This window comes from Grampus griseus (assembly GCF_964374135.1).
Source record: "Grampus griseus genome assembly, chromosome: 11".
Taxonomy (NCBI): domain Eukaryota; kingdom Metazoa; phylum Chordata; class Mammalia; order Artiodactyla; family Delphinidae; genus Grampus; species Grampus griseus.
Window position 1 is genome coordinate 93509130 of NC_139005.1, and position 60985 is coordinate 93570114.

Sequence of the window (60985 nt, forward strand, 5' to 3'; positions counted from 1 at the left end):
GTGGTTAAGATTCTGCGCTCCCAACGCAGGGTCCTGGGTTCGCTCCCTGGTCAGGGAACTAGATCCCATGTGCAAGCCACAACTAAGAGTTCGAATGCCACAACAAAGGACCCCGCCTGCTGCAACCAAGACCTGATGCAACCAAATAAATAGGTAAATAAATATTAAAAAAAAAAAAAAAAAAGGAATTCCCTGGCAGTCCAGTGGTTAGGATTCAGCCCCGTCACTGTCAGGGGAACTAAGATCTCGCAAGCTGTGTGCCGTGGCATAAATTAATTAATTAATTAAATGGATAAAAAGTTAAAAAAAAAATCTCTATGACAAAGAGAAACTTAATAGTTTCTGATGCCATAAATAAATATTTATTATTGTTAAAAAAGACTTGGCCTAACACTCAAAGATTTCAGTTTAAATCTCCTTAGTTTGTGCATCTCAATAAAGAATCAATCATTACATTATTCAGATCCTACAACCTTGATTGTTCTGAAATATTTTATCTGTGAATGTTTGACCAGTTATTTAAGACATCTGAAGGGTTCAAAAAATCAATCATACTAGATCTGTAATTGCCATTTAAGTTTTAAGGGACTGTAGCTAGTCACATTTATAATTATGTTTAAATGCTTGAGGAAAACTGATTTTCAGAGCTGTATTATTTTTACAAGTTGTGTAATAAACAGAGTACCAATACTAATGAGTATTCCCCTGCAAGCACAAAACACTCCTGGATATTAAAGAAACTATCAAAAATTTATTAAAATTAAGATTGCCTGGAAGTAACTGAAATCCAACCAGGGGCTTAAACCAGACAGAAGCAGGGCCTCTGAGGATGGCCGTGCAGTTTGTTCATCTCACCACTCCAGAGTCTTCCGTTCATGTCCTGTGCCCTGTGAACAGCACTCCCTGGGCTTGTGCAATATGGCAGCCCTGGATGGAAGCTTATCGCAAACAGAGAAGTCCAGATAGAAGCTGCAGAGCTCAGAAAATGGGCCCACAGCCGTTCAGGACCTGGGCTGATTCCAGCTTTCTGCTGTCATCCTCAGGATGTGCTGGACCTTGGTCCTTGTGGCCCAGAACATAGCCCCATCATAACATCTGTGTTCTGTAGCTGGATGGGGGGAGAGGGGAAGAAAGGTCAAAGGACCAAACCAGCTGTCTCTTAGGAGGGGTCCCAGAAGCTGCTATATGGCATGTATTTTCACATCCCACTGAGCAGGACTTAGTCATTCGGCCACAACTAGCAGCAAAGGCGTATGGTAAATGTGGCCTTTATTTTGGATGGCCAGGTAACTTGCTAAAAATCATGGGTTATAGACTCTGAAAAAAAGAGTGGGATAATTAGTAGTTTCTATCCCATTTGTGAGAAAGCTTTTAATAATAAATGTGAAATATGTATGTACTGAGTTGGGGAGTATCCCCCCCTTCCCAGGACCTCAGAATATTGCCCTTATTTGGAAATAGAATCGTTGCAGAGGTAATTATTTATGATGAGGTCACACTGAAGTATGGTAGACCCTTCATCTAACAGCACTGGTGTCCTTCAAGAAGAGGAGAGACACAGACTCGCATGGCGAAGTTCATGTGGGGTGAGAGATAGAGGCTGCAGTAATGATCTACAAACGAAGGAACACCAAGGAGTGCCAGCAACACCAGGAGAGAAAGGCCCCAACTGGAGAAGACACAGGAAAGATTCTTCCCTAGCGCCTTCAGAGAAAGTACAGCCTGCCCACACCTTGATTCCAGACTTCTGTCCTCTAGAACTGTGAGAGGATACATTTCTGTCACTTAAAGCCACCCATTTGGTGACACTTTGTTATGGCAGCCTAGGAAACCATTACGATGTACATATATATAAGTAGTGGTCCAATAAATCAGCGATAACTAATTTAAAAATGTTTGTGTGTGTTTGGTGTGGGGGAATACTATTCACAACTGTAACAAAAATCATGAAATGCCTAGGAAGAGTCCTAAGAAGAAATAAGTACACTGTATGAATGGAATTGTTAAACCATAATAAAGGACATAAAATAGAAGCTACATAAAGTGAAGAAGCATTGAATGTTCCTAGAGAAAATATTTTATTTTTCTTTCTCCTTTCTTCTATAAATTCAAAATAATATTAACCAAAATTTCATTTGAAAATTTTATATAATTTGAGAAATCCAATTCTAAACTCAATATGGAAAGGGAAAATCTGCAAGAATAGCCAAGACAATTCTGAAAAAGAACAACAATGTTGCTGGGGGGCAGGGAGGAGAATTGCCCTGCCAAGTATTTAAAAACTTTAAAAACATTAAATGTTAAGCACACCATGAAGCTATAGTAGCCAAAATAGGTTAAAACTGGCCAAATCTGAGCAATTTTGGGCATTCAAGTAAATAGTGATAATAATGAATGATAGCCATTGAATAAAATAGGAAACCATGGGGCTTCCCTGGTGGCGCAGTGGTTGACAGTCTGCCTGCCGATGCACGGGACGCGGGTTCGTGCCCCGGTCCGGGAAGATTCCACATGCCGCGGAGCGGCTGGGCCCGTGAGCCATGGCCGCTGAGCCTGCGCGTCCGGAGCCTGTGCTCCTCAACGGGAGAGGCCACAACAGTGAGAGGCCCGCGTACCGCAAAAAAAAAACCAAACCAGGAATCCATACTAATATAAATAACTACACGGAAAGTGTGATGAGGAAGGGATTTTACATAGTTTCAAATTATAGGCAGACCTTGTTTAATTGCGTTTCACTTTATTGTGCTTCACAGATACTGGGTTTTTTAATTATTTTATTTTATTTTATTTATTTATTTTTGGCTGCGTTGGGCCTTCATTGCTGCGTGTGGGCTTTCTCTAGTTGCAGCAAGCAGGGTCTACTCTCCATCGCGGTGCATGGGCTTCTCACTGCGGTGGCTTCTCTTGTTGCAGAGCACGGGCTCTAGGCACGCGGGCTTCAGTAGTTGTGGCACGTGGGCTCAGTAGCTGTGGCGCACGAGCTTAGTTGCTCCGTGGCATGTGGAATCTTCCCGGACCAGGGCTTGAACCTGTGTCGCCTGTATTGGCAGGCGGATTCTTAACCACTGCGTCACCAGGGCGGTCCCGTTTGTTTGTCTTTTAAAAATATTTAGTTATTTATTTGGTTGCGCCAGGTCTTAGTTGCAGCACGTGGGCTCCTCAGTTGCAGTATGCGAACTCTTAGTTGTGGCATGCATGTGGGATCTAGTTCCCTGACCAGGGATTGAACCCGGGCCCGTGCATTGAGAGCACGGAGTCTTAGCCGCTGCGCCACCAGGGAAGTCCCCGACACTGTGTTTTTTACAAACTGAAGGTTTGTGGCAACCCTGCATTCAGCAAGTCTATTAGCACCATTTTTCCTACAACATTTGCTCACTTTGTGTCTTTGTGTCACTTGGAAATTCTCTCAACATTTCAAGCTTTTTCATTATTATTATATTTGTTATGGTGATCTGTGATCAGTGATCTTTGATGTTACTGTTCTAATTGGGTTTTTTCATTTTGTATCTTTATTTTATTTTATAAAGAAATTTACTTATTTGTTTTTGGCTACCTTGGGTCTTCATTGCTGAGCACGGGCTTTCTCTAGTTGCAGTGAGCAGGGGCTACACGTGGTGGCTCCTCTTGTTGAGAAGCATGGGCTCTAGGCGCACAGGCTTCAGTAGCTGTGGCACGCAGGCTCAGTAGTTGTGGCGCACGGGCTTAGTTGCTGCGCTGCATGTGGAAATCTTCCTGGACTAGGGATCGAACCTGTGTCCCCTGCATTGGCAGGCGGATTCTCAACCACTGCACCACCAGGGAAGCCCAATTTGTATTTTTAAATTAAGTTACGTACATTTTTAAAGACATAATGCTATCGCACACTTAGTAGACTACAGTATAGTGTAAACAAAACTTTTATATGCACTGGGAAACCAAAACTTTTGTGTGACTTGCTTTATTTCGGTATTTCCTTTATTGTGGTAGTCTGAAACCAAACCTGCAATATCTCCAAGGTACGCCTATACCTCCTCCAGAAAATATTTATTAACTTCAAAACAAAGAGTAACTTCACAGTGGAGAAGGCTGGCAGACGCCATCTTAATCAAATAATCAAACTGGATAGCATGAGTAGTCGTATCCGGATGGGGTACCATGGCAACACAGCATCACTTTTGTGATATTCCTGCTGAAGATGCATGACCTGAATCTAATCACAAGTGATGAAATAAAATTTATATTTTAAGGCAGGACAAGAAAAATTAAACATAAAATTCTCTCTCTGCGTGTTCATTTGGGCCTCCTCCCTCCCTCCCTCCTTCATGTGCGGTGTGCATCTGCATTACATATTAACCAGAGCTCCTCAAAGACGGGAGTGCCTACTTGACCATAAAGATCAATTTTTTCCCTTTCTTCTGAGGCTAGCAATGTAACTTTTTCAAGAATAGCTTTCTCTCCCAGCGCTGTAGGGCGTCGTGATGACTTGCTGCTCGCTTTGTCGAGGCTTACCTGGACTACGTATCCTTGGTGAACTTTAAGTAAAATACCAGTATGTCCTTTCAACGTATGACCCTTTGTCTCGAAAATGTATATGACTGCGCCTTTGACTTCTAATTAACAGGCGGAAGAGCTCTCAGAGCTTTCTGAGAATCTGCTTCCCAGGTTATAATCCTCAGTTTGGCTCAAATAAAATTCCCCTTTTTCTTCTTAGCTTGCCAGTTAATTGAATTTTCAACGACATGAGGAAACATCAGCTGAGCCCAAATTCAGGGGCACACCTCAGATGGCTCAGTTACCTGTCATTGGTCATATCGCGCTCCTAGCTGAAGGGAGCTGGGGAGGGGAACGGGGAAATTGAGTGTTTCGTTGGATAATTGCCACTTCCTCTCCTCCTGAATGATGAAGCTTCTACTAGCAGGAAGACGAATTGGGTGTCGGGAGGCAACTGTTATGAGCTGATTTGTGCCCCCCCTTGAAGTTCACGTTGGAGACCTAATCCCAGGACCTCAGAAGGTGACTGCATTCGGAGATAGAGCCTTTAAAGAGGTGATAAATTAAATGAGGTCATGGGGTGAACCCTAATCCAATATGAGTGTTGTCCTTATAAGAGGGGATTAGGAAACTGACACACATAGAAGGAAGACCACGTGAAGACATGCGGAGAGGACAGCCACCTACAAGCCAAAGAGAGAGGCCTCAGGAGAAACAACTCTGCTGACACCTTGATTTCAAACTTCTAGCCTCCAAAAGTGTGAGGACATAAATGTTTGCTGTTCAAGCCCCACCCTCCATTTGTGGTCCTCTGTTCTGGAGGCCCTAGGACACTAATGCAGCAATAAGAGTGTCAACCTCGGTGTGGAGCAGGGTTGGGGAGGGCAGGACTCAGGAGACAGTCAGCCCCCCCAGGCCCTTCTTCAGCAAGAAGTGGGTACAAAGCTCCGGAAGCAGGGGCTGGGAGGGTGCTTTATGGCTGTTGGGAACACTTTATTCCCTCTTCCCTGTTGCGTGCTCTGACCCTGACGTCCAGGTCAGAAGCCTATTGGGAAAGCCGTCCCCAACCCCCATAGGAGCCAACCTGGCTGGTCATTTCTAGAAAGCTGACCACTGTTCATACGTCACAATGTCCAGAGTGGGAGTGTTCTCGAGGTCTGTTTGAAAAACTAGACTCTTTGTTGCTTGGGAGACCTGTCCCCACCCCTTACCTGTCCTCCTGAGTGCGCCCTCTACCTGCTGCCCTGTCAGCTCTGATTGGCCCCCGTGCTACTCTGACCTCGGTCACTTTGATACCTTCTGGAAGTTCCTCACCATCTCTCCTTTGTTGGATGCCTCCTTTCCTGTTTTGCAGTCCTGCTCTCCATCCTCCTCTAGTTTCAGCTTGACGGTCATTTTCCTGGGATTTTAGGAGAGAGAAAAAATAAATGCCTGGGGTCAGTTTGCCATCTTGAACCGGAGGTGTGGGTTGTGCTGGCTGAATGATTGGACAGATGAAAGAATCAAGAGGAAAGTGAACGAATCGTTGAGCAGAGGAAAAATGTTCACGGCAGTGACTGAGGGCTGGCGGGCGGACAGCTCCTGGGGGCAGCTGGACTGCTGTGCTTCAACCAGACCTCGCCCCGTCCTTGGCTGCCCTGAGGCTCCCCCGACACCCCGCCACACAGCTTCCTTGGCAAGACTCCTTTCTCTCTGTGGTAGGCAGGGACTCCCATCCCACTCCCAGCCTCCCAAAGTCGAAATGCGCCCAGCGGGGAGAGAGACTGAAGAGAGATCAAACTTCCAGGGAAGATCACTAGGGGTGTATGGGTGTTAGGATCACGCCCGGCTCAGACGCGCCTGATTCCACTAAAGGGTGGGGTCCAGGAAAAGACTGAAGGCCCTGGGTTGCGGTGCTGGGGTTGGATGGGGAAGGCCTGACCCGGGGGCATGTGGGGCTGCAGCCCCCAACGCTGGGAGCCAGTGTCTCTTCCCCTTTCCCGTCACATTTTCAAGGACAGCTGGGAAACTTCAGAAAGCCGGGAAGGCTGCTGGCTGCCCGGTCCCAGGCCAGGGCGGTCTCCCTCTGCCCCTCCAAGGGCCCTCTCACTTCCCCCACCTTCTGGGGGGGGGTCTTCTTTTCTCTTCCTTTTCACAGTTGCTGGCCCTGTGGTTCTCTACATGGCTTCTCAAGGTCGGTGGCCTCCTTTCCTCCCAGCCGCTCTCTCCCCTGGCTGCCACCCCTTCTGTTCCCAGGCTCCATCCGCACCCCTGCCACCCCTGCCGTTCCTCCCACTTGCCTTAAATCCTTCCTCTCTCGTCCATCTTTTCTCTTCCTCGGCTGGCCTTCTTTCTTGTTCTTTGGCTTTTCCTTTTAGAAGGCAGCGAGGAACGAAGGTGGGATGTTGACAGCTGATCTCTGGAAAAGTCACTCACAGTGAGCTCTCTGAAGGCCCCAACCAGGAGAAACCTCGAGGCTGCCCCCATGACTCCACGGAAGAGTCAGAACCAGACCTCGGCCCAGACGTCCACCACAGAGCTCACAAGAAGAGCAGTGGCTCTCAGGCATGGACCAAGGAGCCCTGGGTGTCCCCAGGGCCCTTTCAGGGGTCTTCAAGGTCAAAAGCTTTTCATGATAATGTTTAAGATACTGTTTGTCTTTCCCACTGTATGCTCTCACAAGCGTATGGTGGAATTTTCTAGAGGCTACATACCATGGGCTATTGCAATAGACAATGCAGAAGCAGACACGAGAACCCCGCTATCTTCTGCTAAGCCAGACATGAACGAGATTTGAAAAAAAAAAAACAATGGCAATTCTTCTAATTTTTTTTGTTTTGGAAAATGTAATTATTTTTCATGAAATATTATTTATATCAATATGTAATAGGTCAATATTATTTTTTAATGAATATATATTTTAAAAATTTCTCCATGTTAATGTCTAATACAGTAAATATTGAAAGATATAACCCACGTACACAAAAGCTCTGTGGGCTTCTCAATAATTTTTAAGACTCTAAACTGGTCCTGACACCAAAGAGTTTGAGAACTGCTTGTGAAGAGATTAATACTGAGACACAGGCTCAAATTCCTGACTCCCTGCGACCTGGCTGTGCGGACTTGAATAGCTAACCACACCCTCTCTGTTTGTCCCACGCATAAAAGTGGGCGCAGTAATGGTGCCACCACAGAAGATTGTGCTCAGGTAACACATCTGAGAGTCAGGCTGCGCATCTGTACCAGGGTCCCACGCGACCTTTCTTGGGGACCCAGAATCAGGGTGACGGCTCAGAGCTGCGGGCAAGGCCTGCTAAGTCCTCCAGTCTCTAACTGGAGTTATCAAGGAGCTGCCAGGGAAGAGGCCAGACTCTCCCCAGGGCAAGAACTAAGAGGCAGCAGGAGCTCGCCCACCCACTGCCTTCTCGCCTCTTCCCAACCAACCCTGACCTTGGACCCCTGCCATCACCCTGTGGCTTTATCTACCACTTATGTGCCCACCAACACTTTAAACTCAGAACGAAAAACTGACTGGATCGGCTTTCTTCCTTCTGGTTGCTCAGCTCCCGTCCTCTCGCCCTCCTCTCTGATTTTAGCCGTGGAGGGTAGATGGTCCATCTTCACTTCCCGCCCCGCGGACTCCTCTGATGCCCTTGACCTCTGTAGGAACACAGCTCCTAGGTACAAGGGAGTCAGTGACCCTGGGACCCTTGCCAATGAGGGACAGGAGCCTGCAGATAAACACTCCCGTCTCCGGTCCTCCGGGGTGACAATCTGCAGGGGGCGGGGGGGCACTGGAATGCTTCTCACAAAGTCTGAGTGGAATCAAGCCCCTGCTGCCCACGGCACCAACCTCAGTGGCACACTTTATCCTGGCTTTTCCTCCTTCCCTGTCCCTCTCTCCCCAGTGCTTACTCCGGCCCCCTAGGAGTAAGGACTTTTTTTTTTTTTTCAACTTTACTTTTATTTAAAATGAGGCCACATTTTCCTCTTATAAAAAGAGTTCAACTAGCACTGTCGATTTTCTCATCTGTAAAACAAGAGTACTGAACCAGCTGACTACATTCACTCAGAACTCAATTTCTTTATCGTATGATCACTAAGGCTCTCCCTACATCTAATATACTAAAGTTCTAAGCAAAGGAAAATACAGTACTAACGACATGTTTTGATTTTTATTTCTTAGAGTTCACGTGTCCACCATTCACCTTGGTCTAAGCTTAAGGAACCATTCAAGGGGATACAGTGCAGATGGGAGGGGTAAACAGAACCCTCACACAAGCTGTGCCGTGTTGCAATCAGGCTTCCATTTGAAAAATAATGTCGGAGTCCTTGTAATGCCCCTAGTCCTTACTCCACCTCCAAAAGACCTGCCCCCAAGCCTAGTCCCAGACTCTTGCGCTCATGGATGCGGTAGCAGTTTGCGGGGACTGCTGTAACAAAGTTAAGACTGGGCGGCCTGAGCAACAGGAATTTATGTTCTCGCAGTTCTGGAGGCTGGAAGTCCAAGATCGAGGTGTTGGCAGGGCTGGTTCCTTCTGAGGGCTGTGAGGGAAGGATCTGTTGCAGGCCTCTCTCCTTGGCTGGTAGATGGCCATCTTCCTCCCATGTCTCTTCTTACCACCTTCCTTCTATGTCTGTCTCTGGGCCTAAATTTGCCACCAGTTGCACTGGATTAGGGCTCATCCTAATGGCATCATTTTCACTTGATTACCGCTGTCAAGACTCAATCTCCAAATGAAGTCGTATTCTGAAGCACTGGAGGTTAGGACTTTCCCATATGAATTCTGGGAGGTGAGGGGGTGGGGCTGGCTCTGGAGACACAATTCAACCGAAGCTAAGACAGAGGTCCTGCACATGGGTCTCAGAGACGGATCTTCAGGGTGGGATGTGCACCCCAATCCCCCACCAGACAGCAACAGGGACCCTGGGATAATCCCTGACGTGCTGCGGCCTCACCACACCTGTGCACTGGGACGGGCTGCAGACGAAGCACTGGCACAACAGCTCTAGCCCTGAATATAGAGTCGGCTCAGTGTAAAAGCCTGAATAAAGGGAATGGCAGCCCCAGGTCAGCCCACTATCCGCTCAGGCCATGCTGTGAAAGCCAGAAGGCCTCTTCTACGTTTTGTTTTGTTTTGTTTTTGCGGCACGCGGGCCTCTCACTGTTGTGGCCTCTCCCGTTGCGGAGCACAGGCTCCGGACGCGCAGGCTCAGCGGCCACGGCTCACAGGCCCAGCCACTCTGCGGCATGTGGGATCTTCCCGGACCGGGGCACGAACCCACGTCCCCTGCATTGGCAGGTGGACTCTCAACCACTGCACCACCGGGGAAGCCCTCTTCTAGGTTTCTTTTTGTTTTGGAAAGTAGAGTTACTTTCCATGTATGTATATCAATCATATTTTTTTTGTATTTTATTTATGAGAGTGTTTAAAGAGCCCCTGACCTCCTGCACCCACGGGGCCTATCCTGCTGGCCATGGGGCCTGACAGTTAGTTGTAAGAGAGAAAGAGCTGCAAAGGAGACTGAACACACTGCCTCATGGGCCTCTTATGCTAAGTTGAGGGCCAACAGGGAAGAGGCAGAGCTCGAAGCCCTGGGATGAAAACATTAGGGATAACGGGCCCAAGAAACTTGCCCACCACAATCCCCTGACCTCTCTGGCTGGCACTGGAAGACGGCTGACTACCTGGTGACCAAGTAAGGGCTTCACCTGAGGCAGATACTCCTCAAGATCGCACGTTTCCTTCTCAATCCACCTTCGCCTCCCCCTCCTTTTCCCAGCATTGACCAGGCAGGGAGCACACTCCTTACCCAGGAGGAAATAACTTACCCACCGGAAGACGTGCGAGACCCACAGACACACAGGAACAGGAGTGTCAAGAACACGTGTGGGGCTGGATCTGAGGGTTTGCAACTTTGAGGGGAAAACTAACCAGACAGGGAGACTGTATGGACATGAGAGCATCGCCATGTCTCAGGATTTGGCAAGCTGACAAGGACACCTGGCGCCAGCCCCATGTACTGCCAAGATGGCTCTGGGGGGCCTGGGAGGTCTGGAGGGCTCACCCCCAGGGCTGCAGCTCTTTTCTCGGCACAGCTGTGACACCATCACAAGCAATGATCAGATGCCCAAGAGCTTTTTTTTAAAATCATCTTTAATGTAGTTTTAATATTTTTTTGCCTCATTTACCAGATAAATCATCTAAATAAATAGATGCTATACAGTCTCTTACCAATATCAGTACAAAAATAAAACCACGCTCTGCATCTGCTCTAGCTCTCCCCGCACACACTCACTCTGAAACGGCGTGTGCTTGGAATTGACTCGCGCCCCCAGCCCCTCCCAAATACATTCATTTAGTCTGAACAAAGCTCGACGCTCATTCTGTGCAAAGGAAGCGTTCTTGTGCTGAGACCCGGAGGCCAGGCTGGCCAGTTATAAAGCAAAAGCGAAACCACTTGACAAGCCAAGCGCCCTCCCCCAGGGCAGGAGCCAGGGGGAAGCTGGTGGAGGGACCACCATCCTAAGAGCGGCGATGATTCCCGAGTGGCCGCGCCACGGGCGGAGAATATGCCCCTCGCCCCACCCCACAGCAAAAGAAAAGTACCAACCGGTCTCTCTACATTCAAAACAGGTGGGGCTGGGGGAAGGAAAGGCAGGTGGTCCAACCTTTTCAACGCCCACCCCCAAGTGAGTACTGGCCTTCTCGGGTGGCAGTGGGGTGGGAGGTCGTGCCCACCTTGCCCCCTCTCACCCCAAGGCCCTCTGGGACGCTCAGGGCTGGAGGAGTCCTGCAAGGCCACTTCCAGCCCCTCACAGAGGTCACCGTCCTGGGTCCTGGGCAGGAAGGTCCTAACAGCCTGCAGCCCTTCCCCCAGGGAGCCTCCGCTCCCAGGTCCGGCCCTCCAGAGAGCAGGGCGCCCTGCGGGCTGTGAAGGGCTGAGAGAGAGGCTAGAAGTGCTCCTCTGTGGCAGCTGCCTCACCCCACAAGAGAGGCCCCAGACCCGCAAACTACACAAACAGCTCTTCAAAGTGAGGCAGGAGAGGCCACGTGTCCCCTGGGGCTGCGGAGTGTGACTTCTCTTGGAAGCTGAAGCCAGCCGAGTCCCAAGCCAGGGCCCACAGCTTTCCGTCAGCGCGACACCCCTGCCCACCACCTTCCCCTCTGCCGGGAGCCCCTGATCTGGGACAGCTTCCCACTCAGGCTGCCCTTCCCCTTCCCAGGGTCCCGCAGCTGGGGAGGTTCCCCACTGCCCCTTCGTTCCCTGGTCCACCCCCAGACTCCCCTAGACACAACCCCCTAGCCTGGGGGTGAATCAAGTCATGGGGTGGGGGGGAGGAAGCCATCCCCCAATGGAAGCACTGAATTGACCCTGGACAACGAAGGATTAAGGAGGAAGGGGAGACAGACACTCAGGGATCTGGGATCTTGCCAGCAAGGCACCCCAAACAAAAAGGGGGTGCAGGCTGTCTTTGGTTTGGGAACTTGGGAAGAAGAGTCTGGGGGAAGAACTGCCCTAGTCGAGCCTCAGCAGGATTCTGCCCACTTCCTCAGGACACAGCAGAGCATGGAGACAGCCCCGGGGGAGGGACCTGAGTGCCTGGTCTGACAATGGGGAGAGGCGAGGGGGCCAGCCTTTCACTTGCTCCCCTGGGGCCCACCCCCAATCTGGCTTTTTCTCCCCTGCAGGACCAGGATAGGGGAGAAGTCACTCCTTACTGCCAGGGGAGCCACTAGTCCACAGGGCACGTCTGTGCAAACCAGAAACGGAGCGCCCCTCTTCTGGCAGACACAGGCCCCTGCCAGGGTGGGGGGCTCGTGCACAGCCTGACCCATCACCCACCACAGCCTGACCACAGGAAGACATGGCAGAGGTCCCGCCGCAGAGAAACAAGGTTAGTCCCAGCTGCAGCACTGAGGGTGGATGCGGGGGAGACCCAGAATGGAAGGAGGAAGGGTGTCAGGAGTCGAGGGCTGCCCTGAGAAGGTGGTGGGACGCTTCCTCCCTCCCTGACCACCCACGCCCATGTCTGGTTGGCTGAGTTGAAGGGGAGGGCAGAAAAAGAGGGGAGACAGAAGGGCTGGAAAGTCACCTGAGTCAGAGAGAACAGGAGCCCCGGGGGTGGGGGGGACAGGGCACAAGTGCCTCAGAGCTCGCGCCGTTGCACAGCACACATGCACACGCTTGCACGCCCGTGGCTACCCAGGTGACACCACAAGACTTCATCCGCACGCCTGGAGCGTCGGAGGCCATCCAGCTGCCCCCTGGCCGGAGCCTTGCCCTCCACTGACAGCTATCCACGCTGACTCGGATAGGTCCTGTCAGGCGAAGTGCTGTGCAAGGTGGGATGAGCGGGGCTGCCTACAGCAAGCTCTTCTGTGCTGTGAATCACTCCCCCCCCACCCCACCCTGTCCACCCGGTCAGGAGGCTTGCAAGACCCGCTGCACACGTCTGCGGACCGGCGTATGCAGTCATGAGGGCGCGAGGGGCCGTGTGCACACACCTGCAGGGCTGGGTGTGCAAGTGAGCAGTTTGCACGGGCCAGGCGATGGAGCTGGGGCGGGTAGCTCTCAGCGGAAGGGGCTTAGCTGGCAGCTGCCCCCAGGGGAAAGGAGAGACCTTTCTGAAGGGGTGGGACGTGCCCAGCAATCTCAAACCCTTCCCAGCCCCTTAGCTCTGTGACCCAATCACTTCTGGTCAAAGCCAGCCTCCATATCCCCCCGCAAAGCTGGAGTGGAAAGTTAAAAATAAAGACCCCTCCCCAAACACACACACACAAAAAGCCAAAGGGGAAACCAACCAGAAAGGCTGGGGTGGGCTGCTTAAGGGGAGGGTTCAGGCCTTCCCATCCTCCTTTAGTCCTGGGGACCAGCTGCTGTCTCTCTAGAGAAGAATGGTGATGGAGGTGTCCGGGGGAGGCTGGTCCTGTCCCCATCCTACCCTGGAGATGGTACCCCAAGTGACAGAGCAGTGCCAGGCCTCCCCAGGCCCAGCCCTGACACAGACCCAAGGCCGCCCTGTAAACGTCCGCACAGAGAAAGGGGCGGGGCGGTGGGAGAGTGCTGGGATCTTCCCCCCTTCTCCTCGTCAATGTTTCTTTAAATAAAATAATTACCCACCCCAACCCCTCCCCATTTCTGGAAGTCCCCACCCCAAGCCCAAAAGAAAACAGTTGAAGAAGAGTAAAAATGGTGATTCAGAACTTCCCGCTGCGGTCTCGGAAGAAGCCCTCAGCTGCCTGGGCCTCGCGGAAGGTGACGGTGATGGAGTTGGCGGTGATATCGGTCACTGTCACTTCACTTGAGGGGAGCGTGGGTGTCCAGGAGGGGGGCCCCTCGGCCAGATCTGCGTCTGCTGCAGCCACGGGACAAAGACACACAGACAGATGGGGGACAGCGTTGGCAACAAGGTGGGGAAGGTGGGCGTGGGTGGCAGCTTGTCGACCACCTCCCACCCCACCCCCAACACCTGATCTTCTTCTGAGTCTCCAGCCAGGTCAGGGCCTAGTTCAAGGCTGGACACACAGGAAGACGTCACTACATGTACCTTCCCTGGCTGGACACGAACTCAGCCCGAGTGGGACCACGGAAAGAGCTCTGGGCTTGGTGCCAGGGTCCCTGCAGGCTACGTGGCCTCAGGAGCGCCCAGGCCCTCTCCGGGCACTGGACCAGCTGGACCTGAGGACTCGAGGGACCCTTCCAGCTCTGAGGGTCCCTGGGTCTGAGCCTTGGGGCTGGGCCGCCTTACCCTCCTCTTCAGGGGGCTGCTCAGCAGGCTCCCACTCGCTGGCCGCCTGCAGGACGTCCGGGGCCGCTGACTCCTGCAGGAAGAGCTCCCGTCGATGGCTGTGACTCTCCAGGTTGGGCCCGCGGGGCGGGAACTTCTTGCGTGAGAGCCGCAGGTACTTGTGGGCCTTGCGGGGCTTGCGGAGCGGGAAGGGCAGGGTGGGCACCAAGGGGCCCTTGTCCACCAGCTCGGGTGCCCCCGCCTTGACCACCCCCTCGGGGCTCCCGCTGCCGAGTGGGCGCGTCAGGGAGAAGCAGAGCTTCTCCTTGCCCTTGGCCTTGTGGGAGCTCCGCAGGTCCATGCTGTACAGCCGCTGCGGGGGCAAGCCAGGGCACGGCGGATCAGCCCTGCCCTCCCACCCACTGCCGCGCCTTTGCTCGTGCTGGCCCTCCCGCCCGGGGTCCTCTTCCCCGTGTTTCAGGGCTCAGAGCCAGCCGGCATCCCGCCCCTCACCCCAGCCCAGAGCGCTCCCCCTGACCAGCCCCAGCCCCGGGACCTGGCCCAGCTAGCCAAGAGGCCTCACAGTGCGGCCTCGCCTCCCAGGGCCCTGTAAGTGGCTCAGGGACGGGGCCTCAGGGCACGTTCCTTTGGTCCATGGCGGAGGCACACAAGCGGTACAAGGTGAAAACTGACCAACAAAAAACACACCTGCATTTATGAGGCAGATAAATTAAGGAGTTATTCTTCATTACAGGGAAGGACTCTTTGCTTCTAAAGGACCCCCCAAAGCTGAAACGGCCAGCTCGCTAGGGAAATGGTGTGAGGCACGGGGCTCTGAAGCTTCCTGGGAAAAGTTAACCAGGGGTACACATGGCACCGGGGTGCACCACGTCACCCAGCCACAGGAAGGTCTGCCAGCAGCCTGCAGACACCCCTCCATTCCCCCTGGACTCTCCTGGGCTCTGAGCCGCAGGGGGGCCCTGGCTGGGTCCAGACGTCTGTTGCCCCGCCTCCTTCTTGCTTAAATGGGCTGGAGGGCACATTCTTCTGCCATTCAAAGACTGAAGTTTTATAATTTGTGCATTTGTCTTACTGACTTTTGGGGGAAATTTATACAAACCCAAGAAAGATCCTTGGTGCTAAGATGTTGGGGGGGCCTGGATCACTCTGGGACAGTAGCTTCTCCTGCTACCTGTCACCAGAGGCCAAGAGTTCCCAGGAAGAGAGTGAGGCCAGCAGATAGGAACTGTAGGTCAAACATCTCCAGTTGGGGGCAGAGATCACATGTGCAAGTTCCATTCCTCAGTCCCACCAGCTAATCCCCATCACTCAGCATGGGGTTCAGGTTGTCATGGTGATGGGAGGAGAGCTGAACTGGGAGGAGACTGTGAAGATACTGCAGTGCTAAGAGGGCTTATCCCATATGCAGCTTTATCAAAACCCACCCCTTCAGCCTGGCTCATACACCATCACAGGCCTCGTAACTCATACAGTTCTGTCCTTCTCTACCTCACCATGAGAGAATTACAGCTACTAACTAACGGGTCCAGGAGCACCAGGACTCAGATCTGGGTTTTAATCCAGCTGTGTGACTCTCGATGGAATGGACAGGAGGTTGGACATGGCTCACACTGCACGTGGACCAAGAAGCCTTATTTTTTGGCTTCAAATTCCCGGGTGGGCCTTATTAAATTAAGGACAGCAGGTATTCTTATCATCCCAATTTTACAGATGAGAAAACTCAAGCTCAGAGATTTGCCTCAAATCACATAACTACATCACTTCAGACTCCATCCTCTTTTCAGTGCGAACCAGTGAAAGTAGCAAAGTGTCCCCAAGACCTGGGTAACACGGGCTGCCAGTCTTGTGGCAGAGGGCTTCTTCTCACTCAAAATGACACATTTCTAGGGAATTCTCTGGTGGCACAGTGGTTAAGAATCCGCCTGCCAATGCAGGAGACGTGGGTTTGAGCCCTGGTCTGGGAAGATCCCACATGCCGCGGAGCAACTAAGCCTGTGCACCACAACTACTGATCCTGTGCTCTAGAGCCCCCAAGCCACAGCTACTGAGCCCGTGCGCTGCAACTACTGAAGCCCGCGCGCCTAGAGCCCGTGCTCCGCAACAAGAGAAGCCACCGCGATGAGAAGTCCGCGCAACGCAACGAAGAGTAGCCCCCACTCGCCGCAACTAGAGAAAGCCCGCGTACAGCAACCAACACCCAACGCAGCTAAAAAAATAATAATAATAAAAAATAAATATAAAAAAATTTTAAAAATAATTTAAAAAATGATACATTTCTAGACCATTCCAAGGCTGTGGTTCCAGAATTCTATGAATCTCCTTTGCTTGGATTCTAAAATTCCAGACGCCCCTGTTCCCTCTGCTAAAGTTTATGCTTCTAAGATTCTCAAATACTACAATTTTGTATTTTGGGGACTTGGAGCATCAAGATTCTAAGCTTTCAGAATTCTAGGATCCCGTAAGCCATACACCCACCCTCCCTCCCTCCACAGTACCTTCCACCCACGGTGTCTTCCAGGGGTACCAGCCCCACATTCTGACTTTTCCCAACTCCTCCCATTGAAACTTACCCACTAAGTGCCCCGCCCCACCCCACAGTGTCCTGGGTGGAGCCGAGGAGGGTTAGTGGTTCCGCAGAACTACCCAGTGCAAATGCACGGATGGGCAGGGGCTGGTGGGAGGAGCAAGGGGGCCCTGTGGGCGGGCACCAGAGCTGGTGGGGTTACCTGCAGCAGAAGCCGCTTGGGTTTCGGACCTCTCTTCCTATACCCCGATGCTCGGTCTCTCTCCTCCCTGGGGTGCAAAGCAGATGGCAGAACAAAAGGAAACACTGTTGACATTTAAGGGAAAGTAAGGCATCCGCTCCACCCAGCTCTCTGCTGTCTATGGGGGAGGGGGACACCCTCCACAGGCCACCCCCCAATCCTGGGGTAGGGCTCCTCACTTTAGACCATAACAACGGGGTCGTGTGTTCAACTCCCAGGGCTGCATCTTCCCACCTGACTAAAGGTGAGGGCACAGCGACTGGTCCCAATTGCTAGAGGTGGGACTCGGGGGACATCTCCAAAAATATGTGGGTCTTCACGGCCCCAGGGTCATGCCAGACCTCTTCTCTATATGCACTGGGAACAGCCCCCAAAACAATGTAGTTCCAGTTTCCACGCTTAGGAGACGTCTACAGAAACCTGTTAATTAAATTTGCCTTGAATGCCCCAGGGGGACTGATGAGAATGGCCACGAGTCCTTTCGCAAGCGAAGTTCTGCCCAGAACTGCCCCCCAGTCTGGCATCTCCACGAACCTGGTGGGGAGGACAGGCCCCCATTCGTCTGTATCATCTGGTTGGGGAAGGGGAGAAAAACTAGCCTGCATTCAGTCCCCAGTAGATGCCAGACTCTCTGCCGGATGCCTTCCTCCCATCACAAACACACAAGGCACAACCTGAGGACGCAGACAGAGCCACACACAACACACCAGACAACACCCCAGAGACGCCAACAATGTGCTGGAAGTGATGGGACAATTCAAAGTAGTTTCATTCTGTTTCACTTCATTCCACACATGCCGTCTGTGGCCTTGGTCCAGTCTCTCAGTCTGAGCCAAGCTAAGCCAGTGCATCCGTGGAGCCTGTTTCCACTGTTGGTCCCTCCTCGAGGCAGTGGCTGCCACCCCCTTCCAGACATCAGACTCCAGGGACGCTGGGGGGAGGGCTCTCCCTCCCTCCCCACGGAGTCAGCTTCGGCAGGTCTGCCGTGGGGCCCTAGAACCAGCATTCGAGAGAAGCACCCAGGGCGTGGGATACCCACACCAAGCCAGGCCTCCCAAGCCCTGGAGGGTGCGAACCTTAACTCAGAGCCCGGTGCTGGGCGCCAGGACACCCTGTTCCAGGCTCAGCTCTACCTGACCCACAGGAGACCTTGGCTGGTCACCCTCCCTCTCTGGCCCTCAGTTTTCTAGTCTGGAGAAAGAGCTTCCCTTCTCAGCTGGTCCCCGGGGGCCCTGGGAGGAGCGAGAGAGGTGCCCGGCATTTCTCAAAATGGGGGGTAGAAAGACTAAAATAATAAAGAGGAAGAGAGAGGGAAGAAAAACAAGAAAGAGGAAGAGAAGGAGGAAGTAGAGAGAGGAAAAAGGAAAGGGCCTTGAGGGAGAAGAATAAGAATAATATGTCTTTATTATATTTGTATAAGTGTTATTTATTATTATTTTTTATTATGTCCTGCACACTTTGTACAAGGCACTGCTCTCAATGCTTTAACCCTCACAGCCACCCTGTGACGGAGGCACATTTTCTATCCTCATTTTATAGCTAAAGCACAGAGAGGTTAAGCCATTTGCCCGATGCCACAATTCTGACAACTTCTGCCACTAGTGAAGATGCTGAGCTCTGGGCTCCAGGCCTGGCGGGATCAGGCCTGGGGACCCAGTCAGGGCCAGGGGGGCAGGCCTGCAGCCCAGGCCACATGACCTGGCTTCCCATCTGTAGCACCCCCGCTCCTGCCCTGCAACCGTGGGAGTGGGGGGGCGGGGGTGTGCAGGGAGCTTCCATTCTGTCCAGTCCTTACCTACCCAGGGCCCATCAGTGTCCAGGGCTGTGGGGATCGTGGTCCCACAAGCCCTCAGTGCCCCACTGGCCCCTCCTGGGATGCAGGGACTCCTCATTAGAGCCCCTTTTAAGAGACTCTTTCTGAGTCTCTTAAAAACCCTGCAAAGCAGGTGTTAAAATGGTCGTCACCCCGCTTCCATCTCCTTCTCACCAAGACCCAGAGAGAAAGAGGAAGTCAAATCACACAGTGGGTCTATAGAAATCCCCAAGCTCCTCATTTGTTCCTTAACTACGGACTTTTCTGACTCATTGAAAGCAACATCCGAATCCTCTACCAGGACTCACGGGGCCCTCCCTGAGCTGCACGCCCACCCCTTCAGCTGCCCCTGCCCCTGCCCCTCCCCCAGACGCCCCACCCCTGCCCAGCTCACACCACTCCAGCTGGCCACTCTCGAAGCCGCGCTTGCCTCCATGCAGTTCCTCAGCCCATCTCTGCATCACTTTCTGGGGTGCTCTTCACCTGGATGGCCTTCTCTAAAATACCTACTGGGGTCCTTCCCTCACTTAGCTCAGGTCTCTGGTCAAATGCCACCACCTAACCATCCCACTGCAAGCAGCGGCCCCGGCCTGACCCTGTCTGTGCAGCAGGCAGCACGTCGGCATCTATACGTTTACTGGTGTACTTTTCACTGCAGGTCTCCACACGGGAATGTAAGCCCCACGAGGGCAGGGATGTTTGTTGGTTTTGTTCCTTGCTGTGCCCCAGTCCCTGGAACAGTGCCTGGCACACAGTAGGACCTCAATAAAGATTTGTTGAACAAATGAAAGAATGAACTAGCTGACCCCTAATTACCATCAGGAAGACATCTGCCCGTGTGTGCCCACACCTAATGGTTTGCGGAGCGCTTTCACAAGCCTTTCCTCCCCATGAGAGCCCTTGAGGTCAGCACTGTTCTGCCCATTTCACAGACAGAGAAGCTGAGAGAGGAAAAAGGTCCTGTGCAGCACCTCACAGCTGGTGAGTGGAAGAGCCAGGATTTGATCCAGGCCTCTGACACCTGCCCAATGCTCTCCTTACCACAATCCAGGACATTCCACAGGGCTCTCTCAGTGTCACAACCCTTTTGCATCAAGGCCCCACCAGCACTCGGGAACCAGATAGAAGCTGTGGGACAGGAACACTGTGATTTTTAAAGGAAAGAGCAGTGGGAACGTTTCCTTTGAATCAGCAGCGGGAGACCTCCTGTGGGAAAAGCGGTCAGCAGGGGGCGAGGAGGGGCAGAGGAACGGCATCACTGGGACTCAGGAGCCCCACCCAGGTTAAGTCCTACTTGGGCTGCCTCCCAGCTGCGAGGACCCTGGACAAGCCCCTTAGCTCTTCAGAGCCTCTGTCTCCTCATCTGTCAGATGAGACCCTCATCCCTGTCTCAGGCAGTTGCTAAAACGAACCAAATAAAAATGATTTTATAAAACGGTCCCGCACTGTACAGGGTCGATGGGTTGGGGAGAGGCAGAAAGACTGGGCAGCCTGCTGGCAGGGAGGCCAATAACGCTGGGGCTCATGCAGCAGAAGGGAATGGCTAGGTTATGCTCAAAAGGCCCTCCCACCAGGAGAAACAACATTTTTGGCAGAAGCTCCCCGCTAAGGTGTGCCGTCATGGCCCATGGGACGAGCTGCCAATCACTAAGCAACCCTTGGAAGAGCACTTGCAGCAGAGCACTGGCAGACGCGGCAGTCTGAGACCTGGGGGCAGCTTTGCTAACGGCCTCCCAGCTAGGAGGTAGCCAAGCAGGAGGGACCGGAACCCAGCTGTCCTGGCTCCAAAGCCACACTTCCTCCCCTGGCCTTTCTTGAGAGCTTCATCAAACATGGTAGAGGATCTGTAGGGGGGAACCTCCCTCTGGCCCATCACTGGGCATGATTAATACTGCTGCCCCTCGCACGCATGGCATCTCTACGCCCATTTTCACCTTCTTCACGGCAATTGAAAGCCCTGCCTCCTGGGGAAATCGGGGCAGGTGCTGTTGGGGGTGGCCTACAACAGCAGAGAGACAGAGGCCTGGGGTTGTTAGCGGAGTGGCTGACATCACCCAGCAGCCGGAAAGGGACAGGGCCCTCAGCTGCCCTGGGACCTGGTGCCCAGCACCTTCCCCCAGCTGCGGACGAGACCCGGCAGTCCCTGCCAGAACCCTGCCCCCAGTGACCACTGTTCGGAGCCAAGCCAGCAGCAGCTGCCCGTGAAACCTCAGCGCCTGCCTTCCACCCAGCCCCCTGGCAGGCTGAGCCCCTTACTTCTCCTCATAGGCCATGACCAGGCGGGGGTCCAGGATGTGCTCCTCCGGTTCCCACGTGCTGTACCTGGGGAGAGAGACAAGGGGTCAGAGCTGACCTGCCCCCTACCCCACCACACCCCATTCAGAAGCCGCAGCCGCTCCACCAGGCCCACTTGCCTGCAGGACTTTGCCCCTTCCTGATCCAGTGTTAACTGTCACCTAATCCCATGAACTGTCCCTGGCTACCAGGGTAGGTCGGAGGCCTCCTGGGGGCTTGCATGACACCGGAACTCCCCTCATTCTGAGCGCTGATCACACCACCCTATAAGTGATCGCGTCCAACTCCGGACTAGATCCCCATGTTCACTTCAGGTGAAGAGGGCACGCCCCATATGTCCCCGGATTCCCTTCCTATGAGAGTCAAGAGCATGTGGTGAAGAGCTGCGCCTCTGGAGCCAGACTGCCTGGGTTCAAACCCCAGCTCTGCCCTGGCTAGCTGTACAACTTTAAACAATTTATTCAGTGTCTCTATGCTGATTTCCCCATCTGTAAAGGTCTCTTGTGCTGATTAAACATGTTCACGTATCTAAGTGTTTAGAGCAGCGCCTGGTGCACAGGAAGTGCTCTGTGCTTATTACTGTCACCATCCCTGGCCCCCCTGATGCCCCAGCCCCAGTGGGCCCTCTGCCCAGGCTGAGCTGCTCCCTCCCCCTCCTTGGAACACATCTGCACCATCAAGGCCAGGTCTGAAGTTCCCTTCTCAGGTGGGGCCTGGCACACGGCAGGAACTTGGTAAATGTTCAGTGACTGAATGGTACAGTGTCCTACAGCAGGCCCCTAGGTCTTTCCACGAGGGACCTTCCACCACTCCCAGGCCAGACAGCATTCCCTGCTGGGACAGAACTGGGCATTTCCAGAGTTCAGCCATCCTCCTTCCACCCGCACGATTATTTACTTAGTATCTGCCTTTAAATTAGCTCACTTGGGAATTCCCTGGTGGTGCAGTGGTTAAGAATCTGCCTGCTAATGCAGGGGACACGGGTTCGAGCCCTGGTCCGGGAAGATCCCACGTGCTGCTGAGCAACTAAGCCTGTGCGCCACAACTATTGGGCCTGCGCTCTAGAGCCCGCAAGGCACAACTACTGAGCCCGAGTGCCACACTACTGAAGCCCGCGTGCCTAGAGCCCATGCTCCGCAACAAGAGAAGCCACCGCAATGAGAAGCCCGCGCACCGCAACGAAGAGCAGCCCCTGCTCGCCACAACTAGAGAAAGCCCGCGCGCAGCAACGAAGACCCAACGCAGCCAAAAATAAATAAATAAATAAATTTATGTATAAAAAAATTAGCTTGCTTTTTTAAAACATTTTATTTTAAAAGCAAACTCTTTATGACTTCCATAAGTGGAAAAACCAGGATGACTCATCATAAACAGATGCTAATACATTAAAAACTTTTAATATAAAAACATATATATGGGGATTCCCTGGTGGCGCAGTGGTTAAGAATCCGTCTGCCAATGCAGGGGACACGGGTTCGAGCCCTGGTCTGGGAAGATCCCGCATGCTGCGGAGCAACTAAGCCCATGCGCCACAACTACTGAGCCTGAGCTCTTGAGTCGCAACTACTGAGCCCACGTGCCACAACTACTGAAGCCTGCGTGCCTAGAGCCTGCGCTCTGCAACAAGAGAAGCCAACACAATGAGAAGCCCATGCACCGCAACGAAGAGTAGCCCCCGCTTGCTGCAACTAGAGAAAGTCCGCACCCAGCAACAAAAACCCAACGCAGCCAAAAATAAATAAATTTATAAAAAAAAAGAAAATCATTAAAAAACAATCCAAGTCCTGATAACTGTTTAAATATATATATATATATATATGTATGGGTGTATATATATGCATGCATACAAATACACATATAATCATAAACACACACATATGTAGATGTATGTACCTGGGTGTATGTAAACAAAACCAAAGCAATGGACTGTGATTCTGGCCAACACTGCACCCAGGACTGCGGGATAAGGAGGCAAGTGAGGGAATTTCCTGGTGGTCCAGTGGTTAGGACGCCAAGTTTTCACTGCCAAGGGCCTGGGTTCAAGTCCTGGCTGGGGAACTAAGATCCCACAAGCCACGTGGCACAGCCAAAAAATAAATAAATAAAAGAGGGAGGTGAGTAGGTATTAGGGAGGTATTGCGAGGCAGAGAGAGGCCAGGCAGAGTCCCTGCCCCTGCTGCCTTCTACCAGCCAAGTTTAAACCTTCATCTTCAACCATCCTGGTTACTGTGAAACCTAAAAGTAGTCCAATCAATATTTAAACAGCAAGCTGCCCAAGGACAGAACCCTTCTTTCCTTTCTTTCACTGACACTTCTGCACACTTACTTCGTGTTGGGCCCCGTGGACTCAGCAGTGAAGGTCCATGCCCAGAGTGCCACACGCCCAGCCTGAGCAGGCACCATCACAGCTCCTTTCCTTTGCACGTGCTGTGCTCTCCTCCTGGAGGGCCCCCTTCCTCCAGTGAACTCCTCATCCTTTAAGAATCAGGTCCTTGTAGCTTTTCCTGACATCCTCTCCTAGCTGTCCTACTCCCAGCAGAATGAACCCTCCCTCAGCTGCTCTCCAGGGCCCTATTATCGCACTGGGCACCTGCCATCCTTATTGGTGAATCATCCTTATTGGCGAATCAAGCTGGTGTCCTGGCTGGCAGGCTGTAACGCCTCGCCAGAGTGCCCAGTCCAGCCCCCAGCCCCCAGGTGTTCTGGGAATGGCTGCAGAAGGCACTGAACAGTTTTGCTCACCCTGGAGAAATGCTGAAAGTGAAACTGAGATTTTTTTTTATAGTTTGGGTAAAGCCCAAACTGAAAGCAACCAGAAGCTGGCAGAGACTTCAAACCTTCCTCCCCTCCCCCAGACAAAGGTTGAATTTCCTTGACTGTAACTAGTAAGAAGAGAGGGGGAATTTTGTGTTCCTCCAGTGTCCTCTGCCTGGCCCTCCCTTTTTCTCTAGCTGTGGATGTTTCTCTTCAGTGCTCTAGTCCTCTCTGCCCTGCCCACTTCCCCACTGCCCTGCCCACTTTTTGTTGATGCAGCTGCTCTGTGGTTCCTGGCAAGTCCCTAACCTTCTCTGTAGTTCAGTTTCCTCATCTTAAGAATCACCACCACCACCACCATAACAGCAAGGTGCCAGAGCAGACTACTGCAAGGACGCATCCATTCCTTGTAACACCCTTATAAGGTAGGTTACAGATGTTACAAATGAAGAAACTGGGGCAGAGAGGTTAAGCATCTTGCCAAGATCACCGAGCCAGGAAGTGGCCAATCTGTGGTCAGAACTCAGTTGAATCTTGGCCACCCTCTCCCTTTGGATCTCTCACATGTCGAGGTAAATGGCCCCTCACCGGGCTGTAACGTCCATAGGAGAGGGGCACAGTCTGATTGGCCACGTCTTCAGTGTCTGACCCGGGGCTTGGCACACAGCGGGTGCACAGAAAGGGAGAGACTTGGCAGCTGGAGGCCTGGCCCCGTTCGGTGCTGCGGAGAGGCGGGCGGGGCGTTGCACAGGCGCCTCACCCTCTCGGACACCCCCGCCCTCCTAAACAGGGGGCCATCAGCGGCCCTCCGCAGTGTGGGAAGCCAGAGACCACAGCGAGGGCAAACACTCTTTGCGAACAGCCGGGCACAGGCAAGACAGGAGGGCGCAGCCGGCGAGGCCCGCGGCCTGAGGCTTCGGGGTCTAGGTCTCCGGGCCGCCGGCTGGGCGGGAACCAAGCGTGCCGGACAGAGGCTCCATCCACATCGCAGCGCCGTGCGCCCCGCCCCCCGGAGTCGGGCAGCCGCGCGTGCACACGCACGCACGCAGCGCGGGAGCGTGCGCGCCAGATTACCCGGCCTACTGATGGGGGGCGGGGCGGGGGCGGGGACGGCGCGCACCGGCTCCGAGGTAAACACGACCACGTGACCGCCGCCCCGCCGCCCCCGCCCCCCCCCGCCACCGGAGCCGGGGTAAACAGGCTCTCGGCCGCCCCTCCTGGGCCCCGCCGCGTAGGCTCCCGCCGTGCCGGGGGCGGGGCGCCCTGCAGAGCCAGGCCCGCCCCAGCCCCCGACTCCGATTTAGATTCGCCCAAATGAGAAGCAGCGCAGCGGACTCCCGAAGGCGGCGGTGAGCAAGTGACTCCGCTGCTCGGGCCTCCGTTTTCTCATCCGTGAAGCGGACCTAGCAATAGTCCCTGTCTTTTAGGGGTGATGTGACGATTAGATGTGTTAAGCCACATAAAGCACTTAGAGCAGTGTGGTACATAATAAAAGCAAACAAGCATTTATTAAATCAATATCAAAAGCCTGGAGAGCGCAAACACACACCTGCCAGGGCCAAACCGAGGACTCTGTGCTGCCACTACTCAACCTGGCCTTGGAGGAGAAAGAAGAGCCTCCTCCGCGTCTGGCACTGTTACGAACCCTTTCTTGTCTCAGGCAGCCTTCCACAGGGCTCCATGAGGCTAGGGCCCCATTTTACAGGTGGGGAAATGGAGGTGCCCATAATTCAAATCGTCCCACCTTTATGACCTGGGGCAAGGACGCCTCTGCTGAGGGTTTCTGTCTCCCCATCTGTACAATGGGTTGCCGTTAGGCAATTACAGGGGCCAATGCCTGATCTTAATAGGGGCTTACTGATAGGCAGCTTGGTTATTGCGGTACCCTGATACACTGACAATATCACTACTGAAGCTCTATGGAGGCGGTCCTCCCCACAAATGGCGTAGCATTCACAAGTGGGTAAGAACGGAGGGAAGGAAAGCGTTTCCAAAGAGGAGCGGCAGTGTCCTGGGCAGGCTGAGATGAGAGTGGGGTATGTGAGCATCTCTGTGGTGCTGACAGCATGTAGCTGATTATTTAACATCCTCTGCCCTGTGCCCCCAGCCCCTCCCTGTGCCATTTGCTGTTCCTTCCAGAACAAGCAAGATAGCTCCTCTACCCCATCTGCTGGGGAGGAAGGGCAGTCATTTGTCTGCTGTTGGGGAGAGAAAAGAGGCAAAGAACCCAAAGGTTTAACAGGGGCCTGGCACAGAGTGAGTGTCCGTTTAAATCATGGCTTCTGTTATTAACATGAGCCTCCCTGCCCAGGGGGCGGAGGGTGCTGGGGAGAAGGAGAATCTGACTCCCCTCCCACCCAGGCTATCACTGCCCTGCCCTAGCCAAGGCTCCCAGGCCTGCAGCGGGCAGCCTGCCCAGCTACCTACTCCCCATCCACTTTCTCAGCCTCTTCCTCAAGCAAAGCCCCCTGAGGAGGAGAGACTGAAGACCAAGTGGGTTACAAAGGAGCCCTGGTTCTCCTGATTCTCCCTGCGACTGAACCTGTTTTCCCCCAAGTGAAGCGGGGTGGCACAGTGGATGACATAAAGTGGGCACCATGCTGCACCGGGTTGGCAGTTATATTACTGTATATAACTCCCCTCTCTGGGCCTCAGTTTCCCCATTTGAAAAATGAGAGGACTGATCTCAATGATTGCTAAGGCTACTTTGGGCTCCTGTGAGGAGCAGACGCCCCCAGACCCCTCTCCCGGCTGAGTGGAGACCTAGAAGCCTGAGCTGTGTAACTTACTATTAATAGCAAACGTTCACTAAGTGCTTGGTCTGGGCTAAGCATGCATCAGGTACCCTATATCCATCATCTAATCCTCACAACACTGTTGTGCTGGAGGATTTATTCCAATTTGGAGATGGAAGCAGAGGTCCTGCCATGTTGGGGACTTGCTAAAGGGCTCCCAGCTGTCTGGCTGTGAGCCAGGCCAAGAACCCAGGATCAAAGTATAGGGGAGCCAGAAATGCCCCAGGTCATCTGGCCAAACAGGGCTTCCAGAACTCCCTTGGAGCGGGGAGTGTCACAAAAAGCAGTCATGAGGGCCCATCTGGTGGTCTCAGCATGTTAGGAAACAAGTGGGCCCCAGGTTCGGGGGCACAGGCCAGGAGAACCATGGAGGGACTGCTCTTGGAATGCCAGGTCCTTCCCCTGACTGAAGCTCTGATGGGCAGACGTATTCATTCAGGATTAATAAAAGTGGGGGAAGGAAGTTTAAATAGATAAAAACCTCTGTTTAGAGAAGGGAGTCTACAGAGCAGGAAAACTAGCCAACGGTGCCTTGAAGGCCAACAGGCTGGTGTCCCGCTGGGACGCAATGCCTCTGGCGCGGAAGCTAAGAGGGGAGCGAGTACCCAGGGAGTATGCCCACCTTGAACATGTTCCTTTTCTAGCTTTCCACCTCCTCTTACCAGCCCCTTCACCCAGACCAGAAGCCCACCTTCATCTGCCCAGTGGAGGAGGGGATTATCCTCCAGTCCCAGGGGTTTGGGAAGGGGCAGCAGGAATGGATGAATGCATTATCTGGTTAACCAGCCACCAACCCTAATCATCACGATGCCTGCAGCCATCCTGAACACACCCCCAGGCCTTTCACCCCACAAAGTGAAGGAGCCTGTGAGAAGAGAGCAGGGCCTGGACTACTGAACCCATTTTGCAGAGAGAGAAGCTGAGGCAGCATGGCCTGTCTTCCTCTCTGCTGTTTCTCACCACCGCGTGTCCAAGACACTCCCAGGACCCAAATACCAGGTCAGCCCCCAACGCCAGCACAGCAGAAAGCCCCTGGCACAGACAGCAGGGGCTCTGGACAGAGGGGGATTCCAGGAGTCAGTCTCTAGGAGGCAGGGCTGGGAGGTGGGGCACCCACAGACCAATGGGGAGGCCCCACGACCTGCTCCTTCCCTCCCCTCCCCCAACAACTCCCTGCTGGGAGGTGATTGGTTGGTGAGAAGGTTCCTCATTGGGCCTCAGCGGAGAGGTGGGGCAACTGGGAGAGGTCCTAGACCCAGCTCCCTGGCCCCGCAACTGGGAGATGGAGGAGGCACAGAAGAGATACCTGAAGATGGAGAGGCCCAGTTCAACTCTCAACTCTGCCTCCACTTGCTGTGTGACCTAAGCCAAGCTGCTTACCTTCTCTGAGCTTGTCTCCTCATCTTTAGAGATCAGGACCACAGCTGCCTCACAAGGCTGTACAGGAGCCTGCTCTGTAGACTGGAGAGTGCTGGCCAAAGGCGGGCTCTGTCCCTAGCTATATGGCACTGAGGACTCGTGCCCCACTGGCTAGACTTGTCTTGCCCAACCACACAAACCCCCACCCGGCACTGTACTTGCTGCAGCTTGAGTGCCCCTCCACCTTGCAGGCAGCCATCTCTGAAGCCAAGATGATGGGCCTTCACCTCCTAGGTGCCGGGAAAGGCCAGAAGCAGGGGAGCAGAGGGTCCCACCAGAAGGTGGAGTGCAACACTGAATGGGGCCCATGAGAAGCTGGGGCCCACCTTCACCCTCATGTGCTCCAAGCCCCTCAGCTGGCAGAGGGGAAACTGAGGCCCAGAGAAGAGGATGATTAATCAAGGTCTGCTGGCCAATTACTAGAGCAGCTGGAGTGAAAAGTGAGGCAGGAGAAAGGGTAAAAGGTGGATGGAAGGATGTACAGGTAGGCAGACAGAAACACACAAAGAAGCCTTACTTTGGGGGCCATCCTTTCCACTTCACCAGATATTCGACTTTACCCTGGGAAGAAAGAGAGAAGAAGTAGACACGGTGAGATACACAGATGCCCCTACGACCACTTGCACGACAGTAAGGCCCAATCCCCTCTGCAGACAGAAGTCCCCCAACACATACACACTGTCAGGGACGCCCCCCACAAGATCCCCATCAACCAGAGATCCTCAAACTGACCCCCCCAGACGGTCCTCCCTACTAGAACACAGGAGTGCACTGGGCCCCAGACACCTCTGGGGCTCCTGTGGCAGAAGCTTGGAGCCCATGTCACGTGTGGGGAAACAGACCGTGTGGGGATGTGCGTGGCCAAAGATCCAGCGTCCAGTGTCCCGGTGCTAACACCGTAATTCTCCTTCCTTTTTCGACTAGAAGACTCTCCAAGTCCTAGAATACTCCTCCCTGGCATGTCCCACATGGCTCTAGCCCCATCAGCCCCCTCCCTGTGAGAGGCTGCCTCTGAGCCAGAGGTGACAGGCTAGTGACTCCAAGACTCAACTCACTCTCAAGTCAAAAGAACCTGGCAGGACCCCGGAGAAGGCTGACAAAGTCTCCACCTTGAGAAAGGGTGATCGCCCCTCCAGTAGTTAGAAAACAGAGGCAGGTTCCTCCCTTCCTCAAAGGTGACAGGGGCCTTTAAAAGTTCCCAGTCCAACCCCATCTGATGGGTGATACCCTTCCACACTGGAACTTGAAGACCAAGGTATGTCACCTCCTCAATGAGGCCTGCCCTGGCCACCCTTCCCAACACCCTCCCTCCCGCCTTCCAGTAGTTCTCTTTCTGTGTGGCACACGGCCCCCTTGGAAAGCATCTATATTTATTTCCTCTTTCACTGTGTGTCTCTGCTGCCAAAATGGCAGCTCCACGAGGGAAGGAGCTCCCTCCCCGGGGCTTAGAATGGTGCCTGGTGCACAGAGATACTCAATAAATACATTTTGAATGAATGGCGAAAGGAATGATGCTTCTCACTCTCTGGCACTACCCCTCAGGCCCCATGTAGAAGGGAGTAATTACTGTACCTGCTGAGGCTACACTGCATGGAAAACATTGAGCTTTGAGGAACAAATTCAAATCGAGGAAACCCTGAGGGAAGGGAGGAGGAGGGGCAGCCCCAACTTGAAGACAGAGCTCAACCCCATTGGAGTTGGGGAAGAAAAGGTCATGGCCCACCTTAACTGTCACCCTTAGATGTCACCCAAGATGCCGGGACTGAGTTTTCTCTCTTTAAAGATGAGCTGGCAAACAGCCAACTGGAGCTCCTGCTCTACACCCATCTCTAATTTGCTGTGTGACCTTGACCAGGTCACTTCCCCAGCCAGGGCCTCAGTTTGTGCCTTCGTCAAATGGGAGGAGGTGAACTCTAAGACCCCTCCCAGCCCTGCCGCTAGAGCCTCCCATGGGGCTGCAGGGAGGAGATAAGGGAAAAGGATAGTGGTGAGTGCCGGGACAGGAACTTTCCCCAAAGCCTTCCATCTCCACCCTCCAGTCTGGGGCCAGACCACTTTGCAGACGTGTGCACAGGAAATGTGCACGGCCAAAGTCCAGGCCCGAGGCGCGGGGACCGAACCTAGCAGAACAGACGCCTCCTTAAATTGCAGGGTGTATGTTTTGGAGGCGAAGGCAAAGGGGGAGGAGCTTTGAGGATGCCCCAGCGCCGTAGGCGGCTCCACTGAGCCGGCCGGGCGGGGCTGGAAGGTGGGGAGGGGAAGACAGAGGGGTGTGCACTGGAAGTGGGGGAGAGACGTGGAGGTGGGGGTGTGGAGGGGATCGAAGTCCAGCAGTTAGACTTAAGAGGCGGGAGGACGCTTTTCCAAAGCTCCGCCTCCAACTTCAAAGGACTTGGCACCGAGAGTCCAGAGTCCTGAGTTCGAGACCCAGCTCCGACGCGAACACACTAGGCAAGCCGTTTCTTCAACTCGGGCCTCAGTCTCCCCATATTTAGAATGAGGGGAGGATGAGAAAGGATGCCGTTCAGGATCCATACAGTCCGATCCTAACCTCTAGCTCTGGCGGACTTAGCTGCCAGCATCCTGGGGCGACAACTTTTATTCTACTCTTTCTACAAGGTGGTGGGGGAAACTGAGGCACGGGCTGGGGATACGAGTCCGGCAGCGCGGGGCTGCCTGCTCACCCACCCCACCCCCGCTCCACTTTCTCCCTCGCCTCCAGCGCGGAGGGGACAGTGCTGGGGACAGGAGGGGACTCCGCAGGGGTCCTGGGAGCCGCCCCCGGGCAGCCTCACCTTCCGCACGCGCTTCTTCCGGATGCTCTCTACGGCGAACACCTGCTCGCCGATGGCTGACAGCTCCATGCGGGGCGGCGGGCGAGCGGGCCCGGGGCCGGGCCGGGCCGGGCCGGGGGCGGAGCTGCGGGGCCGCGGCTGCGGCGCGCGATGCTCGGGCCGGCGGGGTCCCAGTCACCCTCGCCCGGGCGCGCACGCGCACGCGCACGCGCGCACACCCCCTTGCGCTCCCTCACGCCGCCGACGTTCCATTTTTGAACCTGCGCAACGTTTTCCTCGGCGCGCGCGAGCCGGCGAGCGAGCGCGCGGGGCGGGGGCGGAGCGGGGGCTCGGCTCTTGCCGGGCAGGTCACGCCCCTCCTTCATCGGCTCCGCCCCCTCTTGGTCCCGCCCCCTCTGGAGCTCCGCCCCGCCTGGGCCGTCAGTAGCGTGCGGCTCTCGGGATCCGCTAGCACGCGGGACTTATTTGGCGCCGGCGCCGGTCGGCGCGGGGGTGGGACGAGATCTTAATACACAGACGTGTTTCCTAAAGTCCTCCCGGTGACTCTGAGGGGCCGGAAACGGCATGGCCCCGGTTGGGCAGATGAGAACATGGGCAGAGCGGGGAGGCCATTTGCCTCACCTCCCACAAAGGATAGACGGGGTCGCGGCGCGGACCCTTGGGCGGCAGGAGGGCGGGGACGGCCAAGGTTTCCCAAGCTGTCCGGGCGTCTCAGCACAGTGGTCTCTCTAGATCCGGGCTCCTGAGCGACGTGGTTTGCCAGCCCTGAGCAGGCGCCTCCACGTATATCCTTCCGTCCGTCCGTCCGTCCGTCTGTAGGCGGTCGTGCTGAGACGTCCGGATCGCGCGGCCGCTGCCTCGAGGGCCCCGGCTAGGCAGTACTTGGCGGCAGGTGTGGCCGCGGCGGGTCTAAGGTGCACAGCGGGACAGATTTCGCTGCCACGCAGCCCCAAGTCCCCAGTCACACGCGCTAGGCGCTCTGCATGTAGTAGGTGTTCGACTGTTTGTGGGATGAATGGATCTTGAGATCCGGAACCATCTCATTTTCCCCGTTCACTCCAACCTCGTTCTGTCTTCTCTGCCGCGCCACCATTCATCCTCACTAGGAGGAACCCGAGTCATCCGTGCCCCGCCGGCTCCCACCGCCTGCCTGCGTGGACCCCAAGTCCTGCCTCTCTGACTTCCTCCCCTCTACACCCCTTGTCCTTTCTCTTGATCGCAGCAACAACCTTCTCACTGCCATCCCCTCTGAGACTGTGTCCACAGTGCCAGAGCCCGCTTTCTAAAATGCACATCTAACTGGGTCACCCTAGTGCTTAAAAACCTTCCACAGCTTCCTGTTCCCCTGTACGCCTCTGTCGGGCGTACAGGTGAGAAAAAAGAAAAAGGATAGATAGATTTACACTGACTTTTCATCAGGAGCAACGGAAGCCAGCCCGAAGGCAGTAGAATGATATATCCAAAGCCCTGAGAGAAATTTAGTGAAATTTTATTTCGAGATTTATGTACCCAGTGAAAATGTCTTTCCAGAACGAAGGGAAATAACATTTACAAATACAAAAACTAAGACTTTGACGCTAGCAGACCCTCCCTAAAGGAAATTCCAACGGAGGGACTAAAGGCAGGAGGAAGATGATCACAGACAGAGGTCTGATGCAATAGGGAATAAAGAACAATGAAGAACATTGATAATATAAAACAATAACAATGTCTTCTGGATAAAAATAGAATTAAAATACACAACAACAATGGCACAGAACTTGGGTGAGTGGATTAAAGTGTTCCAAGATCCTTCTATTCCTCAGGAGGAAAACGAAAACAGATATCAAATATACTTAGACTTTGATGAGTTAAGACTGCATGTTGTCATTACCAGGGTAAACAAAAAGAATGAAAATGCAGCGTATAATATTTAGCCAAATTATTAGAGGGGGGAAATAGAATGAGAACATCAATCCAGTCAATCCTAAAGCAAGCAAGAATGGAGAGAAAAAGAAATACAAGACAGGTGGGACAAATAAATGACAGTTATAAATTCAAATGTACTATAATTCAATAAACGCAAGTGGACTAAATGTTGTAGTTAAAATAAGAAGATTATCAGACCGGATAAAAATCCAACTATATGCAATTTACAAGAGACATCCACAAGAGACACTTCCAAAACATGAGGATACTGAAAGGGTGAAAGTAAATGTACGGTAAAAAAAAATATATGTATCATTCAAAGGCTAACGAAAAGAAGGCTGGTGCAGGTATTTTAGTATCAGAAAAAAACATCACTAGAGATAAAGAAGGTTACTTCAAAATGAAAATGGTCCAACTGACCAGAAAGATAGAAAAATTTCAAATTTGTATGTGAATACCATAGTCTTAAAATATAAGAAACATGAAGAAGAGAACTACACAGAGAAATAGACAAATCCACAATTATAAGGGGAGATTTAAAAACACATCCCTCTGTAATTGGCAGAATAAGCAGAAATATATTCAATAAGGATAATAATAAGAAACTTGACTAGTGGACTTTTACAGAACACCATGGCTACATCTGCAGAATACTCTCCTTTTCAAGACATATGAAATATTTACAAAAACAGTGAAACTCAAGAAATTTCTAAAGTCTGAAATCATATAGGGTACATTCTCTGACCATAGCACAAATAAGCCAGAGATTAATAACAAAAAGATAACTTCAAAAGCCCCATATGTTTGGAAGTTAAGAAGTGTGTTTCTAAATAAGAGATGGATCAAAAAAGAACTCATGATGGAAATAAGAAAATATTTTAACTGAATGAGAATGGAAATATTACATATTAAAAATTATAGGATACAGCTAAAGCACGACTTAAAGGGGTTTATGGCCTTTAATGCTTGTATTAGAAAAGGGCAAAGGCTGAAAGTAATAAGTAAGCTCCCATCTCAAGAAGCTAGAAAAAGAACAGTACACCAAAGAAAACAAAAGGAAGGACAGAGTAAAGTTAAGAGCAGAAAATAATGAAAAGGATCAGCAAAAGAGACATTATTTCTCTGAAAACACTAGTTGTATTGACAACCTGCTGGTGAAATTGATCAAGAGAGAAGGCACAATTCATCAATAACCAGAATGAAAAGCTAAAGAGTATGCGGACACCGAAGAAAAGAAAAGATAAAGATAATTGTGCATAACTTGATTACAATAGCTTTCAAATTTTAATTCCTAGAAAAATATAATTTACCAGCATTAATTCAAGAGGAAACCTGAATGATCACCATCCCTGGTCATAGTACCACAGGATGTAACAACCAGGCACTGGGCATTCATAACAGGTGCCAACCCTAACACTGAACAGAGCCCAAGAGCCCCCTGGCTATGCAGGGATTCACTCTCTGATCTATTTGTCAGCAGATCTATTCGTTAGAAGGTCTGGGGAATCTGGGGCAGCCTTGGAGGGGTTGTTGCACTTAGGGGGTTGGGAGTGGTGGTACGTACCAACTGGTATGAAACTATTTCAGCACTTTAGCAGTCTGACGTTCTGTGGCACCAGTGAACATCAGACCTCTGCATGACCATTAAAGGAGTTGAACCAATCATCAGTAATGTTCCCACAAAGAAAATTCCGGCTTCACTGAAAATGGGTCTTCATCTATGAATTATTTAAAGAAGAAAAAATTTCAGTCCTGCCCCAACTTTTCCACATTATAGAAAAAGAGGGAATTCTTTTTATGACAAGGATATTACAAAAAAGGAAAATCATAGACCAATGTCACTCATGAGTACAAATACATAAATCCTAAACAAAACATTAGCAAACCAAATCAGGCAGTATAGACAAATGATAATGCATTATGACAAACTCAGATCTCATCCAGAAACGCAAGATTGGCTTAACATTTGAAAGTCGGTCGATATGCAGATGGTAATTAGATTTACTGTGGGGATCATCTTGCAGTGTATACAAATATCAAATCATTATGTTGTTCCCCTGAAAATAATATAATATTATATGTCAGTTACATCTCAATTTAAAAATCTTGGGGAAAATGCTACCACTCATTAGCAATAAACACTGCAAAGCAAAAGAAAAAAAAAAACGTAATTCACCACATTAAAAGTTAAAGGAGAGGGGCTTCCCTGCTGGTGCAGTGGTGGAGAGTCCGCCTGCCGATGCAGGGGACACGGGTTCGTGCCCCGGTCTGGGAAGATCCCACATGCCGCAGAGCGGCTGGGCCCGTGAGCCATGGCCGCTGAGCCTGCGCGTCCGGAGCCCGTGCTCCGCAACGGGAGAGGCCACAACAGTGAGAGGCCCGCGTACCGCAAAAAAAAAAAAAAACAATTAAAAGAGAGAGACATATTGTTATCACAAAAGATACCAGGAAAGTCAATATCTGTTTATGTTTTAAAACTTGTAGCAAATTAGGAATACAAGGGAATGTCTTTATCCTGGTAAAAGTATCTACAAAAATCCTACAGCAAATATCCTAATTAATGGTGAAATGTTGAAAGCATTCCCCTTGAGATCAGTAACAAGGCAAGGATGGTTGCAATCCCCATTTTCATTAAACGGTGCACAGAATATTCTAGACCTGTGTTATCCAATATGGTAGCCACTAGCCACCTGTGACTACGGAGATTTTGAAATATGACTAGTCTGAATCTAGATGTAAGAGTCAAATTACATACATGTTGGATTTTAAATACTTAGTACAAAAAAAACCCTACACCATAAAATATCTCATTAATAATTGTATATTTATTACAGACTGAAGGAATAGTATTTTGATACATCGGGTTATATGAACTGTATTAGAAAAGTTCATTTCATCTGCTTCTTTTAATTTTTAATGTGGCTATTAATTTTAAAATATACCTGTGGTCTGCATTTAAGACTTACATTCGATTTTACTGAACAATGCTGACCTAGACAGTAACAAAATGAAACAAAGGGCAAAGGATTAGAAATAAATAAAACTGTCATTTTCCAATTTTGTGTAGAAAAATCCAAAAATTCTTCAAAATATTTATTAGAATTAATAAGAGAAGTTAGCAAAATTGTTGGATTAAAAAAGTCAATATGCAAAAATCTTTTGTGTTCCTCTATGCCAGCAGTAAATAATTAGAAAATGAAGTAATATAAGATACCCCTTAAGTATAATAAAAATATGTAAAGTACCTAAGAGTAAATCTACTGATTTATACATCTAGGTCCTTGTGGAATAAAATCATAAGATTTTATTGTGAGACATTAAAGACTATCTAAAAATGGAGAGTTAAGCCATGTTCATGGGTTGAAAGACCCAGTCCTGGAACCATGCGATTCTCCCCAAACTGGTCTATAGAGTCAAGGCAAACCTAATCAAAATCACCACAGGTATTTTTCTGGAACTGGATAAGCTGAATGTTAAATTTATTTGGAAGTGCAAAGGGCTAGGACAAGCCAAGGCACACCTGAAGGAGGAGAAGGGAGAGGAAATGGAGGTGATGGAACTGTCCCTAGCAGATACCAAGACAATATGAAGCGGAAGCAAATAAGATAGTGAGCTATGGACATGAGAACAGACAAATAGGACAATGAAAGCAAAATGAAAGCTCGGAGGAATACAGATACAGGCAAATAGATCGGTCTGTCTAGAGAGAGGGAGAGAGAGACTGAGACGCTGGTCAGTGGGTATGAACTTTTCAATAAATGGTGCTGGATTATTAGTTCTCCATATGTGGAAAAAAATGAAACTAGCCCTCCTACATCCCCCAAATTGACTCCAAGCTTCAATGTGAAAGGCAAAACTCTGAGACTTTTAGAAGATGGTATTTTAAAATATCTTTATTAACATGAGGTAGAGAATAATTTCTTACACAAGAAACACAGAACGTAGGTCACATAGGAAACAATCAATAACTTCAGCTACATTCAAATTATGAATGTTCTTTATCCAAAGACTATGCAGAGAGTGAAAAGATAAAGAAAATATTTAAAACACCATAAATTGACAAGGGAGAATTTGTCAGGAATTCCTGTGAATCAGTTGGAGGATAGAACAAAAATCCAGGAGCAGAGAAGGTGGGCCAAAGACTGGAACGGGCACTCGTAAGGAGGAATCACAAGAGACCAATAAAATGAAAAGCCGCTCAACCTCACAAGTGATGCAAATACAAACCCCCAATGAGATACAGCTTCACTCCCACCTGATAAGCAAAAATTGTAAAGTCTGATAATGGCAAGTCCCGACAAGAAGGTGGAAGAGCAGGAACTCTCAGATGTTTCTGGTGAGAATAAAAGTGGATTCAACCACTTTGGAAATCAGTTTGGCGCTACTGAGTAAATGGAAACCTGCACATCACCTGGAAGCCAGCAATTTGTCTCCTAGGCACACGTGTTAGGACACTTCTTGCACATGCGCACCAGCAAACCTGTTTTAAAGTGCTCGCGGGAACAACATTTGCAAAAACTTGAACCTGGAAACAGCCCCCACTTCCAGTAGCCTGGGCAAGTAAAGTCCGGGATATTCACACACTGGATAATTATCCAGCATTGAAACTGAGCAAACTATGATGATGCACATCAGCGTGAATGAGTCTTTCAAAATAAGGTTTAGCAATGGAAATAAGAATATAAACCATATCATGCCACTTACATAGAGCTCAAAACCAGGCATGTACAGGGATGCAGGTGTAGATGGTAAAAACTCATGAGGAAACAAGGAAATGATTATTGCAGAGACTGGAATAGTGACTTCCTTTTGGGGAGAGAGGTGAGTGTGGATGCAGGGGGACACACAGTTCCTGGTGATGTCCCCTTTCCTAACTTGAGAGTTGTTTATGTGGATGTCAGCTTTATCATTAGTCTTTGAATGTTCGTATCTTTTATACATTCATGTATGCATTGTGTCACAATCCAAAAGTTAAATTAAATGTAAAAGAAATCTTTCTGAAACAGTAGTTAGGGACTCCACAGGGCATTTTAGGGTGTGTTGAGGATTTTTGTCTTTGTCCTAAAAAGTATCAGATCATTGAGGGAAAATTACAGCTGAAAGAGAAATACTAAGAATAATAGAAAAAACGGACTCAAAATAAAATAAAATAATTCAGGATATAAGATAACTTTGCTGAAGTAGATGCTCAAATAATTTCCTAAGAAAGAATGTTGAGGAATTAAATTCAGCTGTAATTTTCCCTCAGTGATCTGTTGGGATGAAACCTCCTCAGAGATATTTTAGGAGACACCGCATATGAAAAACAGGAAGAAGATGCTTTGAGAAGGGAGCAACCAGAAAATAAGAATTCTTGAACATTAAAAATATTGCTGAAATTTTAAAAATTAACCGAAGATTTAGTGGATTCTAGAAGACAGAACAAAAAGATGGAGAATATGAAAGAAAAGACAAGAGATATAAAGGATCTACAGGGTCCAACATCTGTATCAGGAGTTCCAGAAAGAGAAGGCAGGGAAGGCGAAGGGGAGGAAATGACCAAATAGGAAAGAATTTCCCAGATGTCAGCAGAGATACAGCCATCAAATTGAAAGGACTTGTCAAGTGATGAGCGAAGTGGATTTTTATTTATTTATTTATTTATTTATTTTGTGGTACGCCTCTCACTGTTGTGGCCTCTCCCATTGCGGAGCACAGGCTCCGGACGCGCAGACTCAGCGGCCATGGCTCACGGGCCCAGCCGCTCCGCGGCATGTGGGATCTTCCCGGACCGGGGCACGAACCCGTGTCCCCTGCATCGGCAGGCGGACTCCCAACCCTGCACCACCAGGGAAGCCCACAAAGTGGATTTTTAAAGACTAACACCTAAACACACTAACGAATGTCTGAACGTCAGGATAAAAAGAACATTAATTTAAACGCTTTCTGTTTAAAAAAATAATTTCAAAGAAAAGAACATGAATCAGTCTGGGATTACCAATAACAGAGGTCAGAAGACAGCAGAGAAAGGTCTTCAAATTCTAAGGGAAAATTGCTTTGAACCTAAAATTATATGCCTTCTGGGCCAGTTTAAAATGTTCTGTGCAACAGAAATTATGACTTACAGTGCTGTAACCAAATAGGAGGCTACTTTTCTCACCTAACCAGATGAGGAAGCATTGCTTGCTTTTTAGGTAGATCAGAGACATCAGGGCCAGCATCTTTGTGATTCCACAGGCCTTTACCTTATATTTGTTGCCACCTGGTCACAAGATGACTGCTACAGCTCCAGACATCACACCCATGTTCCTTTTGAGAAGGAGGAGGAAGGGTGGTGCCACTTGCCTATGTTCCCCTTTATCCTGATTTTGTCAGGAAAACAAAGCTTACCCAGGGAAACTGCTTATGGTTCAGTTGCCAGAAATGTGTCACATAGCTCCTCCTTGTTGCCAAAGAGCCTGAGAAAACAAGTATTCAGCCAAATTACATTGCTGCCCTATACACAGAAAAGGGGCAAGAAATAAGTGGGAGAATGGATATCAGGCAGGCAACTAGCAGGTTAGCCTCACAAGCCAAACTCAAATGTGAGGCCGAAATAAAGACAATTGTCAGACATGCAAGAGCTCTGAAAATTTAATTCCTCAACATTCTTTGTTAGGAAATTATTTGAGCATCTACTTCAGCAAGAATGGCAAGGTATTACTCAGGGTAAGTAACGCTAGCTATTAGATCAATACACACACACACACACACACACACACACACACACAGAGACACCCCCCACACACAGTCTCAGTAGTTAAGTACACTAAGGGTTCATTTTTTGACCACCTTGGAGTTCAGTGAGGGTTATTGAGGCCAGGGAAGGGATAGGGGAGGCTGCTGTACACATTCATTGAGGACCCGGACTCCTTTCATCTGAGTTCTCCACACGGACATTCAGCCAGAGGACAAGGGAAGAGAGTAAAGAAGGTACATCATCTTCACGGAAGTAACAAACCTTCCAAGCACCTTCCATTGGCCAGAACTAACTACGTATGTGACCCAGCACAGGTGCAAAGAATTGGGTCACCCACCCAGGCGCCAAGGAAGCAGAGGAGCTCGTGGACTTTGCTGAGTAACTGCAGTCTCTTACAAGGTGAAACTAAGAGGAAGATGTAGGAAATGAAACAAAGGGATTTATCCAGAAGTCCAGTGGAAAGAAATCTCGGGAACGTACCGGTTGCAGCAAGCCTAGAAAGCAGTTTTCCTGTCTCGTGGGTAGAAACCTAGGAGTGGAATCACTGGGTTGTAAATGGCAACTTTTTAAGAACGTGTCAAACTGTTTTCTACAATGGCTGGACTATTTTACCTTCCCATTAACACCGAGAGTTCCATTGCTCCACATCCTTGCCAACACTTGATATCATCAGTCTTTTCCATTTTAGCTATTTATTGCATGTATACTGATAGAATGTAGAGAATTTGCGTTTCTCTAATGACTATTGATATTGAACATCTTTTCATGTGCTTTTAAAATTTTTTTATTTATTTATTTTTGGCTGTCAGGTCTTAGTTGCAGCATACAGGCTCCTCTCTAGTTGTGGTGCGTGGGCTCAGTAGTTGTGGCGTGCGGGCTTAGTTGCCCTGTGGCATGTGGGATCTTAGTTCTCCGACCAGGGATCAAACCCGCGTCCCCTACATTGGAAGGGAGATTCTTAACCACTGGACCACAAGGGAGGTCCCCTCATATGCTTATTTGCCATTCATATATCCTCTTCGGTAAAATGTGTTTTCAAATATTTTGCCCATTTTAAAAACCAGGGTGTTTGTCTTCTTATTTTCAAGTTATAAGAATTCTTTAAATATTCCAACTCCTTCATGAGATGTATGTTTTGCAAATATTTTCTCCCAGACTGTGGCTTGTCTTTTAATTTTCTTAATGGTGTCTTTCAAAGAACAAAAGCTTTTGCATTTAGGTATATGATTCATTATGAGTTAATTTTTGTATATGATATGAGGTAAGGATCAGGTTCACTGTTTTCCATATGGTTACCCATCTTGTCAATTTCTACCAAAAAAAACTGTTAGAATTTTTATTTAGATTATTTTGAATCTGTAGTTCAATTTGGAAATGACTGACATCTTAACAATATTGAATTTTCCTATCATGAAAAACTTATAACTCTCCATTTAACAATACTTAATGCTCAGTTCTCATTTGATTTTTTTAAACAATGTTGAAATTGTCAACAATGTTCTGTAGTTTCACAGGTGCAGTTGCTACCTATCTTTGTCAGAATTATCCCTAAGTGTTTCATGCTGCTGTAAGTGGTATTTTAAATTTAAAATTTCCAACTGTTCATGACTAGTATATATAACTAAATTTGATTTTTTTATATTGACCTGTATCCTACAACATTGCTAAACTCACTTATTAGTTCTATTAGCTTTTTAAAAATTCCATCAAGTTTTCTATGTAGATGTTCATGTCTGTGAATAAAGACAGTTTTCTTTCATTTCCAGTCTGTATGCCTTTTTTTTCTTGCCTTATTGCACTGGCTAAGACATCCAGTACAATGTTGACTAGAAGTGTTAAGAGCAGACATCTTTACCTTTTTCCTGATCTTAGGGAGAAAGCACTCAGATTTTTATGATATTAGCTACAGATTTTTTCATAGACACCTTTTATTAGACTGGGAAAGTTTTCTTCTATTCCCAGTTTGCTGAGAGTTTTTATTATAACTGTTGAATTTTGTCAAATGCTTTTTCTGCATCTATTGGGATGATCATATGGTGTTCTTTGTTTAGTTAATTAATATGGTGAATTAACATTTGATTTTTAAATCAATAATAAAGTTAAATATATTTTTAATGAAAAATGCATATTCTCAGACCCTGAGGGGTGTCCCAGATCCTCCTTCTGACTCACCTCCCACCCATCTCGCAATGCCATCTCCCAACCCCTATGGTCACCACCACCATCCTCCCTCCCAGACCAAGCCACCAGCACCTCTCACTTCAGTCCCTGCCACCTCTTCCATCTGGCACTTGTAGCCTAAGTGACCCTGTCATTCCCTACTAACCACTTGTGATATAGTGATTATAATAAGAAATGTATATTTGGTTTTCCCATTTCTGGCACAGAACTCCTAAAACCCTTGGAATTTCCTAAGTGAGAAGAGTGATAAAGGTATCTTGAGGGCTTCCCTGGTGGCGCAGTAGTTGAGTCTGCCTGCCGATGCAGGGGACACGGGTTCTTGCCCCAGTCCAGGAGATCCCACATGCCGCAGAGCGGCTGGGCCCGTGAGCCATGGCCACTGAGTCTGCGCGTCCAGAGCCTGTGCTCCGCAATGGGAGAGGCCACAACAGTGAGAGGCCCGCGTACCGCAAAAAAAATAAAAAAATAAAAATAAAAAAAGGTGTCTTGATATTCATAACAAACCCCTTTCAACCACATCTGAGTTTATGTTAATAAGCTGACTTTCGGAAAGCGACTAAGGGTAGGGGCTGGTTCAAGGGAACCAACCAGATGCTTAGAGCATTGGAGCTTTCAGCTCCAAGGTGAGAAGGGCTGAAGTTTGAATCAATAGTCAGTGGCAAACGATTTAACCAATCATGCCTATGTAGTGAAGCCTCCATAAAAACCCAAAGGAGGGGGTTCAGAGAGCTTCTGGCTTGGTGAACACCTGGAGGTCTTGGGAGAATGGTACTCCCAGAGAGAGTGCGGAAGCTCCGCACCCCTTCCCCGTACCTTGCCCTATGCATCTCTTCCATCTGGCTGTTCCTGAGTTATATCCTTTTACAATAAACTGATTATCTAGTAGGTAAGCTGTTTTCCTTAGTTCTGTGAGCTGCTCTAGCAACTTAATCAAACCCAAAGAAGGGGTTGTGGGAATCTCCAATTTGTAGCTGGTGGCACAGAAGCACAGGTGACAACTTTGACTTATGATTGGCTTCCAAAGTGGGGGAGGGGGCAGGGATGGCTGGCCCTGTGGGACTGAGCCCTTAACCTATGAGATTTGACGCTATCCCCAGGTAGAACTGATTGTTTGGTGGTGTTGGAAAAACATACCGGACCACCATTCAATGGCTCTCAGCTCAAGGCCTCCATACTCTGCATGTGCTCTTCCCTTCATGACTTTTTTCCCTGTCCCTACTCTGATTACTGAGGGCCTCTACCAGTAGTTATTGTTTCCATCCTTCGAAATGAATCTCAAACATCTCCTCCTCCATGAAGCCTCCTGGGCTACTGCTTAATCTGCCCCAGCAAAACCTCCTGGGCTTCGCTCAGTGACAGCTCTGATTCTGCTGTCAGTCTGTGTGCATCTCCCCCATCAGAACGGGACCTCCTCCAGGACAGGGAACAGGTTTGATTCAGGTCACCATCCTGGCACTCTGCCCGGGGCCAGGCACACAATAGTGGTTTTGCATTTGTTGAGTGAATAAATAAATGCTCAGTGAGAGGCTGGCCTTCACCAAGGCAAGGGGAAGAGGACACTAAATTGGGGCTACACAGCAGGAGGTGGGAAGGCTGTTAAACGAGTCAGCCTCGATTGAAAAATAATTGCATTGGGATGGTTACAGGACGCCGGGAGCCCAGAGTTCTCGTCTTAAGCCCCAGAACACAGTGGGATGCGCTCTGACCACCAGGTGGCACCAGGCTCCCAGGCGTCTGGCTGCCCAGCACATGTTCCCTCATAGGATAGAGGCCCAAGGAGCCCGGAACCAGAACCTGCATGTCCCACAGCAGCAATGCAAGTGGGTTCCTCTAGGCCAGCCCTTGGTGTCACCCCAGGTCTTCAAGGGGTCCTGCCCCGTCTGCTTTTCTGTGCCTCAGATTCCACCCTCTGGGGATGGGATGCCTGCTCTACGCTGCAAACTGCACGCACCCCCCCACACACACACCCCCCGCCACCGAGGAACGCCTTGGACGATGAATGTGTCACAAGAACAGTGGAAGAGAACGGGACTTGGATCCAGGGTCCCTGGGCTCAAGTCCCCGCTCTGACACTTACTGGCCACGTGACAGGTACTCCTAGGCTGGGTCTGGCTTACGTGCAGGCACATTCTGAGCGCTTCACTTGTGTTACTCCATTAATCCCTCCACTGCCCTATGATGTAGGAACCACTGTTGGTTCCATTTTACAGATGAGGGAACTGAGGCACAGAGAAGCTAAGTAGCTAAAGATTATGCAGCCAGGAGGTGGGTCCTGCTGGGGAGGAATCAGATGTGGATGCGACGGCTGGGACTGGGAGAAGAGAAGAGGGTGGACGCAGAGGCACAGGAAGGAGGCCTGAGGGTCCAGGCTGGCAGGGGAAGCCAACTAGACTGAGGAGGAGGCGCCAAGGGGTCTGAGAAGAACGTCAGGGGGGCACCTTGAAGCCAAGTGAGAGAGAGACTTGGAAGTGCTGAAGACTGATGAGAGATGTGTCAGGCTAAAGAGTGACCACAAAGGTGCAGAGGTGGTGTGGACACAAGGAACAAGGGAGACGGAGAGGTGGTAGCTGGGGGTCAAGGAGCTTGTCTGTTTCAGGGCAGACAATTGAGGTCGAGTCTGGGCTGTGAGAGGAGAACCAGTAGCGATGGGGCAGCTGGTGGAAGGGAAGGAGCTGATGGTTCTGGAAGGGAAGGGAAGAGGAGCAGCATGGGGGGCACCTCCTGGGTGCAGCGGCCCCCACGTGAGGGGTGTCCCTGGGTCCTCACGCTTCCAGCTCTCACTTTACAAGGAGCACGCTGAGGCCTTCAGCGACTCCCTGAGAAACCCAGGCCGTGCACTCTTCCCCGGGCCCCAGTGCCTCCTGGGGGCTCCTGCTGTGTGCCAAACCCCTGCCCAGTCCAGGGAGAGAGACCCACAGGGCAGGACCCGAGGGCTCGACCCCACCCACGATAATTGTGATCAGGGCCAGGGGGCAGAGGCTGAAGGAGCCAGCCCCAACCTCTGGGCCAGACAGTTTCCCACTTTCTCTCCCTGTTTCTCCTCTGCCTGTTCCCCTCTGTCCTGAGGGCCAGGCTGGGCACAGAGCCTGGAAGTGGAGCTGTCTCGGGGATCCCCAGTTAGAAAGCATCTTAGGATGGTCTCTGGGCCCTTACAACCTACTTAGTGTTATTCTGCCTCGGTAGGTGTGTTAACTCTCTGGGTCCTCCAGCTCCCCAGGACATTCGCGTTGTTACGACCTTCTTCTTTTTTTTTTTTTTTTGCCGGACACGCAGCCTCAGCGGCCATGGTTCATGGGCCCAGCTGCTCCGCGGCCTGTGGGATCTTCCCGGACCGGGGCACGAACCCGTGTCCCCTGCATCTGCAGGTGGACTCTCAACCACTGCGCCACCAGGGAAGCCCTACAACCTTCTTCCTGAAGGTGAGAAACAGCACAGAGACATTGGGCATCTTGCCCAAGTCACACAGCTGACAAGTGGTGGAGCCAGAACATTGCCACACTGCAGACCCTATTGGATTCTGTGTTATTAAAACCCCGCACCCTTGGGTCTGTCTGGCATGACTTCGGAGCCAGGACTGAGCCCAGGTGGTCCAGGCACCGACACACTCTTAAGCACTAGGCCGACCTATTGCCTCTCCTGAGAATGAGAGCCCTCACTTCACAAATGGGGAAACTGAGGCCCAGAGGGGAACAACTTGACAGAGACCCCCAATGTAGAACAGGACTCTTCCTCAGCCATCTGTGACGACCCTCTGTCGCTTCCTGTCCTAGGAGACCTGTCCCATTCCCGTGGGGCCCCCCTGGCCCCTCCCTGCACCGCCCAGCCTCCTCTCCCTCCTTCGCTCCGGGCACAAACCACCCACAGACTGTATCCCCTTTCCTGTAGCCCATTCAACAGCCCCCAGGAGGATTTCTAGCAGGTCCCGGGGCAGGTGCGTGTGGGGCACCCGGATGAGGAGGCAGGAGGACAGGTGTGGGCGGGAAGTCCTTTCCGGGTCCCACCTGAAGCCCTCAGGTGCAGCCCCAAACCCCAGATGCTATGTTTGGGGCCCGGCTTCCGGCTGAGCAGGCCTGGGGCCAGAAGGCCAGGCGCCGGGACTGAGATTCATTTCCTCCCGGCCCTGAGTGCACCTGTCCCTGCCTCTCACCACATCTGCTTCTCCTTCCCCCTCACCAAGCCCCGGTCTCTGTTCCTTTTCCTGAGGGACACCCCGCGGTTATCTGATCTCCTGAAGGCTCCTCCTTCCCTCCTCCATCTCAGCCTTCCCTTCCCCCCCTGGGCCTGACGCTGCCTCCCTGCCCTCCCTGGTGCCCATTTGGCTGCCCCTTCCGTGTAGCCTCACTGGGGATGGTGGTGGGAGAGCTTGGAGGGGCCTGGGCCTTCCCCTACCACCCCTCAGTCTATGGCTGGGAAAACTGAGGCCACTAACCCAGGGGCTCCTCAGAGGCATGGCTGGGGCTTGATCATCTATGTGTCCCCAAGGCCCAGCATGGAGTCAGCACAGGGCAATACTGCGGTGTGGCATGTCTGAGATGGCAGGTGGAGTCAGATGGGCTGGAATCCAGCTCCATTACATGCTGTGCAGCCTGGGGCAAGTCACTCAACCTCTCTGAGCCTCCATTCCTTCATTTGTAAACTAGGAAGAATGAGGCTTACTTCATAGGGTTGTAATGAGGATGAATAAAACAATGTACGCAAAACAAATATCTCAGTATAAGGGGGTGATCACTCGTTCGTTCAATAAATACTGACTGAACACTTACTATGCGTCATTACTATTGAGTTCAAAAGAAAAGAAACCAAGTCAGCAGACCCCAGCTTCCCCCATCTCCCATCTTGTTCTTTTCTGGTGTGTCCCCACCATTCCTAATCTGTCCAGGGATACCTCCCTAAGTTATCCAATTGCACGTATCACTGCCCTGCTCGGAAGCCACCAGGGGCCCCCTGGTGCCTGGACGGGGCCCAGGACTAGACTATAGCATCCAGATAGAGCCGCTGGGCCAGAGCCCTCCGCTGGTGGGAGGGAGAGAGACCCGAGGATCCTCCGCTGCACCCTCCCCTACCCCAGGGCTCAGTTCCCTCTATAAGATCCCACCAAGTCTTCCCAACCTCTGCTCGTCCACCTCCACTGGCAGGGAGCTCTGTCCCTCACAGGGCATCTTGTCCATCTCTGACTCTTAATTTGTACTGAGCTGAAATTGACTCCACGAACTTCCGCTGATTCATTCATTCCTTCACTCGTTCATTCAACACGCATCGATCGCCTACTGTGTGCCTGTGGATGTGCCAACTCATTGAAGCTTCGCGACACTTCAGAGACGAGGGGAGGGTGATGCTGACGACGATGAGGACAGCAAGGGTGCAAACGAGGGAGGAAACTGAGGCTCAGGAGAGATCATCGCTGCACAGAATCTCCCGGCATTGGGGCCAGGAGTTGTTTCCATCTGAGTGGCCCAGGCCTCTGGCCTGTCTTCCCCTGAGCTGGATGCCACCCGGTGAAGGACTTGGGGAGTAACAATACCTGGGGTGGGGGCGGGGGACTAGCCCATCTGGTCCTCAGAAGTTGGGGGGCTCAACAGAGGAGCCACTGGGAAGGACCCCTCTTCCCCCCAGGAGCCTTCTGAGAAGGAAGTATTATTTAACCGACATTGTGTCGGGAGGGGAAACACGGGGTCCTTGGAGCTCAGCCAGCCTCCCGCCTTCAGGCTGTTTGGCCTTGTTTGTTTTTTTGGCCTTTTTTTTTTCCTTTTTCTTTGGGCTAATTGTTCTCATTAAATCTTTTTGTCCTGTTTTGTTTTTTACGGGACTGACAATGCTGCACGGTGCTCAGCGCTGCTTCCTGTGTTTCTGCCCCAGCTCAGGCCTCCGCGGGGCCTTGCTTCCTGTTGTGAGCTGTTGCCATGGCGACTCGAGGCCCGGTGGGCTCCACGGGGGTGGGGAGGGGGAGACAGGGTTGACATCACCGGGTGAGGAGGCAAGGGGCCGGGGTCTGAGGGGGGGTGAGTGGGGACCGGGCAGGCAGTGGCGGGAGCCTGGCGCATCGCTGAGGGGTGACTCACAGCCTGGGAAGGGGAAGAATGCCCTCACATTCTTTCGGGAGGTAAACAAGGTCAGGGAGTGCTGGCTGGGATCCTGTTTACCTGACCCTGGCCCCCCGGGGGACCAGGAGCCAGTGCAGGACAACACACTGGAACAGAACCAGCCAGGCCTCAGGGGCTAGGGGACCAACGGAAAGGCCAGGAGAAGGTGAGGGGCCGGCGGCTCCAGCCAAGATCCCCTTTGGGAGGGCTGGTGGACACCAGAGCTCTTCTGGGTGACAGCTCTGTGACTTCCAGCAGGCCCCCTGGCCCCCTGAGCCTTGGTTTCCTCTATTTCTAATGGGTCAACCCCCTGTGTAGATGGCCTCTTGTGCTCCAGTCACCTGGGCCTGGGTCTGGGTGGGCCTGAGTCTGGGCAGCCTCTGCAGCACAGCCCAAGGTTCTGTGGTCTGTCCCCACCCACCAACAGGGCCTGGTCCAGGTCGAAGGATGGGAAGGCGGCACCTGATCCGGCAGGTTGGTGCCCCAGAGGAGCAGCCCAGACAAAGGGCCAGAGAAAGCTGGGCTCGGGAGGGACAGATGGGTGCTCAGCCTGGGGGCGGTGGGGGCACCTCTAGAATCACAGGGCTGGAGTCCGGTATAGCTCATGCTCTCCCCCCACCCCTGCATCTCCCTACAGCCTTCCCGAACCCTACCTCTTATCCCTGCGCCCGCACCAAGTGACAGCCCACCTGCCCATCACAGAGGGTCCAGAAAAAGCCGCTCCTGGAGCCGGTGGCCTGCAACCTGGTCAAACTTCGGGATTCCCCCATGCTGGGCCCCTACAAGAACAGCCAGGGAGGGGCCAGAGCTGAGCCTCTAGCCCCTGTAGCTCAGAGACAAACCTCCCACCTTGACCCTTTGCCAGCTGCAAAACAGACCAACTGCCAGCAGGAAGGCGCTGCCTCTCTGTAGCATGCCCTCCACCCTCTGCAGGTGCCATGGGGCGACCCCAGGAGATGGCCCGCAGTGGCCACAGTGGAGATGAGGCCACCCGGCTTAGTGGCCAAGAGCAAGGGCCTCAGGATCAGTCTGGCCTGGTTCAAGTCTGGCTCTGCCGTTTGCCAGCTGGTACCCTCCGGCATGTTCCCTGGCCACTCTGAGCCTCGATTTCCTGATCTGTGAAGGAGAATCTCCCAGGATTGCTGTGAGATTAAGTGTGTTGGTACACGTGAAGCACTTAGCACATAGTAGGTCCTCAACACATACCGAACCTGCACAGACCTGCTGTGTCCTCCCCAGCGGTGCCAGACCCCCAGGCTCCCCTGTACCGAGTGCCCATCCCAGGGTAGGAACAGTGCCCACCACATGCTCTGTGGTTTTCCCATAAAGGGGCTGGACTCGGGCTTCCCTGGACAGGGAATATCCTGTTCTTGGAGTGGGGTGGGGGGGAGGAGGAGCGGGAAGGACACAGCCACTCTGCATTCCTGGCATTCTTGGCGGCAACCGGTCCAGCTGCCTGGAGCTACTGCTGCCAGGGGCACGGGCCCAGTATCACGCTGTCCTGGCATGGCAGAACAGCATCCCACTTGGGGTGCCCCTTGGACTTGGAGTGATGGGGACCCCTCTTGTACCAGTCCCACTCACCCCAGGCTATCAGAGAAGCGGACAAACCCCAGCCCTGAAAGGAGAGATTTGGGGAGCCTAGGGGCAGTTAGCCAAAAGGGGAGGGGTTTCTGCTTTCAGTTATACCTTGTGGGGCTCCCCAGCCTGTCCCCCATACCCAGGGAAGCTCTGGAGAATGGCCAGGGGACAGGGGTGGCTGGGTGGGGAGAGGGCGGGGAGGGGCAGAGGGCTCTTAGAGTCTAGTCTTTGGTACCTGGGACAGTTGCTTTCCCTTTATGAGACTCAGTTGCTCCATCTGCAAAATGGGAGTGTTGTCTCCCTCCTTTGGGCAATCTCAGCATTGCTACACTGTGGTGTCACAGTATAGTAATTGCCTCTTTGCAGAGCCTCTTCTGATCAAGGGCAGATACCCGGCCCTTCTCTGCACCGAGACTGCCCTTGTGCAGGTAATGGCCGTTTCCACTGTTTATCTAGGGCCAACTCCATCTGTAGCAATGGTCTGCAGACTTCTGAGACTCAGAGGAGAGCTGGAAACAGTGCAGTCCCAGGGTGGTCAGTCTCCAGAGCCTCCTGCATGGGTGTGTCTTGGGGGTCCTGGGAGGGAAGTGACTTGTCCAAGATACCACAGTCAGCCACATTGAGCTGGCTCTGGGCCCCATGCATTCGCTCTTCCTCCCCCAAACCACCCAGAGCTGAGTTCATTCTTTTCCATGTTTTTCTGCAAACAGCCTCTGGTTTCAGACCCGTGAGAGCCAAGCTCTCTGGGAAGGAGCCGGGACATGGTAGTTCCCCAGGGGTCTGCCTCAGAAACCTCCTCTCCTCAGGAGACCACGCCCGAGCGCAAATGACCCCAGACACTGGCCCCTGCGCCTCTCTCTGAACTGCCCTCTGCACTTGGGGGACCCGGAGGGATCCTGCAGTGCTCGGTGGGGGAGGGGCAGGAGGGGCTGCGCTGGAGGGACACATCTGGGGTCAAGCCTGGGGCGCCAGTGTCTGGACTTCTTCCCTCTCTCCTGCAGCTCAAGGGCCGCCCCAAGCCCTTCCGCCCAGTCCTAGCGACACTCCTGAGTGGTCTGCCCTCCACGTGCCTTCTTGCAGTTCAAAAGCTCGTTCCGGCTCTGGGGACAGAGACCAGGGGAACCTGGTCCAGGCCACACGGGGAGGCAGAAAAGGCTCTTTGCCAGGGTCAGGGGCCCTGAGAGGTCCCAGCACTGGGCCTCAGCGCATGCATTGACCATTGGAGGGCAGAACCTCCATGCTCCCAGGATTCTGAGGTTCAAGTTTTCCATTCTGTGACCTTCCTCTGTATACCCTTGAGAGTCTTAAGCAGAGGAAGCCCCGTTCTGTCAGCTGCTCTTGTCTGGGGCTTTCCCGTCACAGTGCAGCCAGGGCCCTGCTGCCCACGACCCCACCTTCCCCATCCCCTGATCCCCCTGAAAGCCCGGACACCCCCAAAGCCATTGTCTCCTCTTCCCCTGACCCCTTTCTGCCCCCTGTCTGCTCTCCCTGTCTGCCTGTCTTGTGTCTGTCCCGACAGCTGTCTGTCTGAGGGACAGTAAGAGGAAAAGGCTGGAACCCCACCCTGCTGGGTCCACGTGACCAGTGCACTGTTCACCCCGTGCTGGGAAATCACCTCCATTGTGGAGACTGGGAGCCACGGGAGTGTGTGTCTGGGTGTTTATCAGACAGTGTGCTCTCAGGGTGTGAGGGTGGATGGGGGGGGTTGTATATGTGTGTAGAGGACAGGGGGGTGGTATGTGTGTCATGAACATTTGTGTGTGAAACGCTTGGTGAAATAAACTATGATAAACTGACACAGTGGAATATTATGCAGCCATTAAATACGATATCGTTGAAGAACAGTGATGACGTAAGAAATGGTCACAATATAAGATTTAATAAAAGAAAGAAATGGGTGCCCAGAAGAAAAAGTTGAATGCTAATAATACTTATCTCTGGATTATTAGCAAATAAATGCTAATAATGATTATCTCTAGATTGCTAAATTATGAGTAATCTTGTCTTTCCTTTATACCCTTGCATATTTCAATGTTTTCTGCAGTAAGCACGTGTCAGTTTTATAATCAGAAAAAGGTGAATTAAGGTAATAAAAAATACTTTAAAGATGAACTAGAAAATAAATAAACATGATTTAAAATATAAAAAATGAAACTAAGACCTAATGGAAACTATTGACCATAAAACTAAGCCAAATGCTCAACTCAAGTCAGCAAACACTGAGTGAGCACCTACTGTGTGCTGAGGCTGGGCGGAGTGACGGATTACAGAAATGCCCAAGAGTCAGCCATCCCTGGTGAGTGCACTGTCCCTCGGGAGGGTGGGACAGTCAGCAGCCATAGATAACGCTGACGCAGGTGGAATGTGGCTTCCCTTGGGAGGGCACCAGAGAAACGGAGAGACGCGTGAATCAGGAGGGCTTCAGGGAGGAGGTGACTGCTCACAGGAGAGCTTCAGGGAGCGCAAGGGGTCATGCAGAGAAGTGTGGCAGGGTAGTGATTAGGGGACCTGCCCTTTGTCTGGAGCATCATTTAACTACAGAGCAGGAGTGACAAACAGGCTGCAACTCACTAGAAGCCTGCAGTGCTAGGTTGAGAGAGACTCTGAAGATAAGTGGGCATTCCTAGAGAAAGAATGCAAGGGGGATGGATAAAGGAAAGGGAAAGCTGATTCCAAGGTTTGGGCCCCAGCCCTGGGAGCATGGCCGGCTGGGCGGGGCAGGTTTGGGATGGGTGGCAGCAGAGAGGGCAGGCGCTGAGCTTGGACAAGTTAAGGCTGAGGGGCCCAGAGGTAAATCCGAGCCATCCACGGGGAGCAGTGGAGCAGATCCGGGAGCCTGAAGTGCAGGTTCCAGCTGGGGACACACATTTAGGTGTTATTGGCTTGTGGGTGGTAAGTAACCCATGAGATCGGATGAGATCACCCTGGGAATGAGTGTAGACACAGAAGAGATCCAAGGATTGAGCCCTGGGCTTCCCTCAACATTTAGAAGTCAAAGAGATTAGGAGGGACCAGCAGAGGAGCCTGAGAGGAGCGGTCACGGAGGTGCGGGCCCAGGAGAGCAGGGGGCCTCAGCCAGGGTGCGCAGCGCTCAACAACACGGAGGTGGACGGGGACACGACAGATACAGCTCCTGCAGAGTGGTGGAAGGGAGCCTCTTAGGAAAGAGAGGGTTTGGGAAAGAATAGGGGAAAGGAAGTTAAAAGGGCAAGTTGAGACAATGCTTCCCAGGAGTGTGGCTGAATAGGGGAGCAGCTGTGCTGCCCTGAAACCCAGGCGAGAGGCTCAGAGAGCCCCACAGGAGCCTCTGCCCACTGCCCTCGCAAGTGGTGACCGAGGGGCAACTGTTTGCTGCAGGGCTGGGCGTGGGGTGGCAGTGGAGAGAGCTTGGTCTGGGCTGGGTGTCCACACACAGGTGCTCAAGGCCATTCAGGGTGTGGATGGAGCCACGGGTGAGACAGAAGGGGGCTGGGCTGGGGGACCAGGGCCAAGGCCAAGGCCAAGGCTGGCTGTCCCCATGCCACCATGTTCCAGGAGTGGGAGAATTCTGAATCCAAAGCCTTCATTAAGATCTCCTTCTCAAGTAGAAAGCGAGGGCATATGTGATTTACCAGTTGGTTAATGTGTTTATACCATTTTGATATTTAGACTTAGAGTCTGTGGGCCTCCCTCTGTGTTCTTGTCCCAGGCTCTACCAATGTTAAGGCTGACCTGGGAGTAGAGAACTTGAGTGGTGGGGTGAAGACAGGGTTGTTTGGGGGTTTAATTCATTTCCTGTTTTGTTTCTAAGGTGGGAGAAGAGTTAGCATTCTCTTCTGAAGAATGATCCCAGAGAGAGAGAATTGGTGGTGCAGGAGGGGATGCAAATTGCAGGAGGGATGGGATCCAGGGCACACGTGACAGGTGGGTCTTAGGGAGACTCTCAGATACTCCACCCACTAGACAGTGGGGACATCAGTGTGAGCGGGTACAGGGCCCAGTGGTAGGAGCATGTGGGAGTTCGCCCATGATTCCTTCTGTTATTACAGTGACAAAGCAGCAAGGCACTGGGTGGTAAATAAGGGAAGAGGGCCCTGGATGTTTGCAGAGGAAGGAGAAGGTGTGAAAGAGCCCTCTCACATGTAAGGGGAAGCGTGTGGACCAGAGAAATGTGGCAGCATCACCCATCGACACTCCCAAGATGGGAACATCTCCCACCCCACAAGCTCTTCTAGAACCTTCCACCCCTCCACTAAGAAGTGCAGTCTAGGGCTTCCCTGGTGGCGCAGTGGTTGAGAGGCCGCCTGCCGATGCAGGGGACACGGGTTCGTGCCCCGGTCCGGGAAGATCCCACATGCCGCGGAGCGGCTGGGCCCGTGAGCCATGGCTGCTGAGCCAGCGCGTCTGGAGCCTGTGCTCCGCAGCGGCAGAGGCCACAACAGTGAGAGGCCCGTGTACCGCCAAAAAAAAAAAAAAAGAAGTGCAGTCTAATTCCCCTCCTCTTGAACCTGGGCAGGATTGTGACTCGCTCATTACAAACAGAATGGATGGAAATGACAGTGTAACACTTCTGAAGCTACGTAAGAAAAGCTCCCACCTTGTAGGACACCCATGCTGGAGCCCTGAGCAGCCACTCTGTGAGGAAGTCCAAGCTAGCCCAGGAAGAGACCACATGCAGAGGAGAGAGGCCCATGGAGGGAGAGAGATGCCCGGCCAGGGCTCAGATCCTCCAGCCCCAGGCACTCTGGGAGACCCGGAACAACCCAGCTGAGCCCCTCCCAAATCCATGACCCACAGAGTCGGAAGTGACGCACCCCTTCCGCTCAGCGGTATCCAACACATTTTTTGCAGGGACAAAGCCTGCGCAGTTGCCACAAGTTTCCTCTCTTTGCCTCAAGGGAGGAGTAAAGACGATGAAGAAGAAAAGGTAGAGGGGGTTGGGTCTCAGATGTCAGGATGAAGTGTTTGGTCTTGACCCTGTAGGCTACTGAGAGTACCCCAGTGAGAGCTATTACATTCTGTGCACACGCAGGCCCACTCTGGTTTTAGCAATATAGAATACAGCCACCATCCTCAGGGGAACTGGAGTTGGGGCAGGAAAGGCCTGGAGACTCTGGGTACGGCTGGATCCTCAGCTCCTCCCATCTGCCTGAGGCCTCGGCCAGTAGACTGGAAAAAGGGTGGGGAGTGGTGAGCCTCAGTGCTCCCATCTGAAAAATGGGGGCCTTGGACTTAAGGCCTCTAAGTGGTCTTCTGGCTCTGAGACTAAAGACGGGACAGGGACATTTTTGGTCCTGTTTCCAAACAAGCATTGCCTGCGGTTTGAACAGGCACTGGGCTGGGCCCTGGGCTCCATCCTGTGAGCAGGACATGAGGAAAAGGACTTGAGGCCTGGCCCTTGTCATGCTATAGGCCTTGTTCAGGATCTCTAGGTTCCAAGGAACAGAAAATCCAACTTAAGGTGGCTTTAAAAACTAAAATCTATGGGCTGTGTAGTAACTGAAAAACATAGGAGTTTTGGAGGTTTCAGGCAAAGCTTGATCCAGCCACGCAAACAGGGTGACGGGACCTGGTCTCTCTGCCTCCGTCTCTCAGCTTGGCATTCTCACATGTGCTGCTCTCCCCTGGGGGTCTCAGTATGTCCCCCAATCAGGTCTGGGTCTACCTGTTTCTCTTCAGGTCCAGTGGAGAGAAAGTCTACCTCCCGAAGACCTCAGGGAGAGGCGTTTGCTGTGATTGGCCTAACTTGAGTCATGGGCCTATCCTTGAACCAATCACAGCAGCCACGGGATGGGATGTAGTAACTGGCTTAAACCAATCAGGGCCCACTGGGAGCTGGTATGCTGTCTACCCCACCAGCCGTGGGCTGGGAAATGTGGGGTCCTGGCAGGAGGGAGGAAAGGGACTGGGTGCCAAGAGGAAGCCCCCCAGTGTCGGCTACTACAGGACACTGGAGAACAACGGACAAGGGCCCAACGCAGGTCCCTCTGTCCACCCAGCAGAACCTTCTGGAGACTGCGTGCTCTGTCAGAGAGGAAGTGGTTGAGCACCGGAAAGGGGTGGGGGGGAATCTCCCATCAAGGCTATTTCCAGTACCAGCTGCCCATCTGGCCAGCCTGGAGCCCTGGGATGGGGACAGCCACCATTGGCCGGAACCCAGGGCCTGCCTGGGACACTTGGGCAGCTGGAGACTAATTAAGCTGGAAGAGTGCAGGCTGGAGAGGCCTAGGGTGGGGAAGTGATCTGACTCTTCCCTAACCCCAAAAAAGGGAACAGAAAAGGTCAGCTTAGGCACCACAGCAAACAAGTAGCGTGTGACGGAAACAAACAGCCCCTTCCACTTGGGCTCAGCTCTGCTGGGCGCTCCCTTACCTGGCTCGCCCAAGAAGCCCAGGACCAAGGCTGCATAGGGATGCCCTCGTCGTCTCAGATGGGAAGGTGGAGGCCCCGAGAAAAGTGACTCACCCTGAGAAGCAGGGCAAAGCCAGGGTACAAAACACTCTCAGGACTCCCCCTCTCTGCACGGCACCGATGAGTCAGGCCCATTCCCACGCACAGAGTAACGTGATGGTGAGGGCACTGGCTGGGAGGGCGTCCAAATCCCCCCACAACCCCACTATCCCAGAGGCCGTGGACATAGAGGAAGGGGGCTGCAGCGTCCAATCGGCCCAGGTTGGTCCAACTTCAGATCCTGCCTCTGCCACTCTGGCTGTGTGAACTTGGGCAGGTCAGTGTCTTCATTTACAAAGTGTAATGAATACTGGGCTTCCCTGGTGGCGCAGTGGTTAAGGATCTGCCTGCTTTACACGTAAAGCAATTGACACAGTGCAGCACATGGTGAATGTTCCATGCCTCATGTCACAGAAGGAAAGAGTTTGTCAGGGTTAATTATCATACAACCGCAGAAATGCCATGATCTGCTGAACCCGATGCTGCAAGATGCAGAGGGTGGGGGGCTACCCCAAGTAAACCCTGAGAAACAGAGTTGGGGTGGGGCATTTGTCAAGAAATTAACCAGGGCGACACACGTGGGAGTCCTGGCTTTCTGGGAAGGGACTCAGAGCGCTGTCCCTGCCGCTCATCGGAAGCCCAGACCTTGCAGGATCTGTTTCCACTCTTTCCCCAGGGACTGGACTAGGACCCTTATCCCCTGAGCCTGGGCTCAACAGGGGCGAGGAGGTTGCAGACAAGGGGTCATTTGTCCACCCTGGCTGGGCCCAGATCCTGCAGCTGCCAACTCCTCTGGGGCTCAGAGTCTTCTTGGACCAGCCCAGCCATGTGTGTGTGTGTTGGGGGGTGTTTATCCCCCAGTTGCCATGGGAGACCCAGATTCTATACTGGGCACTCTCTCCGGTGTCCCGACAGTGACCCCAGAGCATCTCTGACCAGCAGGCCTGGGTGGGGCCTGGGAGGACAAAGCAGCCTTTGGCTGCCGTCGGGCGGGTGGGCAGAGTGCGTCAGCTCGTCAGCCAGCCAGACAGACCTGGAAGCCAGCCTTAACACCCCCTCTCTCTGTCACCACGCATATCTTGTTTTTGTCATGACATGACATGACAGATGTTGCTTGTCAATGCTGCCTCTGAAGTATCTCTAGACCCTGGTCCCTGCCATCCAGCCACACAGCCGCTACCCTGGTCAACTCCACCACTGCACCCCTTCCTCCCCGTCTCACGGACAGTCTGCCCTGCATCCACGGCCAGGGGGAGCTTTTAGAGACACAGTTTGACCACATCAGTCCCCTGGTGTTGAATCCTTCAGTGAATATTTGCAAAACACGTACCTGACAAAGGACTCATAACCAGCATATACAAAGAACTTCTACAAATCAATAAGAAAAAGGGAGGCAACCAGTAGAAAATGGGCAAGAGACTTTGAACAGTCCTGTCATAAGAGGTTCTCCAAGTAGCCTGTAAACACATGAAAACATTACTAGTCATCAGGGGAATAAAACCATGAGATACCACTACATACCTACCAAAATGGTTAAAATAAAAGTCATAGAAAATATCAAGTGTTGGTGAGGATGTGGAGCAACTGGAACTCTCGGAGCACTGCTGCCGCAGGGAGCATATTTGGTACAACAACTGTTTGGCATTGTCTTACTGAAGCTGAGCATATGCCTACCCTACTTCCAGCAATTCCATTCCTGGGCATAGGTCCAACAGAAATGCATGCATATGTCCACTGAAAGACATGTACAAGATGTTTTTCTTCTGTTTTATTCAAAGCAGGCACAACCCAGAAATAACCTGAATGCCCGTCACAATGGAACGGGATGGGATTAGATGCGTGTCGCACAGTGTTGTGGGGAAGAAGCTGGACACAAAGAAGTATACACTGTGTGATTCCACTTATGTGAGCTCCAAAAACAGATGAACCTGCACCAAAATCAGGACAGCGATTATCTTTGGGGAAAAAGGAGGAATGAGGAGAGGCACAAGGGAGATTTCCTGGGTGTCAGTAATGTTTTGTCTCTTGATCGAGGTACTGGTTACACAGGTGTGTTTAACTGGTGAAAATTCATCCTGCTGGACGCTTAAACAGTGTAAGCACTTTTCTTTACATATATTACTCTTCAGTAAAAATTAAAACAAAACAAAACCCTCCACCTACATTGCCCAAAGTCCTCTGTGGTGGTTCCCATCAGCTTATCCTCGACATGCCATGTAGTTCCCTGGACATGCCATGTAGTTCTCTCTATCTGGAATTCCCGTGTCCAGTTGGTAAACACTCTGATCTGGGGTCACCATCACCACCAGGAAGCGTTCCCTTCTGGCCACACACAGAGGTGGTTTCTCCCTCCTCAAAAAGCCATAGCTACCTTCATTTCAGACCTTATTCATCTGACAGTCTCTTCACAGTATTTACTGAGCACTTGTTATGTGCCAGGCACATACACTTGTGAATAAGCAGGTTAGATTAAAAAAATTTTTTTAATAATTACAGAAATAAATGGACACGGGCAAATTGCAATAAATGCCCCCAAAGGGAAGTCCAGACAAGCAGTGGAGAATAACGCAGGGCATGGGGGAGTGGGAGGGGCTGTTTACCCTGGATGATCAGTGCAGAAGCCCAGATAACAAAGGGAAAGCCAGGCCAAGATAACTCCGGAGGAGTATCCAGCCCGAGGGCACCATGCTAATGGAGAGCAATAACCTGTGAATGTCCTGGGGTCAGGACTGTGCCATTCAGGCGCTTAGCGCAAGGATTGGCCCATTAGGTGTCTGGGAGTATTTTGTGAATGAATGAATGAATGAATGAATGACGGGAGGCTGGAAGAGATGGGCAGGGCGATCATAGGAAAGGGTTTGGTGGCCTCAAGGACACAGGTTATCTTTTCACAAGTGTGCACCTCCAGCTGGCAGAGCCAATGTGGGAAATAAAGTTTGGGGTCCCCAGAAGAACAGACCCCACCCCCAGCAAGTGTACAGAGACACAGGCCAATCACTCCTTCATTTATTCATTCATTCAGTTGATACATATTAACTGAGTGCCAGGCCCTATCCTAGGGGCTCTCCCCTTTGCCTCCCAGTGAGGCCAAATTCCCAGCGGCTATTTTAACTTCTGGGATCTCTGGGGGTTCAAGTCTCTCCCTGCTTCAAACTGTTTCCCCACCTCAAACCTCAGTCCCCCTCCATTGTCCAAGCAGGACTCTCCTCTGATCACCAGGGGAAATCCAGGGGAAACTTGGGTTATGCTACCCGGTTATTTACAAGCCCAAACGTGATTTAGTGGGGGCAATGTTCACCTTGCCAAAATAATGTCTGCTTTACCAAAGAATTCTCAAAGCTATTTTAATTAGTTTTCCCAACAGGATTTCTCAGACACTGTTGGCAGCTGCATAAACAGGTACCGCCCTCCTAGAAGCAATATGCCAGGATTTGGAGCAACTATGATAGCATGTGCACGTGAACTAACCACCCTCACCTCAGTGTAAACCCTGGAGCACCTCACACCCAGGTCCATAGGGGCACGCCCAGCATATCCCTGGCAACACTGTTGCAGCAGCTGTGAAGCAGGGGCAACTCAGATTCCCCCAACTAGGGAAACAGGCAAGTAAAAGGTGGTGGTGGATGCCCATGGTGGTCAGAAGTAGCCCATCTGTAGGACAACATGGGGCAAACCAAAAAGACCTATTTTGGGTAAAAAGGGAAATCAATCAAATGGGATGTCTGACATGTTACCATTTTTGTAAACTTAAGACACATGCATACATAAACCATAATGGAAAAGAATATTAAAAAAAAAAGAATGTCTATTTGTGTATAACTGATTCACTTGTTGCACATTTGTGCAACATTGTAAATCAACTATACTTCAATGAATAAATAAAATAAAACACATACACACACCAGAGCTTTTGGAGGGAGGGGAATAGAAGTTTGTTCAGGGATGAGCAGAGATTTTTTTATACATACACATACAAACACACATGCACACGCATGTGTATACTTTATATAAAATAAGGGAGAGCCTTGCATGGACAATGAAAGTATACTAAGGACCAAGGATTTTAATTAATTCAGCAATCTCTACTTGAGGTAAAAATAAAATTTAAATTTAAAATTTTAAACTTTAAATTTTAAAAGTTTACATCTTCTGGGAAGATGTAGGAGGCACACTCTTTTCCCTATTCCTCCCACTAAGTACAACTAGAAACCATAGACATAATGTATAAAACAAGCACAAGGAGACTCTGAAAGGAGGGGAGAAGAAGGCAGATTAGCTCAGGATCAAAGAACCCAAGGAACAACACAGTGACGAGTTTCCTCGTTACTGTTGTTTTCTTTCTTTCTTTTAATTTGTCTCATACATCCCAGACTTTGAGCTGAAGAAGACAGCAACCTGGAAACGCCAAGAGGCCTAGACAATAAAAGCCCTCCATCCCCCCAGAAACCTATTCTCTCCAGTCAAAAAGAAAAGAGGCAGCTTAGCAAGATGGAAAAAAATTAGACATTAATTGCTCTATTCCAGCAAAACACCGCAGAAAAATCTGTAGCCCCATCCATGCCAGCAAAGAGCAAGTTTGGAAATTAGACTTCCACCCTCGAAAGGTTACAGTAGGTGCTCCAATCTCCCCGCGGGGGTGAAGGCCAAGTAGGGACCTGGGACTTTCACCCTGACCTAAGCAGTAATAAGGAGCCCCATTGCCTCATATATCAGTAGAGGTCAAGTGGGGAACTTCGACTTCTAACCCTATCTGGCAGCAGTGAGGCAGCATTCCCACTTCCCCTGCTGGAGCAGCATCAGAGGAAACCAGCTAAAGCAGAAGGTTTAATAAGATACAGAGTCATTACAACATAATACCTAAAATGTCCAGGTTTTAGAACATCACTCATCATGCCGAGAACCAGGGAGATCTCAAACTGAATCAAAAAGACAATCAACAAATGCCAAGGGGGAATTCCCTGGCAATCCAGTGGTCAGGACTTGGTGCTTTCACTGCCAGGGCCTGGGTTCGACCCCTGGTCAGGGAACTAAGATCCCACAAGCTGCGTGGCACAGCCAAAACAAACAAACAAAAAACACAAAAAAAAACCAAAACAGAAAACAAATGCCAAAACTGGGATAATAGAAATGTTAGGAACACACTTGAAACAAATGAAAAAAGCAAACTCCTCAGCAAAGAAATAGAAAGTATAAAGAAGACTGTCAACCACAGAAAGGAGGGGATAGAGGAAAGAACCAGTAAAAGACAG

At 51.4% G+C, this 60985-nt stretch overlaps 1 protein-coding gene across 3 annotated transcripts; it reads right to left on the reverse strand.

Annotated features, from left to right (window-relative positions):
• Positions 1-10589: 10589 nt before the first annotated feature.
• Positions 10590-31049, reverse strand: CBX7 (chromobox 7). Of its 3 annotated transcripts, none has more exons than XM_082665996.1 (6): positions 30840-31049; positions 28562-28605; positions 21038-21103; positions 16930-16996; positions 14204-14276; positions 10590-13810 (listed from the first exon to the last, which is right to left on the reverse strand). In XM_082665996.1, exons 1-6 carry the CDS (start codon positions 30906-30908, stop codon positions 13653-13655), a joined length of 477 nt encoding a protein of 158 aa, XP_082522122.1. In that variant the 5' UTR covers positions 30909-31049; the 3' UTR covers positions 10590-13652. The 3 variants fall into 3 exon arrangements, with proteins under 3 accessions (XP_082522122.1, XP_082522121.1, XP_082522120.1); XM_082665995.1 differs by having other exon boundaries at positions 14204-14378; XM_082665994.1 differs by having other exon boundaries at positions 14204-14555.
• Between the last annotated feature and the right edge of the window lie 29936 nt (positions 31050-60985).

Bases quoted from the DNA above. Each gene is read 5' to 3' on its own strand.
- CBX7 (XM_082665994.1), bottom strand. From the start codon at position 30,908: ATGGAGCTGTCAGCCATCGGCGAGCAGGTGTTCGCCGTAGAGAGCATC. The intron at 16,997-21,037 runs GTAAGGGGCTCA...TTTGCACCCCAG, and splicing joins GTCATGGCCTATGAGGAGAA to GGAGGAGAGAGACCGAGCAT. The intron at 14,556-16,929 runs GTAACCCCACCA...TTGCCCCCGCAG, and splicing joins CCAAGCGGCTTCTGCTGCAG to CGGCTGTACAGCATGGACCT.